The sequence below is a fragment of the Leptodactylus fuscus genome, chromosome 4 (genome assembly GCF_031893055.1).
Source record: "Leptodactylus fuscus isolate aLepFus1 chromosome 4, aLepFus1.hap2, whole genome shotgun sequence".
In the NCBI taxonomy this organism is placed as follows: domain Eukaryota; kingdom Metazoa; phylum Chordata; class Amphibia; order Anura; family Leptodactylidae; genus Leptodactylus; species Leptodactylus fuscus.
In genome coordinates this window covers 101,152,431-101,221,836 of record NC_134268.1, presented here as the reverse complement: position 1 = coordinate 101,221,836, position 69,406 = coordinate 101,152,431, and the positions used below count along the sequence as shown (strand labels likewise).

At 42.3% G+C, this 69,406-nt stretch overlaps 1 protein-coding gene across 1 annotated transcript; it reads left to right on the top strand.

Annotated features, from left to right (window-relative positions):
- Positions 1-16,081: 16,081 nt before the first annotated feature.
- Positions 16,082-51,758, top strand: LOC142200534 (Y+L amino acid transporter 2-like; the record flags this gene model as incomplete). Its single annotated transcript, XM_075270966.1, has 9 exons — positions 16,082-16,523; positions 19,755-19,880; positions 20,188-20,332; positions 28,189-28,312; positions 30,668-30,771; positions 45,171-45,267; positions 47,187-47,336; positions 49,470-49,653; positions 51,531-51,758. Coding segments are annotated over 9 exons (1,455 nt in total), but the record flags the coding sequence as incomplete, so codon positions are not given.
- Positions 51,759-69,406: the final 17,648 nt, after the last annotated feature.

Here is a 69,406-nt window from a genome sequence, read left to right as displayed (position 1 = left end):
TCAATAAGTTATCTACCTAGTATGTTCTGCCAGGAGCAAATTTCAGAAAATAGTAGGATTTGGCTGATAACAGAGAGCAGTAGAACTAGCTATTTAATCTCTATACAGTACTGAGAGATAGACTAAACAACTTCACCAAAGGTAAAGTTTTAGGCCAAACAGTTTAACCCTTTCAGGACCAAGTATCATTGATGCCCCAATGCTCAGACCAAATTTAGCACTTTTGTATGCATTGCTTTATACCACAATAACTTTTTAATGGCTTTGTATATCTCAACTATTTTTAACATGTTTTTTCAGGACCAATAAGGATTAAAAAAAAGTAGTATTACTTGTTAACCAAGTTTAAATGTTGATGCCTGAGCAAAAAAATGTCACCTTCATTAATTTGAATGAAGTTGAGATGCAATTCCAGGCATATGGTAGCTCATGAATAGACATGTTACTGCACAAAAAAGAAATACAAAGAAAACTTTTATGACACTAGACACTTTATAACCCCTTCAATGTGTTGCTGTAACTACAAATATTAAGTATACAGAACAATGAAATTGTCTTCTGAAAATATAAAAATGACATCTAGTACATCTTGTATTGCAGAAAGTGAGGTGTCAAGAGGAATATACTGATAAGAAGAGAAATAAACATTTTTATTTATAAGATCTATTACAAGTTTCTTACAATCACATATACTGTAGTAAAGATTTATGTTGAAATGACAGTGCCTTTTAAATACACCTGTTTACTGGATGGGGTATAGTTTACAAAAATGAGTATTATATATAAATAACACTACTATGTTTTACATGGTTTTTTTTCACTATTCATTTCTCTTTCAGTCAGCAATATTGTATTATTGTATAATTTAAATAAATTTATGTAAGGAACAGAATAATTACTTGGTTGTCATTTTTCTGTGCTTGGTGATTTTTTTTGGGGGGGGGGGAGGAAGTGTAACATGTACATGCTGATAAGCCACACTTGCAGAAATAGAGAAGGTTACACACCTTGTCACTGACCATTGACCTGAGAATATCGTTGTTTTGATTGACAATATCATAAATTGAAAAAACACCCAATGCCAATCAAACTTTGTCTTGATCTGTAGTCTGGGCTCACCAAGGCTTCTTATTGAGATGAGGATGTGCTGACTGTTCAGGAGAACAGCCAACCAATGCACATAACACTGCAGGAAAGTACAATGCAGAATATCATTTTCACAAACATCTCTTATAGTTATCACATAAGTGTCTATCCTTTTTAAAGTGCCTTCCAAACCATAATAAAAGCAGTAACATACCTTTGTGGTCACCATCCGATGAAGCAATACAGATTTACAAATTAGCCTCAAGTGGATTAAAGGAAGGCCTGATTTGCCTACAAACAGCCTCTGAAGTGCTCTGAATGGCCACTAAAATTTCTGCGTAATGTCATCCGTTTAGCAGTGAATGACATGTTCAGCTTTTGCCTGCGTCATAGCTGACTGTACACAAATCTAACATATGCATAAAAAGATAGCACTGCATTGCTTCATCAGTTTGTGACTGTTAGGGCGAGTTCACATGGAGTTAACGGGCGCACATTTTGGCACGATTACACGTGTCAGAATGTGAGCGCTCAAAACAGATCCCATTCATTTCAATGTATCGTTACGTTACCCAGCAAGGGGATATTGTGCTGCCAGTGAGTAAAAAAAAGTGTATGTCTATCCACTGTCAGATTATCCCTTCAAGACAGTACGGAGACAATCAATAGTATGTAGTAAATGGATAAACCCAAACCACTAGTAATGAAATTTGTTCAAATAAACAGACCAAGGTATTCCTATCTGTTGCCTGCTCTGAAACAAATATAAGCTCAATTACTGAATATGTTTTCCCCAAATGAATGGGTTCCTCAGGAGAGATTGATAGATAAGCCTAAATACAGGTAGATAGAAGGTCTAAATAGCTCCGATATTGCAGTAACAACTTGAGCTCCTGGAGCGCTGACTCCATTTGCCCTCTCTGTTTTCGTTTTCTTTTTGCCCTACAAACAAATGGGTAATTAGTATATATTGGCGGATAGTACACTGGTCCTCCATTTTCACTGCTTAGTGGTTCTCCTATAAAGATATAAATGGGGGAATACCTATATTTAGCAACACAGGTTTCTGTAAATACACAATACATCCTATATGGTTCGCATGGTGTTGTTTAGAGTGATGCTGGCAGTTGTTTTTTTGTTTTTTTTTCTCATCTCCTCTGTGAAGAAAAGAACGAATATGGCGCAGAATTGCTGTGCAAAGTGGACCAAATTTAAAGTGGTGTAAATAACTTACGACAATTTACTTCATGCGCCAAAAATTCCTGTCGTTTGCCACATATTTGTTTCAATAAATGAGATGATTTTTGTATACTTATGTTATGCCATTTGTCTTGCACCAAATATTTGTCTCATGGTAACTTTGGAACTTCTATTTATGAAAGTATGTATGGCAGACTCATAAATGTGTCTAAAACTACGAATGGGATTCGTAGTCTAAGACTATAAAAATAGACAGTATTGATAAATGTGGCCCATTGTTTCCTTGGTCCTGGCCTGGTATCTCTCATTATGTAGCATTATATGGATAATGTCCATCCTTATGGAGAGATCACCTATTAGGTGTGTGGAGACTTATACAGCCATAGTTGCTCCACTGCAAGGGATTATGGGAGGAATATGCAAATCTGTCTCCCAAGATGTAAATAGGGAGACAGTGCCTCTGTTATGCTGCCCTCTACAGGAAGCACCCTGAACATCATGCCCGACTTTCCCAGAAGCCTTTACTGCATAATGTAGGTTTTATACCAAGACAGTTTCTTGGCTACGGATGGCCATTTCGGTCTGGTTGGACTTTGTCAGCGCAGCGTAGAGAGAACTGATATGTAGCATTATAAGAAGGATGATATGACTCACTGGTCTCTGAGGTGAAGGAGGGGGGGCAACTAAAGTTTGATCTAAAATGGCCGAGTTCAAAATGGCCACCATAGTCACCACCCATCTTGAGAAGTTTTCCCCCTCCCATATGCTAATGTACCACAAACAGGAAGTTGATATCACTAACCATTCCCATTTTATTTAGGTGTATCCATATAAATGGCCCACCTTGTATTATTTTCTGAGCTGTTTCCTGCTCTTCTATCCAGGCAATCAGGTCAGCTAATTCCAGTTTGCTGATAAAGGCACAGACAGTGTCAATTATATTTTAAGTGAACACAAAGATAACATTGAGTTCACTGCAAGTTCATTGTCTGTCCTAGCAGCATGCAATTTTTTTTTTTCTCTCCAAATATTTGTAATGTAATATACATTCACTGTGCATATTATTTGTTCTGCATTCATATTAGGTTTCTAGTAATCATAATAAATAATCTCCAATGGTAAAAGCAATGTCTATATCTACTGAGGTACTTCATAGTGTCCTGTCCATCAAACAGTCAAAGCTCACCCACCAGCTTGTTGAAGAATACAGTAAGTCAGAAGAAGAGACAACAGGCAAACTGGAGAAAAATGGAGATGGGATTTTTTTTACCCAATATATTGCTTTATCTATATTGCACAGTTTGTCAGATACTGCTTTGTATTGTTAGGGACATATGGATCCCTCCGTATGTTGTAGAGGTCCTAATTAGATAATTAGTTAACAGGCCTAGATGGACTGCAGCCATCTTCTTCTTTAGGCCTGGAGAACTGATTAAGACACAAGATGGTGGTGTATCAAAAGAGTTCTAATTTTATTGTAAGAAAAAGGTAGTTTAAATACATTACAGACAAAGAGCTGGCTTGGCTATTCTAATCAGTACAATCATGATTGGTCATAGAGATATAAGACAAGCCTGGCACATGACTATTGGCTGAGGCTCATTATAATCTGCATCTCATTATAGCTTTACACACTGGGATGGACTTTCCCATGAAACAAAGAAGGATTCAAAATACTTATGTGTGAGCTAACATCCCAGACTGTCTATATGTACACTCACCGGCCACTTTATTAGGTACACCTGTCCAACTGCTCGTTAACACTTAATTTCTAATCAGCCAATCACATGGCGGCAACTCAGTGCATTTAGGCATATAGACATGGTCAAGACAATCTCCTGCAGTTCAAACCGAGCATCAGTATGGGGAAGAAAGGTGATCTGAGTGCCTTTGAACGTGGCATGGTTGTTGGTGCCAGAAGGGCTGGTCTGAGTATTTCAGAAACTGCTGATCTACTGGGATTTTCACGCACACCCATCTCTAGGGTTTACAGAGAATGGTCCGAAAAAGAAAAAACATCCAGTGAGCGGCAGTTCTGTGGGCAGAAATGCGTTGTTGATGCCAGAGGTCAGAGGAGAATGGCCAGACTGGTTCGAGCTGATAGAAAGGCAACAGTGACTCAAATAGCCACCCGTTACAACCAAGGTAGCCAGAAGAGCATCTCTGAATGCACAGTACGTCGAACTTTGAGGCAGATGGGCTACAGCAGCAGAAGACCACACCGGGTGCCACTCCTTTCAGCTAAGAACAGGAAACTGAGGCTACAATTTGCACAAGCTCATCGAAATTGGACAATTGAAGATTGGAAAAACGTTGCCTGGTCTGATGAGTCTCGATTTCTGCTGCGACATTCGGATGGTAGGGTCAGAATTTGGCGTCAACAACATGAAAGCATGGATCCATCCTGCCTTGTATCAACGGTTCAGGCTGGTGGTGGTGGTGTCATGGTGTGGAGAATATTTTCTTGGCACTCTTTGGGCCCCTTGGTACCAATTGAGCATCGTTGCAACGCCAAATCCTACCTGAGTATTGTTGCTGACCATGTCCATCCCTTTATGACCACAATGTACCCAACATCTGATGGCTACTTTCAGCAGGATAATGCGCCATGTCATAAAGCTGGAATCATCTCAGACTGGTTTCTTGAACATGACAATGAGTTCACTGTACTCCAATGGCCTCCACAGTCACCAGATCTCAATCCAATAGAGCATCTTTGGGATGTGGTGGAACGGGAGATTCGCATCATGGATGTGCAGCCGACAAATCTGCGGCAACTGTGTGATGCCATCATGTCAATATGGACCAAAATCTCTGAGGAATGCTTCCAGCACCTTGTTGAATCTATGCCACGAAGAATTGAGGCAGTTCTGAAGGCAAAAGGGGGTCCAACCCGTTACTAGCATGGTGTACCTAATAAAGTGGCCGGTGAGTGTATATATCATGGCAAAAGATATAAGATGACACGTTCCATAGACTCTGTGTCTATACACACTCTAAGTGACCTTCATATACCATAAAATATGACAGAGTGCCCAGATACCATAAGATTAATACTTTTGTTGGTTATGTGTCCATACATCATGTAAAGGAGATAAGAGATATACAAAGTCAGCTGCATCTTCTCAAAATGAGGCCCTTGAGGAGAAGGATTAGCAACCTATGCATTAACGTTCATTATCACATTCCTTAAAGTCTAACAAGGGGCCTCCTTGACTTAAGCAGAAAAATACATACTTATACAGTTTATATGTGAAAGAGTACAAGATGGCTGCCAAAATACAAAGATGGAGGACTTAACTCTAACAGTATGTCCCCTCAGTGTCTACAGCATATTGCCTAGGTTTCAAACCAACTGTGATTTCTAGCTCTAAAATCAGTCCCTGCTCCCAGCCATTTCTATTCTTTCTTTCTCTCTTTCTGCAAGTGCTTCTGTTATCTGTCTATGGACACTGTTCATCTGGCCTGGTATGTCCATCACACACACTAAGCCTGCCCATAAACTTGTTACTGAAACCAAGAAGTGGAGAGGAGACCAGGTGAAACCCCTTTGAAGTGTTTAAATATGCCTGCACACTAGCAGACATGGGACATTATGAATATTGTGGTGACAAAAACAGCGAGATATTCAAAGATTATGATTTTTTTTTTTTTTTTTGGGGGGGGGGTCTGTATGTAGGAGAGACAGGACAGACACTCAGAATGTGGATGAACTCACACCGACATATGATTAGAGAGAAGAGAATTGACCTCCCTGTGCCAAAACACTTCTGCAATCAAAATCATAATATCATCAATGATATAAAAATCCTGGTTTTAAGAGGAAATTTCAAAAGCAAAAAAGATCAGCATGTGTCTAAATACAGGCTAATGATGACCTTTGACACACTCCAAAGGGGTTTAAACCAGACACAGGGTTTTATGTGGTTTTACAACAACTAGACACTGAATCACTGATCAAAGGAACCATCAACTCAGAGAACCTTCCTGTGAACTGATATATATGTTTTTTTAACTGTTTATTTGCATGTACTGCTTTACATCAATTGTGCATCTAACACTCTATTCCTGTATAAATGTGCTTGCCTTCAGATTTTGTGTTATTCCAGCCTGATGAAGGGACCTTTTTAGTAGTCCCAAAAGTTCGCAATATGTCATCATTTTTAGTTAGCCATTAAAAAAGGTATCAACTACTGAAGACTCCTCAAAAGAGAAGTCTTTCATATCCACTGGCTAACATGGTACAAAGAGATTTTTTCTTCTTTTAAAAAGTTTCATTTGATAGATGAACAGACAGCAAGACATCAGTCATCTGTGGAGTCAGTGGTGTAAAAATGCACAATATCAAAGTTTTTGCACAAATAAGCTCGTAAAGAAGCTAAATTCTACCTCTTGACTTTTATATTTCAGAATTGTAAAGTCTGCAAACATCCTGTGGGTGTAGTTTCCAAAATGGGGTCACTTTTTGGGTGTTTCCACTGTACTTATACTTTAGGGGCTCTGCAAATGTGGTATGGCACTTGAAAACTATTCCAGCAAAAATCGTATTCCAAAAGCCAAATAGCACTTTTCCCATTCCGAGACCCAGCATGTACCCATACAGAAGTTTACAACCACATATGGTAGTAAATAGAGATGATCGAGTACTATTCAAAACTACCGTTTGAATAGCATGCTCCAATAGGAATGAATGGGATCGGCCAGCACGCAGGGGGTTAAGCGGCAGGACGATGGCCCCGGTTGCCTGCCGGCTGCCTGCCGGCTGTGTCCATTCATTCCTATGGGAGCATGCTATTCGAAATGGCAGTTTTGAATAGCTCATCTCTAGTAGTAAACTTACTATCTCCTTGTTATCTTTTACAAGCAGGAGATCGTAAGTTAGTATTTTCAACCTGCATCTCAGAGCCACACATTGAAGACTGTACACACAGCACTTAGAGATAACAGAAAAGGCAACCAGCTTATTGCCTAGTCATTGAGCAACTACTACATCAATGAAACATATTTTCAGCAGCACTCTATGCATGAAAGGGAAACAGAAAAACAAAAAAGAGCTTGGATGGGGGCTGAGAAGCGAGGTACGCTAGATGCTGGTATAATTCTTCAGATAACAGCTAGTCCACTACACATATCATAAAAATAATAATAATAATAATAATAATAATGTATTTTAATTATATAGTGCCAACAAATTCTGCAGCACTTTACAATTTGTAAGATTCAGGTACCGATAAATTGAGGCAATTCACACAATAGGACTGAGGGCCCTGCTCGCAAGAGCTTGCAATCTACAGTGGCATGCAAAAGTTTAGACACCCCTGGTCAGAATGCATTAGCAATTTATACAGAGTATTGAAGCAGAACAGGGTTCATTTGGGGTGTTTGCAGCCTGGGTAATAGTAACAATCGCACTACACATTGCTGCGATGACTGCCATTATACGGCTGCTCATTGCAGGTTTACAATAGATCATACCTGTGTGCTCAAGGGACAAAATTACAGGCCTTTTTTGGCGTGCAGTAAAAAAAAAAAAAAAAAAAATCTTATCCATTAATCTCCACAGTTATCTGTAATAACACCTTTTCTGGGGGTTTATTATTGGGGAAAAATAAGAGGTTTATTCGCCTTTGTATTGAAGGTAGAAAATTACAGGAATTTTTTGCCATGCAGTATCAGCCGAAAAATAATAATTCTTATCCATTCATCTTCACACTTATCTGTTATAACGTCTTTTCAAGGTGTTTATTAGTGGGGAAAAGACGTAAGGGGCTTTTTCACCGTTATATTAAAGGTAGCTTTACATTAACTGCAAAGTGGATGTTATTTTGGAAGCAGAAAGTCCGCAGAGGAAAACTCTGTAGATTTTCTGCAGGAAAGACCATGTTTCCGCCGTGGTTTTTCCTGCAGTGCTTTTTGGCTATGGCTCGCTATGTGGGTCCTTATCCTTAAGACTGTTTCTAGGGGTGGGATACATAGGAAGGTGTAGGTGTCCTCCACTGTACTCCACTCTACTTGATGCTGTTTGGCACATTATCTGAATGTCCTATTCAATGATTATTAACAGGAGGATGGACTTTGCACGTTACAAGGAAGATGTCTCTGGTCTTGAGCATTATTTTATAAGCACGTTATCTTGGGCACTGTGACTAAAAACCTGGAATCTATTGCTGCTCACCAGCCATGTACTGTGATATGTTTATTTTTGGCACAAGCTTCTTGAAAATTCTGCTTTTGTCAATAGGAGTATGGACGCTGTATAATGTTATAGGAACATTTCTAGCACTGAGAGTCTGTAAGTAGAAATTTGGACTCTATTTCATCTGTTATTGCACTATAAAAGCTTGTTTGAAATGGAGGATTCCTTTGCCTGGACCGCTATGTTTTGCCATGTAGATAATGTCCTCAGTGGGTCTCTATGTGAAATGGCAATTAATGTCAGATTCAGCAGTTCATATGCAGCTTTATGTTATGGTTCTCACAGGAAGATCCTTGGATAGTCTCACAATGTTGTGGGAGACTGTATTTCCTGTTGCTGTCAATAGTGTCTACCAGTGAACATTGTAATTGGATAAACAGTGGATCGCTCCAAAACTATAGGTAGTATAATCAAGTTCATTTTAAAGATGAGATTCTCCTCTTTAAAATGCATTTTAAAGCATCAAGATATGTTGATGCAGTCCAAAGATATAGGGCTGTATAGTGTCCCCCCCTCCTGTCTAGGCAAGCAATTTGCGAACTGTAACAGGAAAGGGAGGGGGGCACGAGCAGCCCAGCAGCTGCACAGAGACAGAGAAACAATCTGACTCTGTACATAACCTGTATGTGACACCAGGAGGGGAGTGGAAGGGACTCTTCTGTCCCTATTAACCCTTCTCCTGTCAATACTTGAGCTTTCTACCGTAAAATAAATCTCTAGTGATGTCCGTTACATGCTAAAATAATAGTAATAATTATCACTAGAGATGAACGTATAGATTGCTAAACTTTTTATAGGGGGATGGAAAATAACATTTTTATGCAAAGTCCTATTTAATTTGCATGCACAAAATGGGATGGCGCATTTCTGCGATTTTGCCGTTTCTTTAACACCCGTCCCTGTAAATATATACATGTATGGTATGTATGAACTCCTCACATCTTGCAGTTTTTTGGAAAGTACATTGTGTTTGCAGAAAGGGATTGCTTGAGCCGCACTTTAGTGGCCAATTTGAATTTTTGTGCAATTTTTGCTTGTAATCTCTGTTTGCCGCAATGTTGCATGAAGGTGGTTTTATATATGAACTATTAAATTGTGTTTTTATATACAGTATGCTGTGTAATCTGGAAAAAGTTAGATTTTGGTATCACAGTCACAGTTTGCAAGGTGCAGTATAGATTTTTAACATATTAGTGAATAACAGCAAAATCCTGCCCGTCCTCTATATTAGGGTTTTTGAGAGTCTGAGCCCTTGTTGCAGTTGATGTTTGCGGTACATATATTATATATATATATATATATATATATATATATATATATATATATATTTATATACATTGTCAACACCTTAAGCTATTATTTTGTATATGAATCTGAGATTGAACATGAGTTTTAGGTTCAAATATGTGTTTTAGCGCATTTTTTCAAAACATTATTTATGTTTGTCACAAAGTTGCATGAAGGTGGATGTGGCTATTGATGACCCATTAAGACCCATTAATCTTCATGTTGTCTAAGTTTAGGGGTTCACTTACTTTTCATGGTGTGTAATCCCTACATTTTATAGGATGATACTTTTTTAACATTTCTAACTTCAAAGCAAATTTTTGTTCCTTCCAGTTATGGTGATTTTCTGAAGACATGTGCATGCAGGTGTAGGCCATAGTGATATGAATGAACTCTGCACATGTTGAACTCTTATTTTTAGGAGGTTTGGTGCATTTAATTTTTTGTTTGGTTTCCACTTTTAGCAACTAATATACATTTAATTGTATTTTTTCATAAAACATTCACTTTAAATCAAAATTGCATGAAGGTGCCTGTTCATATACAGTACCAAGTGGCATTGTGACAGTGCTGCAGGTGTCTACTTTAAGAAAATATATAGGTATGGGGGAGTTAGATGCTTTTTTAATGTTGCAATTTAGGTTTGATTTGTCCATCTCAAAACTGTGAAAATTGCTCTGGCTACTGGAGGTGCAAAATTTCCAGAGGCCCTTGGCAGTGAAAGGGTTAAACACCATTTAATGTATGCAGATTAAAAAGTGCAATATACCTGCAACCTGTTGTATGGCTGTTGTAAATGTCCAGGTCTATAAAAACATGTCCGATTTCTTCCAAAAGCAGTACCACCAATGTCCACAGGTTGTGTGTCGTATTTTAACTCCACGCCATTCTCTTCAATGAAGCTGAGCTGCATAATCAGACACAATTGATGGACATCATGAACAACCCCTTTAAAGTCTAAAAGCAATGTGTTTAGAGCCAAGTATCCCACATTTAACCTTAATGTACATTCTAGATTTTTGTCACCAGTTGCATTAAAAGTGTATATTGTGAGAAGGTGAAAGACAGAGTCCTGGAGTCTTGCTATATCAGGTCTGGACTAGGCTTCAGCCAAGGTGTAGGCCATAGGATCATTACTGGCCCACACTATAGTGAGGCTATGTTATGCTTATTTGTTTGTTCGTGTGACTGGTAATAAGCTAAACTTTTAGTTAGTTTATTGTTACTGTTTAGTTAAGAGCTCAGACGAGCAGGATTTTGTTTCATATTGTTGTTTTTTTTTTGTGTTTTTTCTTTGCTCATTTTGTACCTGAAGTGAGGGTTTATTTATTTTCCTGTTTTTTCTTAAATAAACCTGTTTGCAGCATATCTTGTGTCCCTGTCTTTGACTGGTTGGGTCTGCACCATTGCTGCTACCGAGCCACCTCCCCCTCAATATGTAGAAGAAGTATTAACAATACAAAAAAATATATAAATCACCTGTGAGAAGGATGACAAATATATAGTGCATGTCACAGGTCAGCAGTAGATCACTCTAATGACCCACATTACCAAAGAACTACATAGATGTGTCAACAAACAGGATCCCACAGTAGACATGTACAAATACTCTGACTTAGCCTAAAATTACCTTGTGATCTCTGAGATCTTAATGCTATGACGTCTTCACCCTCCACAGAGAATGCACCAGTTATAGTTTAAGCAATTCAGCAATGCAAAGTCAAATAGTCCAATTTTTTAATCATTGACCGTAGTTAATATTTTCCTCCTCATAATTTGGTTTTGGTCTCGTTCTGTTATTTGCCTTGGTCTGAGTCTTGGGATTAATATATCTCTGTGCCTAGTCTTGGTCCTACGCTTGCTGTTCCCAGATGGGAGAAATATAAAAAACAAAAAAACTTTGCAAGTCTTCAGTAGGTGATACCTTTTTTAATGGCTAACTCATAATGATGACAGAATATGACGTTTCGAAGCTTCCTCTGAGCTTCTTCTTGTTATATCTGAAGAAGAAGCTCAGAGGAAGCTTCGAAACGTCATATTCTGTCATCATTATGAGTTAGCCATTAAAAAAGGTATCACCTACTGAAGACTTGCAAAGTTTTTTTGTTTTTTATATTTTATAACCACTGGCTAACAAGGTACCAAAACAAACATTTTCCTTTTACCAGATGGGAGAACTGAAGTAGTCCATGCCTGAGGCTGCAGACTATAGTCCTAGTGTCCAAATAGCCAAAATCAGACTTTACCCCAGGTGAGACTCTCATATTACCCTTTACCGCTAATTGTTAAATTCCCTTCCCATTATGAGACTAAAACTTTCCCACAACCAACTAACAGCAGACCAGGAAATAGTGATGTTTAAGTAACATCCCCAGGATTACTCAAAACCATACAGGATCAGTTCAGGTCTGGGCAAACACAGCCCTTCAGGCTTTATGTTTAAAAAAAAAAAAACTTTTTGGGCTAGGACATTCTTGAATTTGCCAGGATACTTCCTATAAATTTGGGACAGCTAGCAAGTATGAACAACATTTCTCTATCACACTAATCTAATAACATTGTAACTTCCAGATTTGCAAAGGTTAACATGACTCATAACACGTTAACAACACTGTGTCACTTAGTATTAATGCAGAAGCCCAGATGGAGGGAAATGGAGAATGGGAGTAGTATTGGCGGATGATGAGCCACTGGATAGGCCAAGTGCCCTCAACCACTCTCCCCAGCTCTGACTCTAGGGGGAGGGATACCGATTAGGAGGGCCTGCTGTGCTACTGGATGGTGGTGGTAGTAGTTGCCCCGGGGTACTGCCAGTTGGAGAGGAGGCCTCTTTACTCTAAACTGGTGTGATGATGTTCAGAAGGGCCCTGATGGTAATGCAGGAATGACTCAAGAAGGCAGTGGTGCATTTGAAAGAAGTTTTAACTTTACTAAGCAACTATACAGTGATAACAAGCAGCTTCCAAATGAGCATTGTAGTCTCCCACTATTCAACTCCCATAGCCTTGGTCTTGAGGGGATACTCAGTGATATTCAGGTTCTAGTGCCATACTCCATTCTAAAACTAACTCCACTATTTAGCCTCCTCCTCCTCCGCAGATACTGGTGCTGTACTTCAGGATAGTTCAGGCAGGGGTCTGGTTGACTTTTAGAAGTTGCTGGAATAACATCTCCTAAGACTTCTCCACTCCTCCTGGCACAATGTCCAAAGGGTAGATAGTTTGTTTCTCTGTCTCAGTAAGGGCTCGTTCACATCTGTGCCCGGTCTCCGTTCATGTAGGTTTCCGTTTCCTGCAAAAAACTGTGTTTGAAAGATGTCCGGCCATGTGCGCCAGTGAGCGTTTTATGCTCTCCGACACTAAACCGTTTTTTTAAAATCGGACAGAGAGTCGGACATGCAGTACTCTGTGTCCGGTTTTAAAAAAACGGTTTCGCGGCGGAGAGCATAAAACGCTCACTGGTGCACACGGCTGGACCCGGTCTAACAGCTTTTCGTCTTCTGCATGCAGAAGACGGAAAGCTCAGAACAGGCTCCGGGTGCTAGTGTGAACCTATCGTAAGAGACTGAATCTTGGAGGCTGAATCTTCCTCCTCAGGGCTGTATAGGAACCACTGAATCTCCGAATCCAGAGCTGGCTTGCTCTGATTCCTCTGCAAACTACTAGTCTCCATTAGAACTGGACTAGAAGTCGGCTCCAACTGTTACTCTGGAGACTTTCATCTCCAAGACCCCACATACCGGCCTGTGATAGGAGGTGAACAATGGGGGAACTAGCAGGGAAAAGCAAGGGGAGAGTGGCTAAACAAATTACATGAAACACAGAACATATACATAGGACATACAAACATAACCCAGAGGCACAAAGACAGACAAACACAATATAAGCAGGAACACTCTGGGATGCTGCATTAACTTAACACTTTCAATGAGTTTTTAATGACTTTTGTTGCTGAAAGCAGCAGGGAGTGCACTGGAGCCCTGGAGATGTGAAGTACCACAATTTTTTATGTTCACTCACCTCCCCGGATCTTCAATCATTATACTATGGGGTCCGAAATGTGGCCCCTACACACATAATACTGTGTATAGGGGCCACTGTTGGACATAATACTGTGTGATGGGGCCACTGTGGGACATTATGCTGTATGGAGGCTGCCATGGAACATAGAATATACCGTGTGCACGGGTCACTATGGGAGATAATACTGTGTGGAGGGGACTCTGTGGGACATTATACTGCATTGATGGAACGCTATGGGACATTATACTGTGTGGAGACCACTATGGAACATTATACTGTGTGCAGGGGCCACTATGGGACATAATACTGTATGGATGGTGCACTATTGGACATTATACTGTGTGGAGGGGCCACTATTCGAAATAATACTGTTTGAAAGGGCCACTATGGAACATAATACTGTGTGCAAGGGCCACTGTTGGACATTATAATGTATGGATGGACCACTATAGAACATTATACTGTGTGCAGGGGCCACTATGGGACATAATACTGTGTAGAGGGGCCACTATTGGACATAATACTGTTTGTAAGGGCCACTATAGGACATAATAATGTGTGCAGGGGCCACTGTGGACATAATACTGTGTATAAGGGCCCTTCTAGGACATAATACATTATACAGTGTGCAGTGGCCAATAAGGGACATAATACTGTGTGGAAGGGCCATTATACTACTAATATTATAAATGTGAAAGTTTGTAAGTTTGGATGTTTGTGTGTTTGGATGTTTAGTTGTCAATCACGCCAAAATGGCTGAACGGATTTGGCTGACATTTCATACATACATACATTGTGCCCTGGAATGAAACATAGGCTACTTCATATGCTGCTAAATGGTGGGACTTCACGATCGCTAGCGCCGAACGTATGTCCCAGCTAGGCTAAAGGACCCGAGATGACGTCATCACAGGTCCTTCAGCCGTTCTCGGATTGGCTGGTGCTATTGTGTGGGCGGCGCTAGATCGGCTGACAGCCGACACTGTGCGAGCGAAAGAAAATGGTGTAGAAGGGACGGTCGGCGGAATAGCAACCGTGCCGCCGTGGTCTTGGGCCACGCAAACAGCATCGGGTGTGCTGGGTCTGTAAGTACGTCCAGTGATTTCAATGTTCGAACTGGGGCGTGGGGGCCGCTGGGGCAAATGACGTGTGCAGCCTCTGTGTCGCATCACCTACACTACGGGGGGGAGAAACGGCTTCTTTCTGCACGCCGGGAAATGTGCTGTCCCTCCTCGGCACAGGGGGCAGTAGGTGCGTGGGAGAAGGGACCACAATGTCTCAACTGCATTGCCAGTTGTCTTCCTGACAACATGTCCACTGTGTCATTAGCCAATCTAAAGCCTTAATAGACCACCTATGGTCCTGGGTGCAGCCACAGTATCAGTTTAGAGGGCTCACATCTGTTGAGATGTAACCACCTACCATGATTTCAACTATGATGGCATCACCTCTGATGTCATCAACTGTTCTGTGGCCTTAACTTATCTAACAAGTCAGACAATATCACACTGCTCAATATGATATAATCAGTTATGTGATATCATTACCCCTTTACATATTCACATATGCATTAGTTCGAGGAACTGACCAGCATGTGTGTTTGGTAATGTCACTAGGTGGTAATGTCACCAAGGCAGTGATGCAGATGTGTGTGATTGTGATATCATGAATATCCAAAAGATATATGTAGAACAGCACCAGCGGTAGATTTCCCCATTTTATTTCACCTTTAGTCTTACTTTGCAGAATTTGTTCAAAGACCATTGTGACTTTGAAAAGATGTATTTGACCCAATGAGATAAAGATATACTGTGTACTTTTTACCTATGCTATAACCCTTTACCTACATTTTAGAGCATACATAGGAAGCATGCACTTGCATTATATTAGGTTTGTATTTCACAACATTTAGCACATGGACAGGACAAAGGTTTCTGATGCAAGGTCAGACTTGGACTGTGGACACAGATCATGCACTTTTCACATATTCCGATTTGGTGCTTGATTTCAGTTACGTGTAACTTTCTAAATTTGCTGTCAGGAGCACCAACCACGAGCAAAGATATTTCCATCTGGAACAGTTTTAGCTCTTCTTCTTCTGTAAGTTTAAATTTTCTATTTTCTAACATATAAATCTTACAGCCAATGCATATAGCTATGAAATTTACTGTATTTGTGATGTATAAACTATAATTATTATCTATATTATTCATTTTAGGATATTTTCTACCTAAAAGTATAAGCCTGGAGTCTGAAATATTTAACTTCCTTGAAAAGCGACTGAATAAATATGGAGAGCAACCAAGATATTTCGACAAACTCTGTAAAATTGAAGACAGAAATCTCTCTTCTACATGGAGTTAGTTTGGTCATTGGAAATACCATTGGTGCGGGAATATTTGTGTCACCGAAGGGAGTTTTAATGTACAGCGGCTCTTATGGATTGTCCTTGATCATTTGGGTCCTAGGGGGGCTCTTCTCTGTGATTGGAGCTCTGTGCTATGCTGAGCTGGGTACCACAATCACAAAATCAGGCGCAAGTTACATTTATATAAAAGAGTCATTTGGTGGATTTTTGGCCTTCCTAAACTTGTGGACTAACATGCTAATAATTTATCCAGCCAGTCAAGCTATTCTTGCAGTGACATTTGCCCAATATATGATTGAGCCATTTTTTCCTACCTGTTCTCAACCTCAATCTGCAGTCTTCCTACTTTCAGTAATATGTGTGGGTGAGTATCTCAAAAATTTCACTATTTTTGTAAACAATGTACAATATACTGTATGATATCTTTGGGACTACTGTTAGCACCAAATGGTTAGATCCACACTTAGAATATTTAGCCATATTATATTAAGTTACCCACCTGGAAAGCACCCCCATAATAATCATAATACGATACGATAAGATAAAATAATCCTTTAATAGTCCCACCATAGGGAAATTCAGCCCAGATACCTTAATAACACTGCTATCCATAGCAAGCCAATAACAGAATGCCAGAGTACCTCCATTAAAGGACCAGATAAAGTGACTCCATCTAGAGTGCCAAGAACCAAACAATTCCTTCAGTCATAGTGCCTACATAAGAGACACATACAGACAAACCCCATAATACTAACAGCTACAGTACTGTATAATGCAGGTAGTTACAGTGGTCCAAGTGTACAAAACGCGCACCACCTCCAAATGATAACTGAGGATAACTATTGGCTTCTTACAAGTTTCTTCTTATCTTTCCACTTATCTGTGGATAATGTTACTTGTCCAAGATGCTATTACCAATCAAAAGTAAAAGTGTAATAATAAGGCCTGTCACTTTATTAGTTATTTATTACTTCTCTTGCATGTATAGCTCCAACATACTCTGCAGCACTTTGACAATGATGACAATATCTGTAATAATAACCTATCGGCAAACCATGCCATAATAGTATGGTATGTAACTCGGTGACTTAGTGCACCATTCCATACTATTACAGCATGGCTTGGATCATTTGACACAGTGACTGGGCAGTGATGGCTGCATCATCTACAATAGTTAATCAGTTGTATTGGTCTTGGCCCTATGATCGCTAGGGTTGGTCAGCGTTTGTGGGATCGGCACTGTCGCCCGCACTCCAACTGACTCCTTTCTGCACCAAGGCATTTGGAGAACAGAGTTTCAGCCAATCGTTCTCATTGGAGCACAAATATTATACCTCTTAATTTTTGGGACAAAAGTTTTATTCCCATTTGGTGCACACACTTTACACCACTGTATATATATACCATAAATATCCAAAAGGTCACATGCATTGATTCAAAAGCAATGATGGTGTATGCCTCATCCAGAGCTCGGTAGTGAGGATGACACAATTTTCATCGTGTTGTCATCATCTAGTGACTCTGAGACACCCACCCCCCACTAGGTGTCGCAGGCCTGAGGCAGCAGTTGCCCCTGGATTTGTTGCGCCCAAATGCATTTCCCCTTAGGTGTATATGAAGTCACTTTTGGGGTGTTCCACTGTTTTGGTACCTCTGCAGCTCTGCAAAAGCGACATGGTACCTGAAAATTATTTTGGCAAAGTCTTCTACCCCAAAAAATAAGTATTTTTTTATTTTTACACCCCAACATTAAAAACTTCACTGAAACCACAGTGGGGTCAAAATGCTTACTATACCCCTTGATAAATCCCTTGAGGGTTCTACTTTCTAAAATGGGGTCATTTCTTGAGGTGTTCCACTGTACTGGAAATTTCATCTCAATTTTATGTTAATTCTTTAAGCATTTCACAGGAATGAACAAACTTCCTAAGACGCTACGATGCAGTAACACAGCAGAAAAACTGTGCCTTTTACAGTACCAGCAAAGTGAATGACATTCTGGTTAACCCCATGCACACATTGTGGGGAAAAAAAAAGCTGCAGAAAAGTTGCGATTTCAAAAAGGCACATGTTTTTGAAAAACGCATTATGTGCATTTTACCTTGTGTTCTCCCTATAAATTTAATGTGAGAAGAAAAAAACATGCAAAAAATGCAGCAAAAAAAGCTCTGAAAAACATTGCATAATTGTATGGACTTATTGGAATTGCATAATTTTTTAACTGTATTCCGCAATGTGGGGCTTTAGCCTAAATCAGGGGTACCCAAAACGTCAATCACGATCTACCGGTCAATTGCAAAGGACGTATGGGTCGCTCGCATGACATTTTTTATTTATTTATTTTTACTTTTTTTTGTTCGAATCAGCGCAGGAAAGCTGCCGCTCTCCTTGCACTGGTTCAGATGTCTACGTTTCAGCATAGGTGGTGTAATCACGCTGACTACGCTGATACGCAGATGTCTGCCAGGAGAAAACGATGCGGAGGTGGCCGCGGGAGTAGCAGAAGCATCGAGGTCGGTAAGTATGAGAATTTTATGTTTGTTTGCTTTATAATAGGCCGCTACCTGCTGGAGTATCCCCCAGCAGGTAGCGGCCTATTTACCAATCTCCCTGGACCTGTTCGCTTCCCCTTGTGCTATAGGTCACGGAGGCCGGCAGTGAATAGGTCCCGGGCCAGGCCACGATCCCACTACCTCTAATATTATATTCAGGGATCTTTTCAGACCCCGAGTTTAATAATCAGAGCCCCAGGGGAGGTGAGAGAACATAATAAACAATGTTACTTACCTCTCCAGGATCCAATATCAATCTGACAATGCTGCGGTCCAGGCCCCGCCCACAGGCCCCGCCCACAAGAAGTGGGTAGTAGATCTTTTGATTTGGTCATTTTATAAGTAGCTCACATGTTTAAAAAGGGGTGCATTATGAGAGTATGCAATATAGAAGGCTTTCAAGGCCCTTTGAAAACTGAATTACTGGTAGTCTTTCTTAAAAATTTGGTTTTGGAAAGTTTCTTAAAAAATTAGGAAAATTGCTGTTTAAGATCCTAAAAAAATTACAGAATTTACAATTATTGTACATAATATTCATGGACTTATTTGGGTGATATGACTATCTGGTTGAAAAGCAGATAATTAAAAATTTTGAAAATTTGAAAGTTTGACCAAATTTCCTATTTTTCATTAATAAAAATAAAACACATTGACCAAAATGTACCTCTAACATGAAGTATAATGTTTTATGCATAAACAATTTCAAAATCACCTGTTAAAGCGTTGCAATGCTCTCACTATAAGGGCAGTATGGTAGATCAGTGGTTAGCACTGCAGCCGTGCAACGCTGGAGTCCTGGGTTCGAATTCTGCTGAAAACAACATCTGCAAGGAGTTTGTGTGGGTTTCCTCCCACACTCCAAAAACACACTGATAGGGAATATAGATTGTGAGCCCTATATGAGACAGTGACTGACAGTCTTGTAAAAGTTCTGCAGAATATGATGGTGCTAAAAAAAAGTGTGTTGAGGGGGTTAATTGTCAGATGTTCTTTTTTTCTTATACAGAATGTGAACTGTCTTCTAATGACTATCTGTTTTGTAGCATTTTTAACAGCGGTGAATTGTGCAAAAGTGAAATGGGGAGCCACCCTCCAAGTGCTGGCAACATTCGCCAAAGTCTTAGCTCTGGTCATCATTATCATTGCAGGACTTGTCAGATTATGTCAGGGTAAGTAATGATGGATACATTTCTTGCAAAGTGTGATCAAACTGTATTTATGGGCCTGAGAAGCAGCATTATTTTTTATTTAAACAAAGGCTATAGGCCACAGGCTTCTCTATGGTGTAAGGCTCCTCTGTATGCCATATGCCAACCAACTGCACACAGAGGCTTAGAATGTTATTTCTCATTATATTTCTCTTTGTCTGCTGTATGGCCAGTTCATTCAGTTGTAATGCTACATTACTGATATCATAAATATATTGGCGAAAATAAAGTCATACATATGTCTACCCCTTTTATCGTTCCATTCTAGGTAACACTTACAATCTTGAAAGATCATTTGAAGGCTCTAAAACTGATATCGGGTCATTAACAATGGCTTTCTATTCAGCTTTGTATTCCTTTTCTGGGTGGGATTGTATCAATTATGTAACAGAAGAAATGAAAAATCCAAAGAGGTAAAGTATGTGCTTAAAGGTGAATATATACACTCACCGGCCACTTTATTAGGTACACCTGTCCAACTGCTCGTTAACACTTAATTTCTAATCAGCCAATCACATGGCGGCAACTCAGTGCATTTAGGCATGTAGACATGGTCAAGACAATCTCCTGCAGTTCAAACCAAGCATCAGTATGGGGAAGAAAGGTGATTTGAGTGCCTTTGAACGTGGCATGGTTGTTGGTGCCAGAAGGGCTGGTCTGAGTATTTCAGAAACTGCTGATCTACTGGGATTTTCACGCACAACCATCTCTAGGGTTTACAGAGAATGGTCCGAAAAAGAAAAAACATCCAGTGAGCGGCAGTTCTGTGGGCGGAAATGCGTTGTTGATGCCAGAGGTCAGAGGAGAATGGCCAGACTGGTTCGAGCTGATAGAAAGGCAACAGTGACTCAAATAGCCACCCGTTACAACCAAGGTAGCCAGAAGAGCATCTCTGAACGCACAGTACGTCGAACTTTGAGGCAGATGGGCTACAGCAGCAGAAGACCACACCGGGTGCCACTCCATTCAGCTAAGAACAGGAAACTGAGGCTACAATTTGCACAAGCTCATCGAAATTGGACAATTGAAGATTGGAAAAACGTTGCCTGGTCTGATGAGTCTCGATTTCTGCTGCGACATTCGGATGGTAGGGTCAGAATTTGGCGTCAACAACATGAAAGCATGGATCCATCCTGCCTTGTATCAACGGTTCAGGCTGGTGGTGGTGGTGTCATGGTGTGGGGAATATTTTCTTGGCACTCTTTGGGCCCCTTGGTACCAATTGAGCATCGTTGCAACGCCAAAGCCTACCTGAGTATTGTTGCTGACCATGTCCATCCCTTTATGACCACAATGTACCCAACATCTGATGGCTACTTTCAGCAGGATAATGCGCCATGTCATAAAGCTGGAATCATCTCAGACTGGTTTCTTGAACATGACAATGAGTTCACTGTACTCCAATGGCCTCCACAGTCACCAGATCTCAATCCAATAGAGCATCTTTGGGATGTGGTGGAACGGGAGATTCGCATCATGGATGTGCAGCCGACAAATCTGCGGCAACTGTGTGATGCCATCATGTCAATATGGACCAAAATCTCTGAGGAATGCTTCCAGCACCTTGTTGAATCTATGCCACGAAGAATTGAGGCAGTTCTGAAGGCAAAAGGGGGTCCAACCCGTTACTAGCATGGTGTACCTAATAAAGTGGCCGGTGAGTGTATGTGCTTATTAAAATATGTCAAATGTTTTATATGAATTTTTACATATACTGTATCTACATATAATTACAATTTTTAGAGCTACAATGAATGAATTCTTAAAGTGCGTCTATAACTCATACACTCATTTTACATAAATTGTTATCAAATATTTATTATGTAATAATATAATTATTACTGTATTATAATAGTGATTACAAATATGTTTAGGACATCCACACAGCAGAATACATTAAATCCCCACTTAAAAGGAGTCTGTCAGCAGTAACCTTCCAAATCATCGAAACTCACAGGGACAGATTTATGAAGAATGGTGTTATTAAGGCCAGTTTTAATAATACATCATTGATTCGGTGTGCGCATGGAGGTTAATGAATTCCATTATCATTTATGCACCCTGTGCACCATTGCAATGCCCACTTTTTGGGTGAAGCTGGCGCAAAAAACTAAATATAACGATTGTTTGCTCAAAATTATGGTTTACACAAAAAAATTTGAGACTTTTTATGCTTTGGGGTGTTATTGTTAAAGCATTTTTATGTATACACTCTTTATATATTTCAACCTAAGCAGAGGATACTCACTGAATGTACAATATTCAGTATTCTGACCTCAATCCATCAACTTGTAAGTCCCGGATTACATGACAAAGCCATCATGGTGGTCCTTTGGTTATATGCAAGCCCCTGTGAACTTCACTGATGCTTAGCTATTGGCAGACAAAGACCTGAGCTGCTTCCCAACAGTAAAGCGTTTACCATATGGAAACCGCTGCGGACCTTCTGTGATATCGCTGCAGGACAAACCATAATTCATTGCCGCCACTTTTTTGCTGCAGCCCACTTTGTGGGGTCTTAGCCTAACGCTATTTATCAACACGACTCTGATGACTGAGCTACAATGCAGTAGTAGTAAAATATCCTTACTTCTAAAGGGTAAAGTAACTTTCAGAACAAGTTGACCGAGTTACAATATTTGCTTTTTTTTGTGGTACAGTAAATAGAAATTCCAGAATGCTCTGACCTATGTGTCAGTTTTAGGTCTGCCAGCAGTTTCACTCTTTTTTTGCCAAGTTATTGTAGAGTTCAACAGATGACTACCTTTTTTCCTTTTTCTTTAGTGCATTCATACTTTATATTGTAAGAAGTAACATTTAATTGTACAGTATTTGTTGGCTAGCTATAGCTATTTTATGCCACAATGGATATTTATCCTTTATCTATTGGACTCCTGAGACCCCAACCAATCCCGAGAATGAGGTTGTTCTTCCCCCGCCCCTGCTGCATATTAGAGGTGACTGATGGTGGACGGCACTCCCAATTATTGGAACGCTGGAGACAGCTGAGTACTCTGCTTCACTTCAGATATCTCTGTTGCTCCCACTGAAGTGAATGGGAGTTCTGTCAACCACCAGCCACAATTCCAGTCAACCTATCTATGTAGCAGGGGAAAATGACCCTCCATTCTTGGGATCATTGGGGTCTCAGCGATCAGACTCCCACTTTACAGGTATTTATTTCTTATCCTAAGGGATATACTCCAGTTTATTAAGCAATGTGTGGTAGCAGCAATGTCATTGCAATTATTGGAGATTAAGTTATCAACAGGTGCTCCCTCGGAGTTGCAGGGCTGTTGGGTCTTTCCACATCAGTTGTATATATAACAAATGTCACCGCACGGCTGTATTCACCTGTACATGAGTTACAGAGTTATCTTATGGTCTCACGGGATATCAAGACCCAAGAGTAAACATATTATATACAAAAGCAACCAAATATTATATAGTAGTGTGAAGTTTCAAATTTAAAAATTGATTTTTTCTCTTTTTTATTTTTTGTACAAATTACCTCCAACAAGAGTAACAATGTATGACTTTATAAAATGTATTTAAAAACAGCCCTATATTTCACCTCACTTTTTTCACCAGTAACTTTATATTTAAATATAAGGTTACTAGTAGAGATGAGCGAACAGTAAAATGTTCGATATTCGATATTCGTTTTGAGTAGCCCCTCAATATTCGACTACTCGAATCGAATATCAAATCCTATTATACTCTATGGGGGAAAATGCTTGTTTCAGGGGTAGGCAACATTCGATCAAATAGAACTTACCAAGTCCACAAGTGAGGGTTGGGCTGGAGTAGTTATTCGATCGAATACTACAGTATTCGAAATACTCGTACTTGATCGAGTACCACTCGCTATTTGAATGGAAAAATTCGATGCAGAACCAGCGTTGATTGGCCGAATGCTATACAGTCGGCCAATCAACGCTGGTTCTTCTCCTACCTTTAGAAGTCTTCTCCGTGCAGCGTCCCCACGGCACCTTCCGGCTCTGAATTCACTCTGCCAGGCATCGGGCCTGGGCAGAGCTGACTGCGCATTCCCGCGCTACAAGAAAATGGCCGCTTTGACTGTAAGCGGCCATTTTCTTGTAGTGCGGACATGCGCAGTCGGCTCTGCCCGGGCCCGGTGTCTGGCAGAGTGAATTCAGAGCCGGAAGACGCCGCGGGGACGCTGCACGGAGAAGACTTCTAAAGGTAGGAGAAGAACCAGCGTTGATTGGCCAATCAACGTTGAGAAGGCCAATCAACGCTGGTTCTGCATCGAATTTTTCCATTCAAATAGCGAGTGGTACTCGATCAAGTACGAGTATTTCGAATACTGTAGTATTCGATCGAATACCTACTCGATCGAATACTACTCGTTCATCTCTAGTTACTAATTAAAAAAGTACAATAAAGGATGAGGATGTACTAGATTTGAAACAGGACATATACAGTATAGTATGTGGTGAATTCTGAATATACGGTAAGGCAATGCATGCTAGTTGGCCCATAATGGTGTTAGGACATGTTAGATGGTCCTGTCTAGTTGAGTAAGACAAAAAATGTAAGGTTAGTAACACTATCTCCTACCTAACGCCATAATGTTAGGGGACAACTTGGAAAACAAAAAAATTCTAGTAGATTCTAGTAATTTATATGTCTAGTTTATAATATTTAATATGCAGTTTTTATCGTAAAATATATATAGTTTTTATACAAATTGCTAATAAACATTTGGATGGTTGGCGAAGCTGCCTACCACCATTAGGCCAAATACTTAAGTTCCCTCGGTTACACACGTCCGTATTCCAACCATTGGTTAACTGAGAAGAAATACAAATAAATAAGTAACATATATTTTGTCATTGGAGATGAGATCTTATTGTGATGTCAGTGACCTTTAATATACATTTTCCTATGTATCCGGGTATTTCCTTGAAGCTCCTGAGCTCCAAAAATCTGTCACAGGACTCCCAACTACTATGTAAAATGTATGATCTAGTTATACTCATGTGGCAGAGGTACTGAGGCCTGGGAGCAAATGTAACATCAGCATCCCATTCTAAAATGACTCGAAAATATGTATTTGTTTTATTTTGCTTCTATAGCACCAACGTACTCCAGAGCGCTTTACAAACATTGTCATATACTCACTACCCCAAGTAGGGATCACAATCTAAATTATTATTAATCCTATATCCCAAAGCAATACCCCATAAATTGTACCAGCTTAAACAAATGTAATGGGGACTCTGGGAATAATATTATGTTTTACTAATGAGAAATTAGCTTTACCCAGAAGATTCCAAACCATCACTAAGGGAATTGTATCTTTTATGCAACATAAAAAATTCTCATTTGTCTGCAACATATCACCATGTGTAGACAGAGATATTTGCTGTCAACAAATGTAAATGACATGGGGAAGAACAATTTTTTCATCCCTATACAGCAGCAATGATGGCTGTATGTGAATTTAACAAATGAACTGGTAATGATTTGGAATTGATTTACCTGTTCCCTGTCATTGCCTGCTTAATTTACTAGTGTAAGGGTATACAGTATTTACATCTGACTCGTTTTACACCATTTTTTCCATTCTGTCATAAGAACAGGAAAATGGACAAAATATTAAAATGGATCCATTTAATGACAGACAACTATTGACCCTATTAACTATATTGAGGGGATATCGTTACTCCATAAGGAGAGAACCACCATTAAGGTGTGTGGAGTCTTATTAAGCCATGAGCACTCCACTGTGCAAAGGAACATGGAAGAATATGCAAATCTGACTTCCATGATGTTATTAGGATGTCAGTGCCTTAAGTATGCACACCAATAGAGGGCGCTGACTGAGAATGTGCAGGTCTATCTTCCATGATGTAATTAGGAAGACAGAGTCTCAGTCAAACAAACCTATAGAGGGCGCTCCCTTTAACATCATGCCGACCTTCTCAGAGGCCTAGCTGTTTTGATGTATTTGCATCTCATCAGCTTGGCTCAGTGGAGCGCTCATGGCTTAATAAGACTCCACACACCTTAATGGTGGTTCTCTCCTTATGGAGTGACAATATCACCTCAACCCTGTCTAAGCCACTCACCTCTGCCAGGTCAGTCTTCTCTGCGCCAAGCTGATGAGATACATCGAAACAGTGGCTGAGAAGACTGTATCTGGTATAATCCCAACATCATTGCAAACAAAGGCCTCTGAGAAGGTCGGCATGATGTTAAAGGGAGCACCCTCTATAGGTGTGTCTGACTGAGACTCTGTCTTCCTAATTACATCATGGAAGACAGACTTGCACATTCTCAGTCAGTGCCCTCTATTGGTGTGCATACTTGAGGCACTGTCACCCTAATTACATCATGGAAGTCAGATTTGCATATTCTTCCCATGTTCCTATTAACTATAATGATATTCGTTGAGTATCTGCTTTTTTCTTTGTGATTTTGCCAGGGAAAACAAGATATTGATGGACCTTAAAAGGAGTCTTCGACACATGTGAATATAGCCTAAAAGAAGCACCCACCTCGGCCTACTACATATGAAAAATGAATTTGTACATTTTTGTAATATTCTTATGTGTATGAAATGAATGAGGCGCTGTAGAGCAAATAGCTACCACTAGATGGTGCTTAGAGCCCGAGGTTACACTTGTATGTTACAGCATACTGCATCTAGCATGGAAATTTGATCCTCAGAATATATCTCAAAGAAAATATAATTTTACTTAAAGCCTAGCTCCACTTGAAGCATGAAAAGTCAAGTGTGATCAAGAATTTAGAGCTGCTTTATCTATTGCTGTGCCAGTAGAAGATATTAGATACAGTAAACATTAGAAGAAAAGATAGTAAGTTACATTCTTTAACTTGCATGGTTAAGGTGTGAATATTGGATCCTATCATTCACTCCAAGACCTAAATTCAATATTTTTGTGGCGCAGCATGGTAGCTCAGTGGTTTACTATTGCCATGCAGCACAGAGGTCCTGACCAAGACTCTGACCAAGTGCAATATCTGCATTTGTATGTTGTCCCTGTGTTTGTATGGGTTTCCTCCCACATACCACACAATATACTAATAAGTGAATAGATTTTCTGTTAAACAACTGACCCTTGTGATGTTGGGGATGAGCGCCTGTATGGCTGCCACTAACTCTCCAACTCCACAACGCTCCATGTGCTTTGAGTCCCTTGGTGAGAAAAGCTCATTTCAAATGTTTGTAATTGTCATATGTGACAATAATATTGTGTTGTGCCATTGCATTTTCACACAAGTTCCTCTGGTGTCATCTTATCTGTACATCCATCTCACCCGCAAAAGCTATATGAGCCTAGCTACAGGTGGAATCATCTGTACTAGAACAATAGAAATACAACAGTGACATGCAGGCGTTATTTAAAGGGGTTGTCCAGAATAAATAGTTATTTCTAATGTAAGCTACCCACCCCCTACCTACCTTCTAAATACCTTCTAAATTACTTTGGCTACCAAAAATCTATATTTACCTAGATCGCCATGGCAGTCATATTACCGCCTCATGCACATTTCCCGATTTTCCATTGACATTCCGTTTCCAGAAGGTGGAAACGGAACATCACGTATACTAACCCACCCCACTCCACCCAATCATACTTACCTGTCTTCCAGTTTGGGACCTCTAGACATGGGACATCACTTCTGCCGGGCAATAGAGCCTGCACAGTAGCTGGCCCCTCAGCTCTATTGCACAGGCGTGAACAGCAGGATGACTTTAAGAAGAGCAGCTGCCAGCCACCCAGTAGAAGTGATATCCCATGCTCAGAAGGTCCAGATCAGAAGATAGGTAAGCATAATGGGGTGGGGTGAAGTTGAGGGGGGTTGAGTTAGTTAGGAAGGGCTAGTAGTGGGTGGGCTAGCTAGGGAAACAGGGAGGGGGTGTGAGTGAGAAAGGGAGGGGGAAGAGAGTGAGAGAGGGAGGTTGTGTGAGTCAGCTCTGAGTGGCCCATGGCATCATGGTAGTTGTAGAAAAGCAGAAAAGGAAGATGCCCTTGTAAACAAACGCAGAAGATGCCAGGAGCTCACAGAGAAACCCAGAAATCACTCAAAACACTGCTAAAGGTATTTGGGTCCACTTATTAACCTATTAATAGCACTAACAAACCTTTTTTGAAAAATTATTTTTTTGCCTGGAAAACCCCTTTAAGCATTTGCAATTGATTTCATTGGTCAATGAATGTATTTTGCAGTTTTATCTGTCACATTACATTTAAACCTTTTTTTTTTGTTTCAGAAACCTGCCATTATCTATGGTGATATCCATGCCACTGGTGACTGTTATCTATGTAATGACAAACATTGCATACTACACTGAGTTAGATCTGAACACCATCATGGACAGTAGTGCAGTAGCTGTGGTACGTCTGGTTCACAGGAACATTCCTGTTCATTGACTCATGTAATAGGTCCTGCTTATTTGACACCTGATATCTTGTTTTATGCAAGCCAGAAAATAATGTTTTTGGCATCTCTGCGTAAAGAGGGAAAATACTGGCAGCAATTTGTATAACTACGCAGGGATCGAACAATCTAACAATAGTTCCTCTCCGTATAGTTTGCATCAGACTGTGTTAAAGGCCACCTAGAAGAGCACCAATTGACTTGCTATATTGTGTATCCATGCTCCTACCATGCAGAAATCTTCCCATCTAAGAGGACATGGCCAGACAAGCGTTCGTAAGAATGCTTGTTCTCAATGAACGGCCCATGTAAAAGGCCATTAAAGGGATTCTACCACTAAAACACATTTTTTTCTAGTTACCACGTCGGAATAGCCTTTAAAAAGGCTATTCGTCTCTTACCTGTGGAAGTGCGCGCCGTTCGTTCAAAATACCGGTTTGTACCGGTATGCTAATTAGTTCTCTCGCAGCGCTGGGGGCGTCCCCATCGCAGGAGCAGCGATGGGGGCGTCCCCATTGCAGCTCGAAAACCGACCGCAGCGCCGCCTCTCTGGTCTTCTGTATCCTCCCCTTGCTTCTTCAGAGTCTGTCAGACGCCTGCGCAGTATGCTCTGTTCGGCGAAGATTGCCGAACGTACTGCGCATGCGCGAAATTGCGGTGCCCGCACTATGGCTGGGACCGCAATTTCGCGCATGCGCAGTACGTTCGGCAATCTCCGCCAAACAGAGCATACTGCGCAGGCGTCCGACAGAGCAAGGGGAGGACACCGAAGACCAGAGAGGTGGCGCTGCGGTCGGTTTTCGAGCTGCAATGGGGACGCCCACATCGCTGCTCCTGCGATGGGGACGCCCCCAGCGCTGCGAGAGAACTAATTAGCATACCGGTACAAACCGGTATTTTGAACGAACGGCGCGGCGGAGAGCACTTCCACAGGTAAGAGACGAATAGCCTTTTTAAAGGCTATTCCGATGTGGTAACTAGAAAAAAATGTGTTTTAGTGGTAGAATCCCTTTAATCAACCATCAAATGAATGGCGGGTTAAGGGATCTCACAGACACATGTATTGCCTCTGCATATGGGTGTTATTCTTACAGATTTGCATCCCAGCAAGACATAAGGTCTGCTGACCAGTGTTCCCTATAAGGTGAGGATCACACATCTTCCTGAGAGCCCCCGTCCAGGTCAGATGATAGGGTGTGCACTCACACAGGCAACAGAGACATTTTTATTCTTCAGTTATGGAGCCTCTCTTTTCTCAGTCCAGGAAAGAAGCAAGCAACAGTAGGCAGACAATGCACCAATCTTACTTTGTGTTAATGTCGAGTTTGCAGTAACAGAATGAGAGTCCAGACTCTATTAAATCCTTTTCCACATGTCAGCATGTCATATACGTGTGGCTTCCACATTTTTCGCAGGTACCATACTGTATGTACCCATTAATTTCAATGTGTTTATTCTGATGTTTGTTAAAGAACTGAAGCACAACATCACATCAATAAAAGTCTATGCTTCTGTGTAAAAAAATGGATGACATTCAAGTGTCATACATTTTTCACAAACCCACAGACATACTAAATATAGAAACTAAAACGAAAAATTGATATCAACCTCAGATAGCACACCGCCCACAAATGAGCAGGGTGGAGTTCTGTCCTTGAGTAGCAGGCCAGATGTGTGATTGTGGCCTTAGACTAGGTTCATACTACCATATTGTTCGTTGCTCTCATCAACTTGTTTGCAGACAGATATCGCAGTGATATCTGTGATATTACATATGACTGCAGCTAACACATATGCACATTGTAAAACCATGGCAAATAGAGGAACAAAAATGCACCACACATCTATAAAATATGTTTTTGGGTTTTGATTTTATCCCGTTCCCTATTCAGCAAAAATATTATCTTGACATTTACTTGCAGGTCAATTGGATTACAGCATTTTACGGTTCTGCAATGTCTTTGATGTTGCCCAGCTCCATAACCACTACACTCTTGCTGCCCAGGCTTAAAGGGAACATACAGTAGCTGCTGACCTGAACTCACAGCATTATATGGATCTATGATTCTCTAAGTTCAGTTCAGGAGACCCATGGTCAGCCCAGGATGCAGAGCTGTAATAAGGATGCTCACATGGAAGAAATAGGTTTATCTATGAGAGTCCTAATTGTGTACCTGGTTGCAATCTAGAGAAGCTTTCAGCCAACAAAGAAATAGTGTAAAATGTATATTTTAAGGTTTTCAGCTACTCTTCAAATGATTACCCAAGTTAATATTGTGTTTATTTATTTATTTATTTATTTATTTATTTAGACTTTTGCTGAGAGAGTTCTTGGATTTGTAAAGTGGTTTATTCCAATATCAGTGGCTATGTCATGTTGGGGTGGATTAAACTCAGTAATCATTTCATCATCAAGGTGAGTTAATACCAGAAAAAGATCTGAAAACAGCTTATACTATCAGGCAGTCTAGAGTTCAGTGCTAAATTGATGCAGTTTCACGTAGCTCACAATGAGGGAAATTTAAAGAGAACCTTTCGCAACTTTCACCAACTCCAACTCATGTCATCCCTCCTTCGCTGCTTCACAAATTCTGGCACTGTTGGAAATTTTCTCTAGCAATGACCATTCCCAAGCAATCATTCTATTAGTAGCAGGTATAATTATGCTAACTATGTAAGATGGGCGGTTCTATGCCAGAGAAGTAAGGCACGGACTGCCCAGCTGACAGCAGTCCACTTAATCACTTGTGGACCACCCATAGGCTCTATACTGTATATATATATATATATATATATATATATATATATGTAATATATATATATATATATATATATATATATTACACACACACACACATATATATATATATACATATATATACATATATATATACTAGCAATAACCGCGACTTTGTCCGCGGCCCCCTTCCCCCCTAGGCAAGACACCTGCAGTGCGGGCCACGCCACCCCCTCCTGCCCTACCCAGTCCCCCCATTTTGCCCTACGGGTGACCTGGATCCCGCTTCCACTGCCACCTCGCACACCTCACTCGCCACCCCGACTTGCCTTGACCTCCTGAAAGGCGCCCCCGGCCTCCCAACCTCCCTCTCTCCCAAATGGGACTCCGCAACCCCGTGCTTCCCCCCCAACTGTGAGGCCGGCTTTCCACGCCAACCCCTCACGAGCCCGATCCCCACTTCCTCCCTCGGTGAGGCTGGCACCCCCTTCCACCCCCCGTGACCCTTGGCCTCTTCCCCCCTGTGCTCCTCCCCCGTGACCCTTGGCGTACCCCTCCCCCCTCCATTTTCCCCCCTGGCAGCAGCGATCCCGCCCCCCCCCCCCCCCCCCCACGGCCTAGGGTCCTGGGGGTATAGGGTGTGGAGACTGTGTAGGCTGACTCACCATGTACATTCTGGGGAGGCAGGTGGGCGGTGTCAAGCACAGCAGCCGGCATGAGATTGTCCCTCCGCAGACAGCTGTTTGGCAGGCTATGGAGTGCTGTCCGCAGCACGGGTGGTAGTGCGGCCGCGTACTACATCAGCTTCGAGCCCCGTTCACCCGGCTGGCATAGCAGCGGCAGGCTGAAGCTGCAGGCAGCCTCCATGAGGTTCGTCGCGTACTGGATGATTGGCCCCTGCCCACTCTTCCCTGGCAATGTATGGGGCCGCTGTGCTGTCCCCGCGGCCCGCCCACACACCGGCGTGCACCAATAGGAAGCCCGCCGGCTTGCTGCGCTGACGTCATATCAGGTCCTGCAGCGGAGCCGGACACAACTTTAGCCGGTCGCGGTGGCGAGTTCAGGGGACTGTGCAAGATGGCAAGTAGCCCATGTCTCCTTCTGTGTGAAATTTCAGACCAATCCATTCAGCCGTTTGACTGTGATTGAGAAACAAACATCCAAACTCACAAACATTCAAACATCCAAACACACAAACTTTCACATTTATAATATTAGTAAGGATTCTACAGTTGGGAAGTTAACTCGGTAGAAGCAGTGGTGCAGACCCAAACAGTCAAGACAGGGTCAAAATATGCAGCAAACTGGTTTATTTAGAAAAAAACAGGAAAATATATAAACCTTGACTTCAGGCACAAGATAAACAACACAAAATACAGCCTAATCTCCGGAAAAAACAGAATAAAAACTTGCTCGTCTGAGTCACTAGCTAAACAGAACGGATAACCTAACTATACGTGTGGCTTACTTCCAGCCACTCGAACAAAACAAGCACGACTTTGTCTCAGCGGACTCAGGGTTACTGGACAGAATCATAAAACTCCTTTCGCTCCGTGGATCTGCCCTGGAATGCAGAATCTGCAGCCTTTTTCTGGCCCAGTAATGAGCCAAGGACTTACATCTGGACTGAGGGCTACTCAAGACCCGCACTAGACCACACAAAAGTTGGTCAAGAGAATGCCAAAAGTGTGCAAAGCAGTAATCAAAGCAAAAGGTGGCTATTTTGAAGAACCTAGAATATAAGACATATTTTCAGTTGTTTCACACTTTTTTGTTAAGTATTAGAGATGAGCGAACAGTGTTCTATCGAACTCATGTTCGATCGGATATTAGGCTGTTCGGCATGTTCGAATCGAATCGAACACCGCGTGGTAAAGTGCGCCATTACTCGATTCCCCTCCCACCTTCCCTGGCGCCTTTTTTGCTCCAATAACAGCGCAGGGTAGGTGGGACAGGAACTACGACACCGGTGACGTTGAGAAAAGTAGGCAAAACCCATTGGCTGCCGAAAACATGTGACCTCTAATTTAAAAGAACAGCGCCGCCCAGGTTCGCGTCATTCTGAGCTTGCAATTCACCGAGGACGGAGGTTTCCGTCCAGCTAGCTAGGGCTTAGATTCTGGGTAGGCAGGGACAGGCTAGGATAGGAAGGAGAAGACAACCACAACAGCTCTTGTAAGAGCTAAATTCCAGGGAGAAGCTTGTCAGTGTAACGTGGCACTGACGGGCTCAATCGCCGCAACCCAGCTTTCCCAGGATCCTGAATGGAATACACTGTCAGTGTATTCCCGTATACCCGATATATACCCCCGATACCCGTTCCAACGGTGTGCCCCCCCACCTTCACCCCAGAAATACCCTGCAAGTCCCCTAGCAATAGAATTGGGGCTATATACACCCACTATTTTTGCTACTGCCATATAGTGCCATTGTCTCACTGGGAATTCAAAGAATATATTGGGCTTACATATAACTTCAATTCCAGGGAGAAGCTTGTCAGTGTAACGTGGCACTGATGGGCTCAATCGCCGCAACCCAGCTTTCCCAGGATCCTGAATGGAACACACTGACAGTGTATTCCCGTATACCCCATATATACACCCCAAATCACCGTTCCAACGGTGTGCCCCCCCACCTTCACCTCAGAAATACCCTGCAAGTCCCCTAGCAATAGAATTGGGGCTATATACACCCACAATTTTTGCTACTGGTATATAGTGCCATTGTCTGACTGGGAATTCAAAGAATATATTGGGGTTACGTGCACCCACAATTTTTACTACTGGTATACAGTGCCAGTTTCTGACTGGGAATTCAAAGAATATATTGGGGTTACAAATACCCTCATTTCTTGCTACTGCCATATAGTGCCAGTTTCTGACTGGTAATTCAAAGAATATATTGGGGTTACGTGCACCCACAATTTTTACTACTGGTATACAGTGCCAGTTTCTGACTGGGAATTCAAAGAATATATTGGGGTTACAAATACCCTCATTTCTTGCTACTGCCATATAGTGCCAGTTTCTGACTGGTAATTCAAAGAATATATTGGGGTTACGTGCACCCACAATTTTTACTACTGGTATACAGTGCCATTGTCTGACTGGGAATTCAAAGAATATATTGGGGTTATAAATACCCTCATTTCTTGCTACTGGTATATAGTGCCATTGTCTGACTGGGAATTCAAAGAATATATTGGGGTTACGTGCACCCACAATTTTTACTACTGGTATACAGTGCCAGTTTCTGACTGGGAATTCAAAGAATATATTGGGGTTACAAATACCCTCATTTCTTGCTACTGCCATATAGTGCCAGTTTCTGACTGGTAATTCAAAGAATATATTGGGGTTACGTGCACCCACAATTTTTACTACTGGTATACAGTGCCAGTTTCTGACTGGGAATTCAAAGAATATATTGGGGTTACAAATACCCTCATTTCTTGCTACTGCCATATAGTGCCAGTTTCTGACTGGTAATTCAAAGAATATATTGGGGTTACGTGCACCCACAATTTTTACTACTGGTATACAGTGCCATTGTCTGACTGGGAATTCAAAGAATATATTGGGGTTATAAATACCCTCATTTCTTGCTACTGGTATATAGTGCCATTGTCTGACTGAGAATTCAAAGAATATATTGGGGTTACATGCACCCACAATTTTTACTACTGGTATACAGTGCCATTGTCTGACTGGGAATTCAAAGAATATATTGGGGTTACGTGCACCCACAATTTTTACTACTGGTATATAGTGCCATTGTCTGACTGGGAATTCAAAGAATATATTGGGGTTACGTGCACCCACAATTTTTGCTACTGGTATATAGTGCCAATTTCTAACTGGGAATTCAAAATGCGCAAGGCTCCCGGAAAGGGACGTGGACGAGGCCGTGGGCGAGGTCGGGGGAATGGTTCTGGGGAGCAAGGTAGCAGTGAAGCCACAGGGCGTCCCGTGCCTACTCCTGTGGGGCAGCAAGCATTGCGCCACTCCACAGTGCCAGGGTTGCTTGCCACATTAACTAAACTGCAGGGTACAAACCTTAGTAGGCCCGAGAACCAGGAACAGGTCTTGCAATGGCTGTCAGAGAACGCTTACAGCACATTGTCCAGCAGCCAGTCAGACTCTGCCTCCTCTCCTCCTATTACCCAACAGTCTTGTCCTACTTCCTCCCAAAATTCCCAAGCTTCACAGAACAATAACCCCAACTGTCCCTGCTCCCCAGAGCTGTTCTCCGCTCCTTTCATTGTCCCTCAACCTGCCTCTCCACGTCACGATTCCATGAACCTAACAGAGGAGCATCTGTGTCCAGATGCTCAAACACTAGAGTCTCCTCCATCTCCGTTCGATTTGGTGGTGGATGACCAGCAACCCACCCTCATCGACGATGATGTGACGCAGTTGCCGTCAGGGCATCCAGTTGACCGGCGCATTGTGCGGGAGGAGGAGATGAGACAGGAGTTGGAAGAGGAAGTGGTGGATGATGAGGACACTGACCCGACCTGGACAGGGGGGATGTCAAGCGGGGAAAGTAGTGTGGATGTTGAGGCAAGTGCAGCACCAAAAAGGGTAGCTAGAGGCAGAGGCAGAGGTCAGCAGCTTAGGCGAAGCCAGGCCACACCCGGAATCTCCCAAGATGTTCCAGTTCGTACCCAGCCCCGAAAAACTCCCACCTCGAGGGCACGTTTCTCGAAGGTGTGGAGTTTTTTCAAGGAATGCGCCGAGGACAGATATAGTGTTGTCTGCACAATTTGCCTCTCGAAATTGATTAGGGGCTCTGAGAAGAGCAACCTGTCCACCACTTCAATGCGCCGTCATTTGGAATCCAAGCACTGGAATCAGTGGCAGGCAGCAACGGCAGGACAAAGGCCGCCTGCCGTTCACGCCACTGCCACTGCCTCTGCCACTGCCTCTGCCTCTGCCACTGCCACTGCTGACTGTGCTGGCGATGCACTCCAGAGGACGAGCCAGGACACCACTTCATCTGCCTCCGCCACTTTGTTGACTTCTCCCTCATCCTACCCTGTTCCTGTCTTATCTCCTTCTCCTGCACCATCAAAGGCACTATCAGGCGCTTCTTTACAACAACCCACCATCTCTCAGACATTGGAGCGGCGGCAGAAATACACTGCTAACCACCCACACGCGCAAGCCTTGAACGCCAACATCGCTAAACTGCTGGCCCAGGAGATGTTGCCGTTCCGGCTTGTTGAAACTCCCGCCTTCCTGGACCTGATGGCAACTGCGGCACCTCGCTATGCCGTCCCTAGCCGTCACTACTTCTCCCGGTGTGCCGTCCCCGCCTTGCACCAGCACGTGTCACTCAACATCAGGCGGGCCCTTAGTTCCGCGCTTTGCACAAAGGTCCACTTGACCACCGACGCGTGGACAAGTGCATGCGGACAGGGACGCTACATTTCACTGACGGCACACTGGGTGAATGTAGTTGAGGCTGGGACTGCTTCCCAAACTGGCCCGGTGTACCTCGTCTCCCCGCCTAACATTCCTGGCAGGGACACGAGAAGAACACCCCCCTCCTCCTCCTCCTCTACCGCCTCCTCCTCCGCCACCGCCTCCTCCTCCGCCACCGCCTCCTCCTCCGCTGTTAGATTGACCCCAGCTACGAGTTGGAAACGTTGCAGCACTGGCGTTGGTAGACGTCAGCAGGCTGTGCTGAAGCTGATCAGCTTGGGGGACAGACAGCACACTGCCTCCGAGGTGAGGGATGCCCTCCTCGATGAGACGGCAATATGGTTTGAGCCGCTGCACCTGGGCCCAGGCATGGTCGTTTGTGATAACGGCCGGAACCTGGTAGCAGCTCTGGAGCTTGCCGGACTCCAACATGTTCCATGCCTGGCCCACGTCTTCAACCTAGTGGTGCAACGTTTCCTAAAGAGCTACCCCAATGTTCCAGAGCTACTGGTGAAAGTGCGGCGCATGTGCGCCCACTTTCGCAAGTCGACAGTAGCCGCTGCTAGCTTAAAATCTCTCCAGCAACGCCTGCATGTGCCACAACACCGGCTTTTGTGCGACGTCCCCACACGCTGGAACTCAACGTTTCAGATGTTGAATAGAGTGGTTGAGCAGCAGAGACCTTTGATGGAATACCAGCTACAAAACCCTAGGGTGCCACAAAGTCAGCTGCCTCAGTTTCACATCCATGAGTGGCCATGGATGAGAGACCTTTGTGACATCCTACGGGTCTTTGAGGAGTCCACAAGGAGGGTGAGCTCTGAGGATGCGATGGTGAGCCTTACAATCCCGCTCTTGTGTGTTCTGAGAGAATCCCTGATTGACATCAGGGATAACTCAGATCACACAGAGGAGTTAGGGATAGCATCCGATCCGTCACAGCTGGAGAGTAGGTCCACACATCTGTCCGCTTCACTGCGTTTAATGGAGGAGGAGGAGGAGGAGGAGGAGGAGGAGGAGGAAGAAGAGTTGTCCGATGATGTGATGGTGATACAGGAGGCTTCCGGGCAACTTCGAATCGTCCCATTGTTGCAGCGCGGATGGGTAGACATGGAGGATGAGGAGGAAATGGAGATTGAACTTTCCGGTGGGGCCAGAGGAGTCATGCCAACTAACACTGTGGCAGACATGGCTGAGTTCATGTTGGGGTGCTTTACAACCGACAAGCGTATTGTCAAAATCATGGAGGACAACCAGTACTGGATCTTTGCTATCCTTGACCCCCGGTATAAAAACAACATCTCGTCTTTTATTCCGGTAGAGGGGAGGGCCAATCGCATCAATGCTTGCCACAGGCAATTGGTGCAGAATATGATGGAGATGTTTCCAGCATGTGACGTTGGCGGCAGGGAGGGCAGTTCCTCCAGTAGGCAACCAAGTTCTCACCGGTCCACACAAACGAGGGGCACACTGTCTAAGGTCTGGGACACCTTGATGGCACCCCCTCGCCAAAGTGCCGCCACGGAGGGTCCTAGTGTCACCAGGCGTGAGAAGTATAGGCGCATGTTGCGGGAATACCTTTCCGACCACAGCCCTGTCCTCTCCGACCCCTCTGCGCCCTACACGTATTGGGTGTCGAAGTTGGACCTGTGGCTTGAACTTGCCCTATATGCCTTGGAGGTGCTGTCCTGTCCTGCCGCCAGCGTCCTATCTGAGAGGGTGTTCAGTGCAGCCGGTGGCATCATCACTGACAAGCGCACCCGTCTGTCAGCTGAGAGTGCCGACCGGCTCACTTTGATAAAAATGAACCACCACTGGATAGAGCCTTCATTTTTGGGCCCACCTGTGTAAAGCACCCCAACATGAAACTCCATGTCTGTACTCAACCTCTCCAATTCCTCCGCATCCTCATACTCATCCACCATAAGCGTTGCACAATTCTGCTAATACTAGGCTCCCTGCACCCTGATTTCCCCCAACTCTGCTGGTTAGAGGCTCCCTCCACCCTGCTTTCCCACAACTCTGCTGGTTAGAGGCTCCCTCCACCCTGATTTCCACCAACTCTGCTGGTTAGAGGCTCCCTCCACCATGAATTGGTCCAAACTGGGCTGTTTAGCGGCTCCCTCCACCATGAATTGGTCCAAACTGGGGTTTTTAGAGGCTCCCTCCACCATGAATTGGTCCAAACTGGGCTGTTTAGAGGCTCCCTCCACCATGAATTGGTCCAAACTGGGGTTTTTAGAGGCTCCCTCCACCATGAATTGGTCCAAACTGGGCTGGTTAGAGGCTCCCTCCACCATGAATTTGCCCAAACTGGGCTGTTTAGAGGCTCCCTCCACCATGAATTTGCCCAAACTGGGCTGTTTAGAGGCTCCCTCCACCATGAATTGGTCCAAACTGGGGTTTTTAGAGGCTCTCTCCACCATGAATTGGTCCAAACTGGGCTGTTTAGAGGCTCCCTCCATCATGAATTGGTCCAAACTGGGGTTTTTAGAGGCTCCCTCCACCATGAATTGGTCCAAACTGGGGTTTTTAGAGGCTCCCTCCACCATGAATTGGTCCAAACTGGGGTTTTTAGAGGCTCCCTCCACCATGAATTTGCCCAAACTGGGCTGTTTAGAGGCTCCCTCCACCATGAATTTGCCCAAACTGGGCTGTTTAGAGGCTCCCTCCACCATGAATTGGTCCAAACTGGGGTTTTTAGAGGCTCCCTCCACCATGAATTGGTCCAAACTGGGGGTTTTTAGAGGCTCCCTCCACCATGAATTTGCCCAAACTGGGCTGTTTAGAGGCTCCCTCCACCATGAATTGGTCCAAACTGGGGTTTTTAGAGGCTCCCTCCACCATGAATTGGTCCAAACTGGGGTTTTTAGAGGCTCCCTCCACCATGAATTGGTCCAAACTGGGGTTTTTAGAGGCTCCCTCCACCATGAATTTGTCCCAAACTCAGCTGTTTAGAGGCTCCCTCCACCATGAATTGGTCCAAACTGGGGTTTTTAGAGGCTCCCTCCACCATGAATTGGTCCAAACTGGGGGTTTTTAGAGGCTCCCTCCACCATGAATTTGCCCAAACTGGGCTGTTTAGAGGCTCCCTCCACCATGAATTGGTTCAAACTGGGGTTTTTAGAGGCTCCCTCCACCATGAATTGGTCCAAACTGGGCTGGTTAGAGGCTCCCTCCACCATGAATTTGCCCAAACTGGCCTGTTTAGAGGCTCCCTCCACCATGAATTTGCCCAAACTGGCCTGTTTAGAGGCTCCCTCCACCATGAATTGGTCCAAACTGGGGTTTTTAGAGGCTCTCTCCACCATGTATTGGTCAAAACTGGGCTGTTTAGAGGCTCCCTCCATCATGAATTGGTCCAAACTGGGGTTTTTAGAGGCTCCCTCCACCATGAATTGGTCCAAACTGGGGTTTTTAGAGGCTCCCTCCACCATGAATTGGTCCAAACTGGGGTTTTTAGAGGCTCCCTCCACCATGAATTTGCCCAAACTGGGCTGTTTAGAGGCTCCCTCCACCATGAATTTGCCCAAACTGGGCTGTTTAGAGGCTCCCTCCACCATGAATTGGTCCAAACTGGGGTTTTTAGAGGCTCCCTCCACCATGAATTGGTCCAAACTGGGCTGTTTAGAGGCTCCCTCCACCATGAATTGGTCCAAACTGGGGTTTTTAGAGGCTCCCTCCACCATGAATTGGTCCAAACTGGGCTGTTTAGAGGCTCCCTCCACCATGAATTGGTCCAAACTGGGGTTTTTAGAGGCTCCCTCCACCATGAATTGGTCCAAACTGGGGTTTTTAGAGGCTCCCTCCACCATGAATTTGCCCAAACTGGGCTGTTTAGAGGCTCCCTCCACCATGAATTGGTCCAAACTGGGGGTTTTTAGAGGCTCCCTCCACCATGAATTTGCCCAAACTGGGCTGTTTAGAGGCTCCCTCCACCATGAATTGGTCCAAACTGGGGGGTTTTAGAGGCTCCCTCCACCATGAATTTGCCCAAACTGGGCTGTTTAGAGGCTCCCTCCACCATGAATTGGTCCAAACTGGGGTTTTTAGAGGCTCCCTCCACCATGAATTGGTCCAAACTGGGGTTTTTAGAGGCTCCCTCCACCATGAATTGGTCCAAACTGGGGTTTTTAGAGGCTCCCTCCACCATGAATTTGCCCAAACTGAGCTGTTTAGAGGCTCCCTCCACCATGAATTGGTCCAAACTGGGGTTTTTAGAGGCTCCCTCCACCATGAATTGGTCCAAACTGGGGGTTTTTAGAGGCTCCCTCCACCATGAATTTGCCCAAACTGGGCTGTTTAGAGGCTCCCTCCACCATGAATTGGTCCAAACTGGGGTTTTTAGAGGCTCCCTCCACCATGAATTGGTCCAAACTGGGGTTTTTTAGAGGCTCCCTCCACCATGAATTTGCCCAAACTGGGCTGTTTAGAGGCTCCCTCCATCATGAATTGGTCCAAACTGGGGTTTTTAGAGGCTCCCTCCACCATGAATTGGTCCAAACTGGGGTTTTTAGAGGCTCCCTCCACCATGAATTGGTCCAAACTGGGCTGTTTAGAGGCTCCCTCCACCATGAATTGGTCCAAACTGGGGTTTTTAGAGGCTCCCTCCACCATGAATTGGTCCAAACTGGGCTGTTTAGAGGCTCCCTCCACCATGAATTGGTCCAAACTGGGGTTTTTAGAGGCTCCCTCCACCATGAATTGGTCCAAACTGGGGGTTTTTAGAGGCTCCCTCCACCATGAATTTGCCCAAACTGGGCTGTTTAGAGGCTCCCTCCACCATGAATTGGTCCAAACTGGGGTTTTTAGAGGCTCCCTCCACCATGAATTGGTCCAAACTGGGGTTTTTAGAGGCTCCCTCCACCATGAATTGGTCCAAACTGGGGTTTTTAGAGGCTCCCTCCACCATGAATTTGTCCCAAACTCAGCTGTTTAGAGGCTCCCTCCACCATGAATTGGTCCAAACTGGGGTTTTTAGAGGCTCCCTCCACCATGAATTGGTCCAAACTGGGGGTTTTTAGAGGCTCCCTCCACCATGAATTTGCCCAAACTGGGCTGTTTAGAGGCTCCCTCCACCATGAATTGGTTCAAACTGGGGTTTTTAGAGGCTCCCTCCACCATGAATTGGTCCAAACTGGGCTGGTTAGAGGCTCCCTCCACCATGAATTTGCCCAAACTGGCCTGTTTAGAGGCTCCCTCCACCATGAATTTGCCCAAACTGGCCTGTTTAGAGGCTCCCTCCACCATGAATTGGTCCAAACTGGGGTTTTTAGAGGCTCTCTCCACCATGTATTGGTCAAAACTGGGCTGTTTAGAGGCTCCCTCCATCATGAATTGGTCCAAACTGGGGTTTTTAGAGGCTCCCTCCACCATGAATTGGTCCAAACTGGGGTTTTTAGAGGCTCCCTCCACCATGAATTGGTCCAAACTGGGGTTTTTAGAGGCTCCCTCCACCATGAATTTGCCCAAACTGGGCTGTTTAGAGGCTCCCTCCACCATGAATTTGCCCAAACTGGGCTGTTTAGAGGCTCCCTCCACCATGAATTGGTCCAAACTGGGGTTTTTAGAGGCTCCCTCCACCATGAATTGGTCCAAACTGGGCTGTTTAGAGGCTCCCTCCACCATGAATTGGTCCAAACTGGGGTTTTTAGAGGCTCCCTCCACCATGAATTGGTCCAAACTGGGCTGTTTAGAGGCTCCCTCCACCATGAATTGGTCCAAACTGGGGTTTTTAGAGGCTCCCTCCACCATGAATTGGTCCAAACTGGGGTTTTTAGAGGCTCCCTCCACCATGAATTTGCCCAAACTGGGCTGTTTAGAGGCTCCCTCCACCATGAATTTGCCCAAACTGGGCTATTTAGAGGCTCCCTCCACCATGAATTGGTCCAAACTGGGGTTTTTAGAGGCTCCCTCCACCATGAATTGGTCCAAACTGGGGGTTTTTAGAGGCTCCCTCCACCATGAATTTGCCCAAACTGGGCTGTTTAGAGGCTCCCTCCACCATGAATTTGCCCAAACTGGGCTGTTTAGAGGCTCCCTCCACCATGAATTGGTCCAAACTGGGGTTTTTAGAGGCTCCCTCCACCATGAATTGGTCCAAACTGGGGTTTTTAGAGGCTCCCTCCACCATGAATTGGTCCAAACTGGGGGTTTTTAGAGGCTCCCTCCACCATGAATTTGCCCAAACTGGGCTGTTTAGAGGCTCCCTCCACCATGAATTGGTCCAAACTGGGGTTTTTAGAGGCTCCCTCCACCATGAATTGGTCCAAACTGGGGTTTTTAGAGGCTCCCTCCACCATGAATTGGTCCAAACTGGGGTTTTTAGAGGCTCCCTCCACCATGAATTTGCCCAAACTGAGCTGTTTAGAGGCTCCCTCCACCATGAATTGGTCCAAACTGGGGTTTTTAGAGGCTCCCTCCACCATGAATTGGTCCAAACTGGGGGTTTTTAGAGGCTCCCTCCACCATGAATTTGCCCAAACTGGGCTGTTTAGAGGCTCCCTCCACCATGAATTGGTCCAAACTGGGGTTTTTAGAGGCTCCCTCCACCATGAATTGGTCCAAACTGGGGGTTTTTAGAGGCTCCCTCCACCATGAATTTGCCCAAACTGGGCTGTTTAGAGGCTCCCTCCATCATGAATTGGTCCAAACTGGGGTTTTTAGAGGCTCCCTCCACCATGAATTGGTCCAAACTGGGGTTTTTAGAGGCTCCCTCCACCATGAATTGGTCCAAACTGGGCTGTTTAGAGGCTCCCTCCACCATGAATTGGTCCAAACTGGGGTTTTTAGAGGCTCCCTCCACCATGAATTGGTCCAAACTGGGCTGTTTAGAGGCTCCCTCCACCATGAATTGGTCCAAACTGGGGTTTTTAGAGGCTCCCTCCACCATGAATTGGTCCAAACTGGGGTTTTTAGAGGCTCCCTCCACCATGAATTGGTCCAAACTGGGGTTTTTAGAGGCTCCCTCCACCATGAATTTGCCCAAACTGAGCTGTTTAGAGGCTCCCTCCACCATGAATTGGTCCAAACTGGGGTTTTTAGAGGCTCCCTCCACCATGAATTGGTCCAAACTGGGGGTTTTTAGAGGCTCCCTCCACCATGAATTTGCCCAAACTGGGCTGTTTAGAGGCTCCCTCCACCATGAATTGGTCCAAACTGGGGTTTTTAGAGGCTCCCTCCACCATGAATTGGTCCAAACTGGGGGGTTTTAGAGGCTCCCTCCACCATGAATTTGCCCAAACTGGGCTGTTTAGAGGCTCCCTCCATCATGAATTGGTCCAAACTGGGGTTTTTAGAGGCTCCCTCCACCATGAATTGGTCCAAACTGGGGTTTTTAGAGGCTCCCTCCACCATGAATTGGTCCAAACTGGGCTGTTTAGAGGCTCCCTCCACCATGAATTGGTCCAAACTGGGGTTTTTAGAGGCTCCCTCCACCATGAATTGGTCCAAACTGGGCTGTTTAGAGGCTCCCTCCACCATGAATTGGTCCAAACTGGGGTTTTTAGAGGCTCCCTCCACCATGAATTGGTCCAAACTGGGGTTTTTAGAGGCTCCCTCCACCATGAATTGGTCCAAACTGGGGTTTTTAGAGGCTCCCTCCACCATGAATTTGCCCAAACTCTGCTGGTTATAGGCTCAATCCACCCTGATTTTCAAAACAAATGTTGGTGCCAACCTCAACTTACTACAAGGGCCAAATTCACTGCTGGTGACAAGCTCTCCTCACTGCAAGTGCCAAATACACATGTTTCAAGGTGTTTTCCTACTGTCAGAGAGGTGGTATTGAGTGTGTAAAGTGTGTAGTTGTTAGGCTGTGATGTTGGGGTAATAGAGGGTCTTTGGTGTGTTAGATGCCCCCAGACATGCTTCCCCTGCTGTCCCAGTGTCATTCCAGAGGTGTTGGCATCATTTCCTGGGTTGTCTTAGTGGACTTGGTGACCCTCCAAACACGGATTTGGGTTTCCCCCTTAACGAGTATCTGTTCCCCATAGACTATAATGGGGTTCGAAACCCGTTCGAACACACGAACATTGAGCGGCTGTTCGAATCGAATTTCGAACCTCGAACATTTTAGTGTTCGCTCATCTCTATTAAGTATATAATTCCACATGTGTTCATTCATAGTTTTGATGCCTTCAGTGTGAATCTACAAATTTTCATAGTCATGAAAATACAGAAAACTCTTTGAAAGAGAAGGTGTGTCCGAACGTTTGGTCTGTACTGTATATATATATTATATATAGAGAGAGAGAGAGAGTACATCCTGTAAAAACACTTTAAAGTCAACAACAAAAAGTCATAAATACATAAAATCATCCACATAGGGCAAATTATAAATAGTGACTGCAAATCCAGAAATTTTATTTGATACAAAATATTTAAAATATATTTCATATATACAAATTCATACAACAGTAAAACATGGAGAACAATTAGCATCCCACAACCATATAAATAATCATAAATACCAGAACTGTGCCAAGCCAATAAAACTAGTGACTAATAAAGCTGGAACAGTTGTCTTTTTGCACTAGGCCTGATAAATCTCCCTCCAAACATTGTCAGATTTTTCACACAGATACGTGGCCTGCTGAAATGTCAGATTTTCCGTTCAACTAATAGATACATGTTTTTTTTTATGTATTCCAGGCTGTTTTTTGTAGCTTCCAGAGAAGGACAACTCCCTGATTTTCTGTGCATGATCCATATCAGTAGATATACTCCTATCCCTGCCTTGCTTTTCAATGTAAGAAATACTTTGCTATATTTAAGAAGAAAAGGATAAACAATCTGGAACCACAATTTGTGTTTCTTAGCAAATGAGAAATTGTATGTTATTTACATGGCCTCCAACTGGCAAGTTGGCGAGCTTTTCTGATTCCTCTCACTTAAAGGGAAAGGCATAGATTAATACAGTCTATAAGATGTGATAGTGAACAGAGAGTGTAAGGGAAGAGGCATACATTGCTTACACCTTACCTGCCTTACCAGGTCTATAGCAGTACGACAAAGATCTGTGCCCATTTAGTGAGCTATAGAAAACATCATTCAGCCTTTTGAGACTGCTGTAGTGTAAAAAGATTTCAATATGCTTGTGTTTTTTTATGAAAAGTGACATGTAAATTAAAAATATGTTTATAGTAAATTCTGAATTAAATAATTTCCTTTTAAATTAATTGTCTTATTGACAAAAAAAAATAATACACTTGAATAGAGATAAGCAAATTTTTCAAAAATTTGATTCAGCAGCTTCGCCAAATTTTCCGATACTATTCAATTTGATCCAAATTAATTTGCAGCAAATCACATTAACCCCTTCCCGACATCCGCCCTAATAGTACGGCGCTGCCGGGAAGGACTTCCCACAAACTACGCAGAAGCATGGAGCGCGAACAGAAACTGTGTGCGCACCCTGCTTTGCATGTGTCAGCTGTATGTGTTGGCTGATACTGTCCTCTAACAACCCCGGTCAGTGCTGAGCTACAATCGCAGATTTTAACATCTGAGATGACATGGTCAAACATGCGATTCAAATATTTCTTGAAATTTGAGTCAAATTCCACTTTGTCAGCTTCGATTTGCTCATCTCTACATTTGTGATCCTTATCTACAGTGTTAGCCAGAATGGAGAAAGGTAGTCATAATAATGCCTCTAGATCTATAGTAAACAGAGCAGGACACTCTGGAATCAGCTTAAAGGGGATCTATCATTGGGAACAGTCAATTTTAGCTAAGGACATACTTACATAGGCTTTAGAAAGACTATTCCACACATACCTTTTGTATGTAAATTACCTCAGTAGTTTCTGAATAAGTAATTTTTTTATTCATATACTAATTAGCCTTCTCTGTGCACTCTGGAAGTCTCATCAAGGCTGCTGCTGTTGATGATTCATCTCCCTGCTCTCATACACATAGGAAATAGCAGACGGTGCACGATGAGACTTCTGTAGTGCACAGAGAAAGCTAATTAGCATATGAATAAAACCAGACTTATTAAAAAACTGCTGAGGCAATTTACATACAAAGGTATGTGAGGAATAGCCTTTCTAAAGGCTATGTATGTATGTGCTTAGCTAAAAATGACTTTTCTCAACGATAGAGCCCCTTTAATGTTATGACCACTTTTAGCAAATGGGAATTCTCCAAAACAGTTAACACCTAAAAATGACATTAGACTGTATTATGTACACCTTAATGGGGAACTTTAGCCCCCTCCACCAACTCTAGTTTTTGGCATCCTTTGGCACTAGAGATGAGCGAACACTATTCGAAACAGCCGTTTGTTTCGAATAGTGTTCGCTCATCTCTAATAGGCACCACTCCACTGATTCCAGTGCAGTTGGAAATCTTTATCTAGCCCACACCATTCCAGAGCAATCAGTGCTGTTAGTTTCAGCACAATTATAGTCTCTACTGTTAGGTGGGCAGCCCTGGACTAGAGCAGACAGATGGGGAACGCCCAACTGACTATAATTGTGTTGAAACAAAAAGCACTGATTGCTGAGGAGTGGTGGGGACTAGAGAGAAAATTCCAATGGTGGCAGAATCAGTGAAACAGCGTCTATTAAAGAATACCAAGAATTGGAGTTGTGAAGGTGGTGAAAGGTCCTCCTTAATATAATTAATTTACTCTGCTATAATATTTTTTTTCCTGTTATCTAGGGGTTGATGGCTCTTGTGTTCCTTTGCGTGGATGACGTGTTTCAGCTTATTGATTATTTCAGCTTTACTTACTGGTTATTTATCGGTCTATCAGTGGTTGGTCAAATTTACTTAAGAGTGAAGAGACCAGACTTGCCGAGACCTGTGAAGGTACTTGTCTCTCTAATAGTCATTTTCATATTATGGTACTTTAATTTAGTTCTATATGAAAATGCCTTTCCTCTCTCTGAAATTTCAGATTAGATAGGCGTTTACCCCCATGTCATATTTTCTTTTATGAGTGGTATGCTTATGCTTTTGTCAGTGAATTTAGGGGAATATGACACCATCATGTGCAGGATCAAGTAATTTCCTTTCAATTGGTGCACTTCTGTAATTTTTCTGTAGCAGCAAAGTAAAGTGTGTGAAAGCATACAAACTCATACATACGTGGACAAAATTGTTGGTAACCCTCATTTCATGAAAGAAAAACCCACAATGGTCATAGAAATAACTTGGATCTGACAAACTAGAATTTGCCAAACTACAAGCCACAAAACTTCTGGGAGAATGTCCTATGGACAGATGAGACAAAAATTTTACTTTTTGGCAAGGCACATCAGCTCTATGTTCACAGACGGAAAAATAAAGCATATCTTGAAAAGAACAATGTCCCTAATGTGAAATATGGAGGAGGCTCTGTTATGTTCTGGGACTGCTTTGCTGAATCAGTCACAGGGTGTCTTGAATCTAAGCAGGGTACAATGAAATCTCAAGGCTATCAAGGGATTCTAGAGAGAAATGTTCTGCCCAGTGTCAGAAAGCTTGGTCTCAGTCACAGGTCATGGGTCTTGCAACAGGATAATGACCCAAAATGCACAGCTAAAATACCTAAGAATGGCTAAGAGAAAAACATTGGACTATTCAGAAGTGGCCTCCTTTGAGCCTTGACCTAAATCGTATTGAGCATATTTGGAAGGTGCTGAAACATGCCGTCTGGAAAAGGTTGTGCAACAAAATATTAAGTTAAGGGAACCATCATTTCTGTTGAGGCCTGTTTCATGAGTTTTATTTTATTTATCTTTTTTATTCTTTTGAAGCATGGTGGAAAAGCAATGTCTGACTTTCAGTTGTTCATGCTCAGATTCAAGTTATTTCTGTGACCATTGTGGTTTTCTCTTTCATTAAACGAGGGGTACCAACAATTTTGTCCACGTGTGTATTTAAATTCACCAAAGTGGTCACGATGAGCATGTCCTATTACAGGGCAACTTCCACCTAGTTACATTGTCCGCTTGCTAATCACATCTCCCGTGTGCAATTGATATCCCACTCATGACATGAGGGACTGAGTAGACTGTGAGGGGGATATCAATCATACCCAGGAGATGTGATTAGTGAGCTGCCAGTTTTGACTAGGCTTCACTCCACCCACCATGACTACTTAGGTTAATTTGCATATCACTTTTTATGCTTTCAAACATTTATAACTTCACTCGGCTGCTACAGAAAGATTACAGAGGGGCAGCAATGTAAAAGGAGTTTCTTGATTTTCCAAAAATCTAAGCCATTTTAGGTCCTCTTTAAACTAGAATTTTGACAGTACATGTACTATGTATAGGTTAGTATGTTGCAGTGGTCAAGTGGAGGGAAGTAATACATGACTGCAACAACTGCTCTCTAATGGTACATTCACAGTACTTTTGTAACAGAAGATGAAGTCATACCTGCAGGACTTTTTCTTACATCTGAAGTGTAAACAAACATGACAGGAGGAAGGTCCCATCATGTTTTTTTACATTAGAGTGAATGGAAACAGATGCAAACAGAGGGGACACACTCTGCATCGATTATTCTATCAGTGTTTTAGCCCACTACTCTGATCCTATGACAGAGTTCACTAAGAGGGCATTCACTTGGAGTATTTTGGCGCGGATTCTGACGCGGAACGCGCATCAGAATCCGCTCAGAAAAAAAGCCTCCAATGGGTTCCGCGCGGAAAACGGAACCCATTGAAGACAATGGGAGGCTTCTTTTCCACGCGGATTCTGATGCGGATTCCACATCAGAATCCACGCCAAAATACTCCGTGTGTGAATGCCCCCTAACAGTAGTGTTAACTTAGCCTGACAATAATGAGATAATGCAGAGGAACTGTATTCACAAAATGATAGGATATTTTAAAACTAGACAATGTGCAGTGTTCTTATTTTTAAGCCTATAAAGAATTGGCAGCAGAGTAAGTTGGACTTACCCTCTAAATGAGATGACATGTAATTTTAATTTATTTATTTTTTGTCATAGTTAAGCTTGTTTTTCCCAGTGTTGTACTGCATCTGCAGTGTCTGTCTGGTAGTGGTCCCTCTCTACAGTGACCTCGTGGATTCACTAGTTGGAATTGCTGTTGTTCTCTCGGGGGCTCCTATATACTACCTCTGTATTCACCTTCCTCCAGAAAAACAACCAGCATTTGTAAAGAGAATCTTAGGTAAGTAGTGTTAATACGAGTCAGTGTATCCCATTATATAATACAGTCATCTCCACTGTGACAGATTAAATCATTGAGGTATATTTTGGGGTGGGCTATTTTGCCAGCTTTGTCTACAGAAAATGGGGTGACAGTAGGAAGAAATATCTGCCAATAGCCACCACTATTTGAAGCTAAAAAATAATATTTCTACATTTTTCTTATTTATTTATTTATTTATTTATTTATTTATTTATAGGAAATATAATCATTTATGAAACAAATTATATCACTTTTTTTTCTAATCAGTTTTTATAATTTAATTGTCTAATGCTGCACATCACATTTCAAGTGCTTTAGAGATACCTTTAAAACACTTACGACTTATATGATAAATCGGGCGTGGTTATGTGGAAATGGTGCTTAGTCTAATTTTTGACACCATGGTGCAAAAATGCACCAGAATTTGACAAATTTATCAAATAGCATTGAGTCTAAATTTGCACTGTCTAACTTTTAGACACTATTGATAAATCTGCCCCACAATGTACAGATTCCCTTTTTTCTGCTTTTAGGCCGAACGCTGCATGTGGCATAAGTGAGGATTCTAGTGAATCCCAACCACACATTGCAGAAAAATATGTGAAGCGGAAATGCTGCGATTTCCAAAACCGTTGTGGTTTTATACCTACGTAAACTCCAGCGGGTTCCCTAAATGTATACTTGAAGCAGAAAACTCTGCTGACTTTCTGTTTAAAATGCAATGCGTTTTCCGCCATGGTTTTTCCTGCTGCAATTTTTCACTGCAGCCCACTACATGGGGCTTTGGCCTTAAAGTTGTTTCTAACATGAAAGTCTATGGAATGAAAGGGGGGTTGGAAGAGACGAACATGCTGCTGCTAAGCTCAGCTGCACTTGGTTCTTTCGGCTGAGTATAGATGATAGGAAAGAAAAAGGCCAGGTAAGCAGAGAAAGAATTTTCTTATTAAAGATATATTACAAAGTTTTATTTATTCCTCTGAAGTATTTACTATTGAAAAGTTGTTTTATAATTGGACATATACTTTAAAGGGGCTCTATCACCAGATTTAAGGGTAATGAGCTAAAGAAATGCCTGAATAGCCTTTAAAAAGGCTATTCAGTTGCTGCTATTAGTTTGTAAAAAGACCCCCTCGTTTTTGTTAATTACCTTGGTAATCAATATGTAAATGACCTTGATCACGCACAGTGGGCATTTCGTGCACCCCTTAGCGGCATAGCTTCTGGACGCACACCGCTGCCTCCAAGCCCTCCTCCTCGCCCTCCTCCTCCTGCTTTTTCATGGCGGTCTCTATTGAAAGCTATTGAAAGCACGCGCGAGCTGGAGCATGCGCAGTAACGCGCCAGAGGGAGCGCTACTAGTGCTTTCAATAGAAACCGCCGTGAATAAGCAGGAGGGGGGGCTTGGAGGCAGCGGTGGGCATCCAGAAGCTATGCCACTAAGGAGTGCACGAAAAACCAACCGTGCACGATCAAGCTCATTTACAAATCGATTACCAAGGTAATTAACAAAAACGGAGGGTGGGGGGTCTTTTTACAAACTAATAGTAGCACCTGAATAGCATTTTTAAAGACTATTCAGGCATATCTTAAGCTCATAACCCGTAAATCTGGTGATAGAGCCCCTTTAAATGTATATACAGCATATAAACATCCAACATATAAAGACATATTAAGAATTTAATCAGCCCAGACATATAGGCCTATTTAGAAGAAATTGATCCCCTATAGGTACACTTATCCCCATGGACCCCCTCACTCTACCCTAAACAATCTTGTAATGTGCTTTATAAATTTTGGTTTTCTAATAAATATTTTGAATTAAAAAAAATGTCACTGATGGAATAATTCACTTGCAGGTGTAATTTCTCTGTACATACAGAAGCTATGCCTGTGCTGTCCTGTTGAGGCAGCGGAAGAAGAGGAGGAGAAGTGGAAATAGAAAGGTCCTGCACCCATCAGGTGCCAACGTGTAGAATTCCTTTCCGGATGTTAAAACAACCTAAAGTGTTACAGGAACATTCCTGGCAAAACTGGTGCATTTTATTATGCTTGGTTCGGGGTACAGAGCTGACAATGTATGACACAGGAGGCAAAGAGTACCAAGGTCTTCAAAGAACACCATATACAAGTCATGCATGAACCTTGCACTAGGTATACCACAAGTCTATCAGTTTAGCTTGGAGCATTTTTTTGAAGGTTGATACCCATTTGTGAGATGATAAATGGATTTGTACATTTCATTATTTATACTCAAAACATCTAAGTTTATAATAGTTGAGCAGCTAATTCTGTCACAATATAGGTAATCCACAAGCATTATATACTGTAAGATTCATGTGTAACCATGCCTGAAAATTTAGGGCCCTTGCATATGTACGAGTCGCATCCATGGTAAATGGTCCATGTGTGGGCTGTAGTACCTGGAATGAACTCAACCGTATCACTGTAGTCACTGTATCATAGTCAGTTATGATGCAGTGAATTCCCGAATGGTTCCATCACTATAGTAATAAAATTATAACATAATTTCACTTCATTACTGCAGCAACTGGGCCTTTCGGGAGCTCATTGCATGATAAGGGTGGGTTTCGCCGCGGAGACAAGAAGACGCTCACGGGCGTTGATGGCCGGACACACTGCTGGGTTTCCGTCTCCTGTCGGCAGAAGACAGAAACCCACAAAGCGGAGACCGGGCGCAGATGTGAACCCGCCCTCACTGACTATGATGTGCTGAGTCCTATGCACATGGCCAAGTACAGTCCAGGCCCTAGTGCCCACAAACGTACCATTTCTCATGGACGGGACTTTCACTTGTATATTCAGATATTTATTAATTAATAAAACTTCTACATGTAAAGGTAAAATGATGAGCTCCGTCACCTGATCATCATGATACTGACATTAAATATCTGCGTCTACTAGTAAGCTCACTGCGTACACATTTATAAAGCTCCCATACCCATTTAACCTACAGGTTAAAGGGTTATTCCAATCTAGGACATTTATGACATATTCACATATCCAAATTTCTGGCATATTTGTTTTCCTTACATTTTATTAGTGTATTAACATATTGTGACAGTCTTTGCGTTTACATATAGAGAAATCTGCAAACTAACAGTATCATTATAAACTACATATTCTTTGTTTAGTACCAAATAAAGTATTTTTCTACCTTTCTACTTCTTATGCTTTAGGTAAAAAATTTCTGTGACTAATGATTGCTCTCTATGCTGTTGCTTCATAAACGCCACATTATAGGCCATCGAACACAGCAAACAATATAATCTAGCCACGGATGGAAATAGAAGTATTAAAATAAAAGACATAAAATGGAAAATAATGTTACATTTTATAAAAGAATAATGAATAAAGTTTGCATTTATTGAAGAAAGGTGCCAAAACTAACAATTCTTCCAGTATTTACTAGTAATTCAACTTGTAACTTGTGCCTGGTTCACATCTGCGTTTGGTAATTCATTCGGGGAGTCCGCATAGGGAACTCCCCAACGGACTACCGAACACACTGGCAAGCGGTGTGTAGTGAAAGCACACAGACCCCATTGACTATAATGGAATCCATGTGCTTTCCGTGCACTGCCTGCACGAATCATGCACGAATCATGCGGACCTGAAAGTAGTAAAAGTACAAAGTACTCTTCTGTCGGCATGTTCCATGCAGACACCGTGCGGAGAGCACATGGACCTCATCCTAGTCTATGGGGTCCATGTGCTTTCACTGCACACCACTTGCCAATGCGTTTGGTATTCCGTTCTAGGGTCCCCATGTGGACTCCCCGAACGGATTACCAAACGCAGATGTGAACCAGGTGTTATACTTTACCATAGCAGTTATGGTAAATGGCATCTTGCCTGTCCAGGCTAATGACACCAGTTTAATACATTTCACCTGTAATGCTGTATAAACGGTCTACCAATAAGTATTTGGACACCTGTGGTAGAATAGAAAAACAACATTTATTCATATTCAATAGTTGAATGCTTCCTTGATTCACACAATACTCGTGGATGCTTGTTGAAACTCTTGGTGCACGTGAGCCATCAGTTGGGTGCGGTTCTTCTGAATTTCTATGGCCAGCACTTGTCGGTCTCTATATCCCAGTTTCGGGGATATGCCGACAGCGCACATTCCGACAATCACCGTTCACCTTCCACTTCGTAATCACATAGGCCACTGTCGATTTTGGTAATTTAGTTCGCTTGCTATGTCCCTTAAGGATGGACCAGTTCTGTGGTACCCGACAATTACCCTTTTTTCGAAATCGGACAAGTCTGCACTTTGTGGCATCTTGCCTGCAACTAATGCCAATGCTGTATCCTAATTAATGTACATCATGACTGCAGATAATGTTTCTTCATCTGCATGGGTGTCCAAATACTTATTGGTAGACAGTGTTTAACAGAGGTGTTGATACGTGAAGTCATTTCCCGGAATGAGCCCCTTTTTCTTTTAATGAAAGGTGATCTGTTGCTGTTAGACCCTGCTATAAAAAGAAACCTAATAGGCTTATGTCTACATGGTGACTAATAAGGCAAAGAACCAAAGGCTATCTTGAGCCCACTGGATAATCAGTTCTTAAGCACCAATTTTAAAAAATAATTAAAAGAACTGGCATGGAGAAACAAGATGTTTAATTGAGGACCCCAAGGTTTAGAAGACCCAGGACATGGACTTTCTTCCCCTCCCTGTTACCTGACCGAACTTTTTGCCAAGCAAACACTATAAAGGAAGAAGACAGAGTGCTATCTACAGGGATACACTACTCTTTAGCATCATTGATTATGATGTTTGTTTTCCCTTAGTCCTAACAGCAGCACAATACAGGGTATTTCTGCCCCTGTGTGCTGCTAGGACAGGCGGAATTTTTAATTAGCATAATTAATTGCAGGACAACAACCCTATAAGAGGGCAAAAGAGACTTCCCCCTCCCTTGTATCATTATATGAAAAAACAATATTAACTGAAGGGGGAAGCTTTTTTTTAAATGTAGATTGTGAGCCCCACATAGAGCTCACAATGTACATTTTTCCCTATCAGTATGTCTTTTTGGAATATAGTGGGCCAGCCTCCTCACAGGATTCGGCCACAGACAAACAGCGCTCGCTTGTAGTAGTAGATGAATACTTCTTTATTATAAACAAATACACAACGCGTTTCTGGCTAGGAAGCCCTTTCTCAAGTGTGTAGATTTCTTAAATAAAACATACAAATGCCAATAATTAAACAAACATAAAAATAAATAAAATATAACATATAAGTAGTTGACCAAAGTATATTGCAATACATCCGCAGATGGCTTATCTGACAGATAAACAATAGCATAGGCATTGGGTTACCCCAAAGTTATAATACTACTCCAGTATTGCTGAAAAACGTCATTCAAGGTATACATATGAATAATTAAGGTACTGTATCTCTCTAAACACTGTATATTTAAAAACTGTGTAAAAACACTGTATATAAGCATATCAATAGTTGTAAAAAGGTCCTAAGGTCCTTATCTGACTTAGCATTTGTGCAGTATATAGTGAATGTCAAACATAAACCATTTTTAATAGTGTCCAGATGTTCCAACAAATTAGTAGTCAAGAGCATATAAATGTATAAATAAATAAATAAATAGATAAATACCAATAAAATATAGCAGTCAGTAATTGTCATACTCACCCTTCCACAGTGGGCCTGAACCATTGTACCACTGCGCTGGGTCACTTGTTATAAATCTCATTGGTATTTCAGTAGGAGGAGAGAGCTCCTCACGCCAAAAGTGGTGTCCGTCTCACAGGTGCTAGCCAGCCGTTGTGTCTGGAAATGTGGAACCATGCATGCGCCAGCTCACGGACCGTGCGCATGCGCAGTATGAAGATACTCTGCTCCGACATGCCGGGCCACGCGATCACTGCTGGAGTGACAGGATCACTGCGTCCGGCCGCCGGGGAGAGTAAAGAGGAGTAAAGTGCTAGTCTAGAAAGGTTTCCCCAGGTTGAATCATGCAAGATAGAGGGGAATATGTAAACTAAAGATTCTCAGTATGGAATTGTCCATGTCCATAGTTAAGGGGAACATGATAATGAATGATATGACAATAAATGATATAAAAATAAATCTGAATAAATATAAATAAAAAATATTATATATATATATATATATATATATATATATATATATATACACACACACAAATGCATGAATGTAAAACAGATAGATACATATGAATGAAAAATTATATAAATTAAATATGGATGAACAGAGTGAATAAATAATTACCATATGGATGAATTAATATAAATACAAGTTGATATATAAATACAAGTTGATATATAAATATAAAAAATTGATAATAGAATAAAATAATAAATATGGGACCATAATGTAGCTAAAAATGAAAATATATAAGAGATAAAAAGCTATAAAGAAAGGGAAGATCTTGGTCCCATTAAAACAGAAGGTTATACTAATTAATGCATAATGTCCTCCAGAGCCTCATTCAAGCCCTTAGGCACGAGGCGGTCAAACTTGTAGATCCACTAGATTTCTTTCCGCCTTAATAAATCGAATCTCTCATGACAAGAGGATGGTATAGATTCGATAGTTGTCAGTTTGAAGCCAGTAAATTCCTTATTGTGAAACTGGGCCACATTCCGGGAAATGCTATGTTTAGTGTAGCCATTCACCACGTTGGATCTGTGTTTATTCAGACGTACTCTCAAGGCCATGGTGGATCTGCCAACATATTGAAGTCCGCACGGACATTCAAGTAAATAAATCACAAAAGATGTTGAGCAGTCCAAATGGGACTTCAAGTGGAAGGTCTCACCCCCAGGAAGACCCAAAATTTCGGGGATGAAGTCACTGATCCGCAACCTATCACAATACGTAGATATTCACCTACAGAATTTGGTGACAGAACTACCTTCTCACTTACGAGATACTTCACATCTCGTAAACACAATAGTGTTTTAACAAAAGTTAGTTGGGATGACCATGAAGCAGCTGCACAAATCTGCTCAAAAGCCAACACAGACTTTCAGCCTAGGAGGCTTACACAGCCCTGTTTGAATGGGCTCTGATCAACTTTGGTGGTGTTAACCCCAAGAGCAAAAAGAAGTTTTAATTGCTTCCTTAATTCATTTTGATAAAGAGAGTTTGCAAGCCTTGAGACTGTTATCTCTACCATATATATTAATTAAGAGGTTATCCGATCTTTTGAAGGAGCATGTACATAGACGATATATTTGGAGACACCTTAGTACATCCAGTGTATGGAGCCCAAGAAGACACCTTAGGGTTAAACCCAGGAAGAAATCTCAGTCATGCCCTATCGGAATATATGAAATATATGGCTCTTCAGAAGACAAGCCTGCAACTCTCCTACACTTTTCACTGAGGCAATAGCTAGCAAAAAGGTGGTTTTGAAAGTCAGAAACTTGAGATCCACATTGTCCAATGGTTCAAATGGCAGACCGCAGAGACCAGAAAGAACTGTGATTAGATTCCACTGTGGAACGGAAGCTACAACCACTGGCCTAAGTCTTATAGCACCCTTAAGAAATCTGGAAATTAAGGGGTTCTGAGACAATCATCTGCCTAAGCAGGCGGACAGGGCTGAAATCTGTACATGAAGTGTGGCAGGGGAAAGGCCCTTATACAAGCCATCCTGAAAAAATTTTGAATCACTCCTGTAAAAGGATTCAAACTTCCTGTCTGGAGTACCACTCCTTGAAGATATTACCTATCCTTAGGTAACTTTTATTGGTTGATTTTGCTCTGGCACAGGCAAGGGTCTTCAGGAAGGCTTCTGACAGTCCTCTAGCTTTCCATAGGGATTGACCAACCTCCAGGCTGTAAGATTGAGTCTCCTCCGATCCTGGCATTTCTAAGTTCCATGAGGAACCAGGTTTTGGATTAGGTAATGCCTCCAATAGATTACCTTGAGTTGGAAAAACCAAGCTTTTTTTGGCCATAATGGCTATCACAAAAGCTTGGACTGTCTGCTTTCATCAATACCCTTGGTATCATGGAACATGGAGGGAAGATGAACACCAGCCTGAACCTCCAAGGGATAGAATGGGCATCCACTGCCAAGGTATAGTCCTCCTGATACAGTGAGCAAAACATCTCTACCTTGGCGTTGAGACTGGTCGCCATAAGGTCTACTTCTGGAAGACCCCATTTCAAGCTTATGTGGTGGAAAACCTCTTTAATGAGAGACCATTTGCCTGATACGGCGAGACTCCGACTCAACTAATCTGCCATCATGTTCAAGGAGCCTTTGATGTGACTTACTTTTTATCGGCAAGACCTTCCATGATATCGTCCAGGCCTCTGCCAAAAAGTTTACCCAGCTCAAAGGGTAGGGAGCAAGTTATACTTGGACACTCTCCAAGGCTTCAACCATAATGGTCTTCTAGCAGTTGTAGAGAGGGCCATAGATTTGGCAGCCATCTTGACTTGGTGTATGGAAGCTTCTGCTGGATAGCCTGCTGCCAAGGAAACTGAACCCATAAAAGATAATAGATTGTCTCTGGAGACTCCGGAGTCAATGTTCCTCTCCAGTTGGGCCAGGTCAGAGTGAAGCTTATTTGCTTTCTCATTAGAGGTGATTCCCAAAGACGCCTGAGCAGAGTCCGAGGAATAAGCCCTCCTAAGGGTGCACTCCATGCACCTATCCATAGAGTCTTGGAGATTGGAGCCACCTTCTACCGGGACCACCATACGGTGGGACAATTTAGTTGCCGCCATATCCACCTTAGGCAGGGGACCCCAACAATCCTACTGAGACTCAGCAATGGGGAATAGGGTCCTAAACCTCGTGGATAAAACAGGTGCCTTTTTGGGATGTCTCCACTCCCCTGTCATCGCTTCATCCAGTGTCTCATCCACTTTTTACCTGACGCGCTGATACACAGGCAAAGTTCCTTCAGAGAGGTGATCTTATCTCCTTGTAAGGATACTGGTGTATTGTTCTGGTACACTTGATAAAGGGGTAATCCCCGAAACGCTGGTGAAGGCGTCATGTGTTTGAAATCCAATAAAGTGCGTTGTTTGAATTAAACACGTTTGGAGTCAGCGCAGTGTTATTCCCGAATTCTGGTCGTTTATCCCTGTTATACCACCCGGTGTGGGTGTTGGGTTTCCTGCTGCTCATCAGTGCTCCAGTTCATTACTGTCAATACCTCTAAAAGGACTGTTGGAGCGGACAGAATTTGGTCGCTCGGTACAATTGTTTGTTCCATGTTCATCCACTTGGAAGGCTTAAGGCCCCCACTTGGTGGAACTAGAGGATTCCCCAAATTCAACATCTCAGTCCCTTGACCGGACGGACTTCAGCAGCTTATGTATTCTTTCCAAGGAAAAAAGAGGCCTGCTGGAATTTTCCGAAGTGTCTTCATCAGATGAGTGCATCTCACTGAACACCTGAAATTCCTCCTCTGATGGAACTGACTGAGAATGCCTCTCAGTACGTGGCTTTTTAGAAATCTGAGAAATCTAGTTCCCAGATCTATTTCATGTAATCCTTCGTGTACTCCTTGATCCTCACAATTATATCAGATATGGACAGTACCTCAGATAGGGGCCCGGGGTATTGGCGACAGTGAGTGTAGCCATAACCATCAGGCAGAGGAATGTCGCACTTTGTATAAGCAAGATGTTTCAGCTTGGAGGAACTTTACTTCCTGGATTTTCCGCTGCCATTGGAAGCAGAGGAGGACATCTATAAAAGAGAGAAAGTGAAAACAATACGTTTGACAGTAACAGGAGATTGGAAAAAAATGCAGAGGTAATACCCTGAAGATGGAAAGGCTTGTACTGACAAGCAGCAAATCAAAAGGAAGCTTACTGAGGCTTCCCCCTACAAGAAACAAGACACCATTGTCTCAGGGAGGAAAGTTTGAATAGGTAGGGAGGAGTGACCATATTTCCCCAAACTTTTTATTTACACAAATTTGTTAAGAGTCTTTAATACCACTACACCGGTAAAGATAATGGCCTTAAAACTACACAGTCCAGTCACATTAATGTGACACCTGTCAAAATCCAGACTAACCACCTTTTGCAGAGCGGACGGCTGCAAGACGTGCAGGAAGAGAGGGGATTTTGAGCCATGCCGACTCCAGTGCTGTGGCCAGCTGCGCTAGGTTACGCAGTTGAGCATCCATGGTGCGAACAACCCGATCGAAGTGGTCCCATAGATTCTTGATTGGGTTCAAGTCCAAGGAATTTGCTGGCCAAAGGAGTACAGTAAACTCATCCTGGTGCTCCTTGAACGTACACTGCGAGTTTTATGACACATTGCATTGTCCTGCTGGTAGATTCCATCATCCTGAGGAAAAACAATTCGCATTTAGGGGTGAACATGGTCCAGAAGGATAGATGCATACTTGTATTGATCCATCGTGCCTTCCATAATGATGAGTGCACCTAGATCGCAGATGACACGTGCCTTCTGCAATTGGTTATTTAACGTTGATGTCAAAAGTAGGCGGTGGTCACATTAATGTGACTGGTCTGTGTAGGTTACCAGAAGTAGGCCACAAAAGTGTAACAGAAAATGGGGTCTTGCCTAAAGGTTCTGGAGCCTGACGTGACAACGTCTTTTTCCCCCGCTCCGGAGCTGAAGCTCCACTGAAGCGCTCAGCCAGGCCTGAAGCTACATAGCGGCTGTGATCTGACAAGGGAAGGCATACTCAGCTTAGAATGGCCGTTGACACAGAGCACAGCAGGGAGAAACAAGGAAGCCTTGGGAGTAAAAAGTGCTCAAGAAAAAGAAATGAACAACTGCAGAGGAGAAAATTACCAAAAAGTAAGTAGTTAACCGTTAAAATCCTTTTATGAAAAAATGGGAGGACAAAAAGATCCTCCCTCCACACAGGACAGAAAAAAAACTGACAGCCACTGGTTTTGCCCAAGGACATGCAGTAGGCGTAAACTACATTCTGAAGAGGAACCAGTCTCTCTTAGAAGATCCGTGCTTTGTAGAGCTCCATAGTGCTCGGTAAACAAGACAATTAAGATACTGTCCAGGAAACATTGACCCACATTTCACTTCAATTTACTTCAGCGTTGGCGTAAACTTCCCTGCTGTGGTGAACTACATTTAAGCTGCAACATTTTTAACTTGCCTTGTTCACTAAATTTGGAAACTCGTCAGAGAAAGGGGTGTTGTTTCCAAAGAGACAAAGATTCAGCTACACTAAGCAGAACAAGGAAAATAAGGCTCAAATTTTGGCACCTATCTGTTTAACTTTCTAACTTTACTGTAATGAACCTCTGTTCACATCTGCATTGTGTTTTCTTATGTAATGCCAGATCAGTTGTATGACAGATGTCACTGGTACCTGACATACCCCCATCTAACTGACTTATAATAGGGTCAGTGGGTTCTGTTATGATGGAAAGACTTTGCAACAAGGGCTATAACACAAATGTGAACACGACCTTCAGCTGTCAGCTGTGAATTAATATGATTAGGTCTTTTGCACACTTTATATGTTCAGCCTCATAATAAACCATATATGTGCAGAGGTAAAATTGACAGACATGTAAAGTGTGCTCTACAGCAGATGACAGCACCAGGCACACAATTCATATACAATAATACATTTAAGGTAACAATTGACTGTCATAATAATTGTCCGATCATACCCCCCCCCCCCCAAAAAAAAAAAGGGAAAACAGTGTTTGCTGTGCAGAAGGTACACAAAGATGGAAGTCATTTTAATAGTAATGAAAGATGAGCAATGAATGTTTTCTTATTTTGTAAATGTACAACCATCATGGAAAATGTAAGGCTTTCAGGTTTCTGACTTGCAATGCAGACATTAACAACAATACCTGTCAATGTTATATGTAGCTGTGCAGGATGTCTTATCAGCTGTTATGTTGGCTTGTTATGGAAAGAATTCTAAGATGAATATATATATATATATATATATATATATATATATATATATATATATATATATATGACCGTGGGGGGGAGGGGGGGGGCGATGGGTGCCCCAAGCCCACTGACTCTGTGGGGGCTCACGCCATTAATATATTCTTTATATTGAGGAAAAATTTACTCCAGCATGCCAAAATTAAAAATTAACCTTTACCAAAAAATAGTTAAAAACATCTTACACAGACATGGATCCAGACATGGAAAGGCAAAAGCACAGCTTACGTGTTTCGGGCGTTTAAAGCAACCATCCTTTAGTCATAGCGTGCCAACTACAAATGAAAACACGATTATATACTGACACACAGCAGACACACTTGAAACAAATCTCAATTAAATATTCAACCATCTGGGTGTAAAAGGTTTCGAGGTATCATGAACCGCATCCCCTCTATTTACCAATGTTTATAACATACAGCATATCTACAGGCAGATATAACATAATGATCATTAAACCAAACAAGTTAACTCATGAATGAATACACTCATACTTAGAATCATGGTTAAATATACATTCTAAAGACAAACCAATAAAACTGAATTGGAAGAAAAACAGATACAGACACCAACCACAATGTGTGAACACGCTGTTAGCATGGAAATCCATAGTTAATAAATCAAAGACAAATCCAAATCAAATGTTAAGCTTCCAAATCCAGTATGCCTCGTTACGTAAGAGGCGCTTCCTGCGATCACCTCCCCTAATGTGATGCGGAACCTGCTCTATAACAAAAAATCTAAAAGAAGAGACACTACTGTGATGACATGAAATGAAATGTTTGGAAGCACCAGACATGTTGTCATTGAGTGCTTTTGTACAATCAGAAAGATGTTCCGCTATGCGTGTCTTTACATTGCGGATGGTGCAGCCTATATATAACAATTCACACAGTGTGCATCCAATAGCATAAACAACAAAGTTGCTGTTGCAGTTAAAAAAGCCCTTGATTTCATAAGGGCAGCTACCATTGGGAATAGAAAAGGATGTGGTCTTAGATGCAAACTTGCAAACTGAGCAACGTGAACAACCGCATTAGAAAAAAACTTTCAAATTTAGCCAAGAGCCCCTGTCTTGTTGTTTGTACTCAAACAGACTAGGGCTCAGACTGTCTCGAAGAGACCTCCCCCTCTTGGCCACAAATCTAACTCCCTGGTCTAATATACTGCATGTTTTAGAATCTGTTTGCAGTATAGGTAAGTTACGTTTGATTATTTGTTTAATGCGGGAAAACTGGGGAGTATAGGGGGTAGAAAGTGTAATAAGAGTTTTATTGTTTGTTATGGGAGACCCTTGGTGGCTAGTTGCTAATAGATCAGACCGAATCTTGGACTGTACAATATGTAGTGCCCTATCCAAAGACCAGCGGGGATAACCACGATTGCTGAGCCTATTGCAAATTATTATGGATTGTTGGTGAAAAGTATCCTCATCGGAACATGCCCTACGAGTGCGGGTGAGCTCCACTGGGATGGACTGTATAACATGTTTTGGATGGCAACTAGAGTCCAATAGAATAGTGTTGCCCGCTGTACTTTTGCTAAATTTTTTTGTAGAAACCACTCCCTTATCAGGATCACCCGTAAGTTCTAGATCAAGGAACTGAATATTACTAGAATCACAATGAAAGGTGAATTTTAGATTTACATAATTTGAATTCATATATTGAATAAAGGTTGGTATGGGCGCCATATCTCCATCCCAAACAATTAGGATATCATCGATATAGCGCCCATACCAACTCAAATGCTGAAAGAAAGGATTATTATGACTGAAAATAAACATTTCCTCCCACCATGCCATGAATAGGTTCGTGAGGGAGGGGGAAAATGGGGCCCCCATAGGGGCTCCACAAATCTGTAGAAAAAACTTTCTATCAAATAAAAAATAATTGTGTTTTAAAAGAAAATCAGTAGCCTGTATCAGAAACTTGCATAATTCCTCTGAATATGTACTGTAACTATACAAGTGATGCGAAAGGGCCACCAATGCTCGGTCATGAGGAATGGATGAGTAAAGGGAGCTTACATCACAGCTAACCCACAAATGGTCCGGCTTCCAAGAAAAATCATCAAAAATTTAGAGCAGTGACTTAGAATCCTTTACATATCCAGGTATGCGATGTACTAGGGGCTGCAAAAGTTTATCAACCCATATACACAAATGTTCAGATATAGACCCTATTCCAGCTATAATGAGTCGGAGTGGGGGACATTGGGCATTTTTATGACGTTTCGGTACCCCGTGGAAGATTGGAATTATGGGGGATTTGTTAATAAAGTATGAATACTTAGAGGAAGGAATATTGCCCAATTCCAGCGCTTCCAAAACTAACTGGTTCAATAAGTCAGCAAATTGTTGTGTTGGGTCACTGTCTAACTGACGATAAGTAGTAATATCACTAAGTACTGCCATACAACTTTGTCTGTACTGTTCCTTGTCCATAACAATAATTTTCCCGCCTTTGTCGGTGATTTTTATAATAACATCTTTATTGTTCTGTAATTCTTGCAACACTTTACATTCACTTAAAGTGAGATTATGATGGAAACTAGACTTGTTTAAAGATGCATGGAGCTCCCTGAGGTCCCTTTCCGCACTAGACTGAAAGAGATGATATGACGGGGCTCAAGACTGTATGGGATAGAATTCTGGATTATGACCTACTGGCGGGACCATATGTTTGTCCCTAACAGGGTCATGTTACTGGAATAATACAGTTCCATGAGCTCCAATATAGCTGTTTGTTCACATACATTTAATCCACAAAATTCATTCAAATTCTCAGTATTCCCCTTACTACTATCCAAACTCAGCGGACTATCCGATATTTCAACATTATCTTCCTCAAAAAAATGTCTCTTGACAGTAAATAGTCTGACAAAATGGTTAACGTCCAAAAGGGTTTGAAAAACATTACAATTGGACGTAGGGACGAAATTCAAACCTTTAGATAACACCCATAAATGTGAAGTAGATAATACTACACTAGATAAATTAACCACATCATCATATAAATTTTTGTCAGCTATCAACAAAGATTCACTCAGTTTCTGGGGACTTGAGGGATCCGGATGGCTATTTAATACCTCCTCCGATTGGACCTTGTGGCATAAAATATCCTGTTTTCTTTTGGTGTGCTTCTTTCCGCCTCGGTGTCATCGTTTTTTGACTTATGACTGTAAGGTTTAGATCTATTACCTCCCCCAATTTTGGGTATATCTGCCGAACTATCCGAAGATAAATCGCTGCGGCAAAAAAATTATGTGTCCGAGTCTTTGGAGGATTCAAATGACACCTTCCTGTTGGCGAAATTAGAATGTTGTCTATTATTTTTAAGGATAGATTTCGGAGCTCTGTCCCATGAGGATGATGATTTCTTTCTATAGACCAATCCTGCATATCCCGGGTAAACTTTTTCTTTATGATAGCCATTATTTCTGTTTCCACCTTATCCACTTTCTTGATGATAGATGCGTGATAATCGGTATATTGCTGTGTGTTTTTAATGGGTTCCAGTTCACGACATACTTCATCGATATTAGTTTTAATGGAATCCAATTTTTTCTGCTCATATTCAACAATTAAATGCATAAGTCTTATTGAACATTCCGACAAAGTATCATTCCATAACTTTTCAAAATCATTGTCATACACAAAAGTGGGATACTTCTTAATGCGTAATCTGTGAGGGATCATATTTTTGGATATATATTGATTTAAGGTGGTAGAGTCCCAAAATATTTTCACTTCCTGCACTTGGGCTTTATTATAGATGTGTATAGGACAAGGCTGTAGTTACAGTACATGGCCACTATGAAATGGATGACACTATGTAAACAGAGAAGGGGTCACAGCACGTACACAAGTACCACAGTTCATTCAAACAGCAGATCAGTGGGGGTCCAGGGTTTTGGAACCTCACTGATTTTTTATTGATGACCTGGTAAACCGGCTACTTAGGAAACACAGGGGGCATTGTAAATAAGGGGCGCTACTGAAACAAGGTACACATGGACATTATTAATCTAAACATGCACTTGGGAGTATTATTCATTATGGGTGGTTATATCATATATTTTATAAATGGGGTAGTAGCAGAAGGAGACTTTATATAGGTGAGCACAATGTCGGTCGGGTGCCTGGAAAAGTGAGGAGCCAAAGATGTCTGTGTTGCAAACTTCACAGAGACAAATCATGGCTGGAAGAAGTGGTCATGGTGGTCCAGAGGAAGGAGACGAGAAATGTGAACGATTACAGTCAGAGACGTCTTGTAAGTCACTATATGTTACTGCACTCTATAACCTGAAATGTTCTGTAGAGCCCTGTGCAGAGTCGATATCTACGTTACCACTATATGGTTGCTGTGATAATATTGCTATACCTAAGTTGGGAGCCCACTTGGACATGTCCCCCCCCCCCCCCCCGCTGAACTTCCAGTTACACCTCTGACTATAGATTTGAAACCAAGCTGAACCTGATAGAAATACAAAATGAACTAATATAGTATAACCAACCACAATATTCTAACAAATTCACCTATCCTTAGGAAGTGTAATTAAGATCAGATTACTGAGAGTACAACACCCTGCATCACCACCTATCAGCTTTTAACCCTTTCCTGGCATCCATCCTAATAGTGTCAGGTATTTAAATATGGGGGGCGCTGAGGAGCTGAGTGGCCACCATAGCCGCCGGATCTCATTTGTATTATACAACATAGATTCTGCAACAATGCCTGTAATCAGCGCCCACACTGATTGTGGGTATTGAGCACCCCCAAAGTTGACCATGACACCATTTTCCAGATGATGCATGGGTGTCGCCATTTTAAGGTGGATCGCAAGCCCCCTTTAATAAGATCCAGACACAGTACTCCATTTGCATGACAACCAGGAGCCAGCCAGGCTTGTCTGCAATCCACTTATATTACATGGTGCTCTCTATCTATGTATCTATTATACCAGTGTGTAACATGATCCATTTATAGTGATATACTGTGATACTGTGTATGATCTTTGCACTTAGACATACTGTATCTTATATATTATATATATATTATAATGTTCTCTGACATCACTGTGTACATTAGTTCTTTACTGTGACATCACTATGATTAGTATCACTATACAGAGATATGTGGCTACTGGAAACTGGTACTTGAGTAGGCCAAAAGGCATTAATTTATATTGCATGTAATCTTAAGGATTATGTTACGTTATGAACATAAGGCACAACAGTTATGAACATAAGGCACAACATATGGTGGATATCTTCATAAAGAAGATATAAACTGGCTTGGTGTACTAGAAGCAAATGAAATACAAAAGCAGACATACCTATCGACAATACTTGACATACAATGAGATTAGAGGGGGGGTCCTAATCCAATATTGTGTTTAATAGGACATGGGCATGAAATCAGTTATGGAGATTTTAAAGATTAAGGAGTGCAATGACATAAGGAGACATAGAGACCAAAGAAAAATAGTTGGATGAAAGCTAGAAAGACATTAATGGTAGAAAAATAAAGAGTGTATGGGAAAGAATTGTGGGTTGCTTAGTCTGGCCTCTGCTAGACCGTTATCTGCTGGCCCCTTACTATAGCTCTTTCTTTAACCACTTCCGGACCGCCCATAGACTATATACATCCGGGAAATGATTGCCTTGTTCTGACAGGACGTACCAGTATGTCCAGTCAGAACACAGCAGCTGCACGGAGATCGTGCAGCTGCTTTCAATGGGAGCCGACTGTAACTTCAGCCGGAGCTCCCAGAGAGAAGACAGGGAAGATTTATTACCTCCCCTGCCTTCTCGATAGCTGTGTATACAGTGCTCAATGAGCGCTGTATACACAGCTATGGACACTGCCATAATTCAGCCGCCCTCTGACCCGGTGGACACGTGATCCATCGGGAGCAGAGTCTTGCAAAAGCTGCTGGGTCCTACAGGACCCCAGATCAGCTCAGTAAGCTGTATATACATCGTGCAGGAGGCTGGATTTCTCCTGCAACTGAGGCTAAATGTATCAGCCCCAGTTATAGAAGAAAGCCTCAAGTACAAAAAAATAAGTGATCAGATGTCCCCAAAGGTCTCTTTTGACCTTATGGGGACACAATCTGGAAAAAAAATAAAATAAAAATATAATAAAAAAGTTTTAAAAAAATGTAAATAAAATAATAATAAAAAATAAATAAATAATATGCTAATAAAACGCTGTTATTAAAGGTTATAGCCCCACCCCCGATGACACCATACAAAATAAAAATTACCGTAACAGAGAGGAAAAACTATATTATAAAGTTTTTCAGTGACAATTTGTGTTATTAAATAAAAAAATAATAATAAATTGAAAACCAGACACAATTTCAATCCTATTTTGTTTATATTTTCCTGGATATAAAAAAAAATTAAAAACACATTTGAAAATAAAAATAACATAAAAATAAAGCCCTATGTTTCCCCGAAAAAAGACGCAAAAATTAGTTAACTGAGACATACGAGAAAAATGTTACAGACCTCAAAACCGCACATACAAAATAAACCTAAAATGTGTCTGGTCCTGAACCACAAATTGGCCCGGTACTGAAGTGGTTAAAAAAAAAAAAAAAAGGCCATTTTCATGTTGGGGAAACCTACTTTTTTAATCCAAGGTCCTCTCCTGCCTTTAACCCCTTCCCGACTTGCGCCGTAATAGCTTTAAGCAGTAGACAACCGGCTCTAATGCCTCCGATCGGTCCCCGGACCGATCGGAGGCATTAACCCCTCCGGCGCCGCGGTCAAAGGCGCCGGAGGCGCCATTTTCCCAGCGGCGCATGGGCGCCGCCATTTTGGCCGGGATCGCCGGCTCCTGGAGCATGCTCCAGGGCTGACGTCCCATTGCCATGACAGCTGGGAGCCTTGTACAGGCTCCCAGGCTTGTCTGCAAATCCTCTCTTTTGCAGGCTGGTCTACACATATAAAAGTAGTTAAAAACTGTGAAATATATACATGTTAGGTATCCCCGCGTCCGAAATCGCCCGCTCTACAAATCTATAAAAATATTTTTCCTGTTCGGTAAACGCCGTAGCGGGAAAAATAGTCGAAAGTGCCAAACTGCCATTTTTTCACTGTTTTGATTCTGATAAAAATTTGAATAAAAAGTGATCAAAGCAATAACATTTCCCAAAAATGGTAGAAATAAAAAGTACACCCGACCCCGCAAAAAAAGACGCCCTATGCATCCCCGTACACTTACGTATAAAAAAGTTACGGCCGTCGGAATATGGCGACTTTTAGAAAAAATTTGTTTTAACAGTTTTGGAATTTTTTTTAGGGGTCAAAATGTACATAAAACCATATAAATTTGGTATCCCTGGAACCGTACTGAAACACAGAATATAGGGGACATGTCATTTTGGCTGCACAGTGAACGCCGTAAAACCAAAGCCCGTAAGAAAGTCGCAGAAATGCATTTTTTCTTCAAATCCACCCCATTCTGAATTTTTTTCCTGCTTCCCAGTACATTATATAGAATAATTAATGGCAGCATCATGAAGAAAAATTTGTCCCGCAAAAATTAAGACCTCATATGGCTCTGGGAGCGAAGAAATAAAAAAGTTATGGGGTTTAGAAGGAGGGAAGTCAAAAACGAAAAACGAAAATCAAAAAATGCCATCGGCGGGAAGGGGTTAAACAAGTGCAGAAACTAGGAGTGACATTTATCTTACTTTGATGCATAGTTTATTACTGTAGATTTATGTTTCCTCTGATCTGATGTAGTTCAAGA